The following is a 71114-nucleotide window of genomic DNA, read 5'->3' on the forward strand; positions in this document are numbered from 1 at the left end:
GTATTTTGATAAGGATCCCATTGAATGTGTAGATTGCTCTAGGCAGCACAGACATTTTAGCAATGTTTATTCTTCCAGTCCATGAGCATGGAATGTTTTCCCATCTCTTTGTGTTTTCTTCAATTGCTTTCATAAGGGTTGTATAGTTTTAAGAGTATAGTTCCTTCACCTCTTTGGTTAGGTTTATTCCTAGTTTATTACCCATTTGGTTAGGTTATGGTTGTTGGTGTTATTGTAAATGGAATTGAGTCATTAACTTCTCTTTCTTCAGTTAGCTTGTTAGTGTATAGAAATCCAACTGATCACTGTGCATTGATTTTGTATCCTGCCATGTTTTTGAATTGCTTGATGAATTTTCCTAATTTGGGGATGGAGTCTTTTGGGGTTCCCACACAAAGTATCAATTCATCTGTGGAGAGAGAGTTTGACTTCTCCTTTGCCAATTTGAATGCCTTTATTTCTTTTTGTTTTCTGATTGCTGAGGCTAGAAGTTCTAGTACTGGGTGGACAATAATGGTGAGAGTGGGCATCCCTGTTGTGTTCCTGACCTTAGGGAAAAAGCTCTTAGTTTTTCCCCATTGAGAATGATATTCCCTTGGGCTTTTCATAAATGGCTTTTATGATATTGAGGTATGTTTCCTCTGTCCCTATACTTTGAAGAGTTTGAATTAGGAAATGATGTATTTTGTCAAATGCTCTTTCTGAATCAATTGAGAAGATTGTATGGATATTGTCTTTTTTTTTTTAATTAATGTGCTCTCTTTCATTGATAGATTTCTGAATGTTGAACCACCCTTGTATCCTAGGAATAAATTCCACCTGGCCATGGTGGATAATCCTAATGTACTGTTGGATCACCTTGGCTAGTACCTTGGTGAGTATTTTGGCTTCTATGCTCATAAGGGATATTGGTCTGTAATTCTCCTTTTTGATGGAGTCTTTGTCTCATTTTGGGATCAAGGTAATGCTGGCTTCATAGAACGGGTTTGGAAGTTTTCCTTCTATTTCTATTTTATTTTTTGGAAGCAGCTTCAGTATAATAGGTATTATTTCTTCTTTAAATGCTTGGTAGAATTCTCCTGGCTCTGGACTCTTGTTTTTTTGGGAGGTTTTTGATCACTGCTTCAATTTCCTTACTGCTTATTGCTCTTCAGATTGTCCATTTCTTCCTGTTTCAGTCTTGGTAGTTTCTAAGTTTCCAGGAATGCATCCATTTCTTCTAGATTGCTTTATTTGTTGGCATATAGTTGCTGGTAATAATTTCTGATAATTGTTTCTATATCCTTGATGTTTGTTGTGATCTTTCCTCTTTCATTCATGATTTTATTAATTTGGGTCCTTCCCCTTTTCTTTTGGATAAGTTTGGCCAGAAAAACATTGATCTTATTAATTCTTTCAAAGAACCAGCTTCTAGTTTCATTGGTCTGTTCTACTGTTTTTCTGGTCTCTATTTCATTAATTTCTGCTCTAATCTTATTATTTCTTTTCTCCCACTTGATTTAGATTTTATTTGCTGTTCTTTCTCCAGGTCCTTTAGATGTAAGGTTAGCTTGTGCATTTGGAATTTTTCTAATTTTTTGAGAGAGGCTTGGATGGTTATCTATTTCCCTCTTAGGACTGCCTCTATAGTATCCTATAGGTTTTGGACTGATGTGTTTTTGTTCTCATTAATTTCAATGAATTGTTTAAGTTCTTTAATTTCCTGCTTGACCCAATCATTCTTTAGCAGGGTGCTCTTTAACTTCCATGTGTTTGAGTTCCTACCAAATTTCTTGTGGTTGGGTTCCAGTTTCACAGCATTGCAATCTGAAAATATACAAGCAACAATCTCAATCTTTTAGTATTGGTTGAGACCTGATTTGTGATCCAGTATGTGGTGTATTCTAGAGAAAGTTCTGTGTGCACTTGAGAAGAATGAATATTCTGTTGTTTTAGGATGTAATATTATGTATATATCTTCAAAGTCTGTCTGGTCTAATGTGCCCTTCAAAGCTCTTGTCCCTTTGTTGATCTGCTTAGATGATCTGTCCATTGTTGCGGGTGGAGTGTTGAGGTCTCCTACTATTAGTGTACTATTATTAATATGTTTCTTTATTATTAATATGTTTCTTTATTATTAATATGTTTCTTTATTAATTGGTTTATATAATTGGCTGCTTTTGTGTAGGGGCATAGATACTTACAATTGTTAGATCTTCTTGTTGGATAGACCCTTTAAAAATGATATAGTGTCCCTCTACATCTCTTTGGTTTGAAATCTAATTTGTCTGATATGAGGATTGTTTTTTTGAGGTCTACTAGTGTGGAAAATTGTTCTCCATCCCCTCACTTTCAATCTGGAGGTGTCTTTAGATTCAAAATGAGTCTCTTGTAGATAGCATATGGATGGTTCCTGTTTTTTTTTTTTTTTTTTTTATCCAGTCTGAAACCCTGTGTCTTTTCATGGGAGCGTTCAGCTGATTTACATTCAGAGTAACTATTGAAAGATACGGATTTAGTGCCATTGTGTTGCCTATAAAGTTCTTGCTTCTATAGATTTTCTTTGCTCCTTTCTGATCTATGTGGCTATTGGGTTCCCTCTTCACTTGCAGAATTCCCCTTAATATTTCTTACAGGGCTGGCTAGGTGGTTGCATATTCTTCCAGTTTCTGCCCATTCTGAAAGCTCTTTATCTCTCTATCCGTTCTGAATGAAAGCCTTGCTGGGTAAAGTATTCTTGGCTGCATGTTCTTTTCACTTAACACCCTGAATATGTCTTGACAGTTTGGCAGGTTTCTGTGGACAGGTCTGATGTTATTCTGATATTACTTCCTCCATATGTAAGGAACTTCCTTAAGGAACTGCCTCGTGGATTCAAATACTCATTCCCCAGATTAGGGAAGTTCTGGGCTATGCTTTGCTGAAATATACCTTCTAACTCTCTCTCTCTAGCTCCTCAAGGTTCCTAATAATTCTGATATTGGAATATTTCATGGTATCATTAATCTCTCCAATCCTTTTCTCATGTGCTACTAGTAGCCTATGTCTGTTTTCCTTGACTTCCTCCCTACCAATCAGCTTATCTTCTAGATCACTAATTCTCTTTTCTGCCTCCTTTACCCTGGATGTTAAGGTATCCAGTGTAGACTGCATCTCATTCACAGCGTTTTTTAATTTGGCCTGGTTAGATCTAATTTCTGCCCTTAAAGATTCTGTGCTGTCATGAATGTTTTATCAAGCCTAGCTTGATTATGATTGCTGTTCTGAATTCTATCTCTGACATCTTGCTTATATTCATATCCATTAGTTCTGTGGCAGAGGACATTGTCTCTGTTTCTTTTTTTTGTTGAGCGCTCTTACTCCTAGTCATTCTGTTGTGGGTTGGTTGAGTGAATAAGCAGAGTCCAAAATATCAACCACAACCCAAGCAAGATGCACCTTAGCAAAATCCTGAGTGCTCAGAAGCCACCACCAAAACAAACAAGCAAAAAACAAACAAAAACCAAACAAAAAACCTCCCAAAAAACCCAAAGCCAAAATGAAACACAAGAATAAAATTTTAAAAATTAAAAAAAGTGGGGGAGTAAAAGTGAGGCTATAATATCTCAGTGTGGACAAACCAGAGTGTTTCATTGTTCCTGGGTATATTTTGGTCTGTGTGTTAGAGGACACTACATCCCAAAATTACAAGAAAAATAATACTTACGTATATACCTATATCTATATCTATATCATATATATATATAATATATATATATATAATTGAATAGTGAGAAAAGGACTACAATAATGTATATATGTATAAAAATACAGCAGTGAAAAAATACAAGTTAAAAAGCTAGTACAAAACAAAAGTTGATATAATAAACATCTAGTTGAAATGAGAAGGTAAAAAGGAAAAAAAGGAGAAAAAGCATAAGAACAAGAACAAAAAGAAAAGGAAAATTTTATCTGAAAAATGAACAAGTTGTGAGGCCACACCTGGAGCTCAGTATATAATTTTCCCCTGGCATTGGGGTTTTACAGTCTTACAGTGTCCATAGGATTGTCGTCCAGCTCTTCTTCTAGCCTGTCTTCTGGGGAGGGGCCTGCATGCGGTTTCTCATGTAGCCTTGTGTGTGCGGAGTTGCCCCACCCGCTGTCTGGGGTATGGGCTCAGTGGAAACTGGTCTTCTGTGTGGGTTTTGATCCCTGGATGCTTTCCTCTCCTCTTCAGAGGATCAGAGCAAAAGAGGCTGCAGAGAAACCTCTGGCACAGAGCAGAAAATTCAAAGTCTGCCTTTTAATTAACCCTCCAGGACATACCGTCTCCACTTCTGCACGCACTGCTGAAAACTGCACCCTCCCGTGGTGTGTGTCCACAGCAACTCTCTCAGGGGTAGTCCCACGGGCCTGGGGGTGCTGCTGCCCTTTGTGATTCTCAAGCCTTGAGCAGCTACTGGCTCCCACGCACCCAGAGCTCCTGGATCATGTATGGGCGCTTCCTTAAAGCCCTTTCTGGTTTGCTGCCATGGCAAGTTTTTGCCCTTTTTGGGGCACAGTTTCCAGATTTTTTTCAGGCAGTTCAAGGAAAGAGCAGTTATCAACTGGCCCTGTCTATGGTCTAAGAAGATCCAAGCTGAGAGTCCCTTCCTGGGCTCACTGACCATAACCTGTTTCCTGGCTCCACTGCTTGGGCTTTCTACCACTTTGGAAACCTCCTTTTGCTCTGTGGTCCCTCGTATCCTGAGACCACAGTCCTCTACCTAGAATCCTGCTTTTTCTTCTCCAGAGCCCCTTTCAGAGAAGATTGTCCCTCCTAGAGCAGATTTCTGAGGGTTCTGAGAGTGCGCTCCTGTGTTATATCCCTTTCTGGGATCCCACTTATGGAGGCTCCCTCCCCCTTCTGTTTATTTTCCAATATCTCTGTGCAGATTCATGACTCCGCATGTCCTCCCTTGCAAAAAGCAGTCACTTTTCTCCTTGTGGAGATCCAGATATATACTCTTACGTCTCAGGCTGATTTCATGTGTGTTCAGAATGGTTTGGTAGATATCCAGCTAAATTCAGGGGACCAGGTGAAACTGGTCCAGCTGCCAGGTACCCTCCTTTCATGCCCCTAAATCCTGGGTGCCTCAGGATGAGACCCGAGTGGAGTATGCCCTCCCACCTGCTCTGCTCTAGGGACACAGGGGTTCCCTTGAGGGTGGGGAGGGTGGTGCTGCCACACAGACCTTGTTTATACTCTGGGTTCTGGCCACACCTACCTGAAGCACACACCTGGCTCCTGGAGCATGCTGGGAGAGGAGAGACAGCCCACAGAGCCCCCAAACCCCTGCTGGACAGTTGAGGGCAGGGTCAGACAGGACGGGGGATGGGGCACGGGTCAGCATGGGGTCCCATGCCCTCCAGCACTCTCTCCTGTCCCACACCTCTGGGCTCCTGAGGCCTCACCCCCCGGAACCTGAAGAGTAGAGGTCACTGGGAGTCCCCACCTGACCAGGGCAACAGGCTCCTGGTCTGAACTTTGGCCTGAAACCAAGAATAAGGTTTCTCTCTCCATGCAGACTTCCTACTGGTGCAGGCTGGGGAAATCCCAGAGACAGAACTGCCCTTGTCCCCCAGGGACTCACAGCTGGCCTGGCCTGGACCAGGGAGCTGCTGTGCCTCCCTGATGGCAGAGGGGGTAGGGGCAGAGGGTGGAGCTGAGGTGCACTGGGTGGGGGGGTGGGAGGTCGGAGATCATCCTGGGAGATACCGGGGATAGCCCAGGGCCAGCAGCCCAAGAGGAAGAGAGAGGTGGCCTCATCCAGGCTTTCACTTCCTACACATCAGGGTGATATGGCTCCCAGCCAGCTGTGGGGAGAGGGTCAGAGCCGGGAGGAGGGGGCAGTGGGGGCTGGGACATGGGCAGGGATGCCTGACTTGTCTGTCGGGCCAGAGCTGGCTCTGCCAACCCTGGGGGAAGAGAGAGGAGAAAGGGATCATGATGATGGGCCAAGGTGAGGGCATGGACAGCTGGCAGGGCCAGCTGGCGCCCCTCGCTGGGAGCTGGAGGTCCTTCCTCCCCATGTCTGCCCGGTACAGAGTTGGAAGATGGAGGATGGAGGCCGTGGGAGTGCGGGGTGTCCTCAAGGCAGAAAGTAAAACCCCCACAGGGAGAGAAGGCAGCTGATCTGGAAGGGTGCACTACAATGGTTATTCTTGTCCTGTTTCCCTGGAGATCTCTTTCTGGGTCCCCTCAAGACAGCTGTGATGGTCTCTTCCTCCAGCAACTCCCGTGGACAGGCGAGGGGACCAGGCCCAGCATCCCAGCCTCAGGCAGGAAGCCTCTTCTTTCTTCAAAGACTATCATTCCCTGATTCTCTCCTCCGCCTTGGCAGCCAGCTGCCCCTCCTGGCCAAAGCTGAGCCTTTCCCTCCCCCTCCTTCACCAGGAAGCTCTCCAAACAGACCCTCCCCCCGATCCGGAGCTCCTCATCCTCACAGTGACCGGACTCCCTTTCATTTCCTGGGTGTTGACAGGTGGCTGTGCACGTGTCCTAAGTACTGTGGTCTCCTGGGTGTGTCTCAGGTCTCTCCTGTAGGAGCAAGTCCAGGGCAGGGACCTTGAGGCCAGGTCACAAGCCAGTCCTCTCTGACCCAAGCCAGCAGCTTCTCCCAACTTCCCTTCTGTGCCTTCACCCCCGTCTCCCTCCTGCTGGTCCAGACTTGGCACCCGGAGTGGAGTCATCTTTGCCTCTTTCCTCTGACACCTGCGACACAGGTCACAGGAAGCCCTATGTCCTCTGGAGCTCCAACCCTGGCACCATGTTTCATTTCAGGTCAATTGCACCTTCCAGGGCCGGGCTGACCTCAGGTGCTGGTTCTTGAGGGAGGAGTAAGACAGGGCAGTTGCCCTGGAGGGAGTCACTGCAGGGCAGGTCCCACTGTAGGAAGTATTATCCTGTAGGCAAAGACAGCTGTGGAACCAGATAGCTGCGTGTCCTCCTGCAGCTGAGGAAGGCGGTGTGGACAAGTGTGTTTGTTCTTCATGGAAGTCCTGGCTCACCAGTGACTGGCTGGGTGGCCTGGGACTAGTTTCTCAATTTTTAGATCTTTGTTTCCTCAGCAACAATATGGGATGATAAAGCCTTGCAGAGTATTGGGAGGACTAACATTAACAATAGGTAACATTTATTAGGTCTCATTATGTATCAAGCCCCATTTTAAGTGTTTTGTATGTATTGTGTCATTTTGTCCTTGCACCTTGTATGAGGTGGGTGATGTCGTTTGTATTTTCAGAAAAACTGAAGTTGGGGCAGGTTATGTAGATTGTCCAATCTAGCCTCCCCAACCAGGATGGTGCCTGGGTTTGATGTAAGACAGTGCTTCATAGTCCAATGCATCCAACTTTATCTCCAACATAATTGTAGTAGGAGATCATATTTCTTGAACATTGCCATGTGCCAGACTCTAGGCTGATTGCTTTTCTTCCATTTAAGCTTTAACACTGTTCTAAATAGGCAGACGTTATTATAGGATATTAGGAGAAAACTGAAGGTCGGAAGATTAAGTAATGACCGATGTCTTACAGCTAGTTCCCTACAGATCCAAACTGAAGCTGAATCTATCCAAAAAGGGGCCCATCTAGTCCAGAACTTAATTTTCTAGAAGGTTCCCTTTTGGGAGAAAGGACAGGTCGCTCAGCAGTGACAGGTATCAGAAGCTCCTCTCCTGCTCCTACTCAGCTCAGCTTTGGGAACAGAGCACACAGAAAGCTCCAAACTGGGGTGAGGAGAGGAGGTTACCACTTCACAAGGTCACTCAGCAGAGGGCAGGGGCATCAGGGGCAGCAGCAGGAGGAAGAGCAGGGGAGACCCCTTATGTTTTGGCAGTAGATTTACCTGGATTCTCTGTGTTTCTGCCTTTTCAGAGCCCCTGACCAGGAACTTTGGCTGGGCAGTTGTGAAAGATTGGAAGGGAAGACTGTAGCTAATGGCACTGCCTGGCCCTCCCCCTTGCCACCTCCTCCCCAGCTCTGGTTATGGAACAAAACTTCGAAAGATAGCACAGTCTTGCCAGCCAAAGGTACCAGAGGCCAGAGTTCAGGGTTTCCAAATTTAAAGGAAAAATTTGACAGGTAAGAATCTAGAGGGATTGAGATCCAAATGCAGAAAATAAAGTCTCTAAAACTCTTGGTTGGCAGCTCAAGTATACACATGAGAAGGAGACCATAGGGACCTTGGAAAAAACAAACAAACCAGTATACAGCAGAGAGAGACATACTATGGACAGACAGCCATGAAGAACCAGACCTGTGAGGTGTCTTTTTTGTTTGTTTATTTGTTTTGTTTACTGAATTTATTCCCTAATCGTGTGCAGCTTGATGGTAAAAAGCTGAAGCTAGACAGGCTTGAAATGTTAAAGAACAGAGTCTAAATCTGGCAGAGACACTGGCAAAAATAGGGGGATATCTAAACATAAGAAAACCACAGAGAGGGCGGAGCCATCTCTGCTCAAATCCTGACTGGCTGCCCATTTTGCAGACTCACCAAGTCTTCTAGGCTAAAAAAGCAACAGTGAGAAGTCGTAAGAGCAGATATTGGGCAGCTGTATACTGCATGGGTAACAACACATCCAGTCTCAAGTTAAGCAAATTAACTGCCTATTAGAAGAGCAATCACCTTCAGAAGAACATGGCAGAATCCAAAAGTGCTATGATACATTATTTACAATGACTAGACTTTTTTTTTTCCCAGAAGTACATGCAAAAAAACAGTAAATGTGATACACATTCAGTGAAAAAATGCAATCTATAAAATTTCAAAGGGGCTCAGATGTTTGATTTAGCAGACAAAAATTTTAAATGAAATACAAATGTATTCAAAGAATGGAAGGAAAATATGCTATCAGTGAATGAACACACAGAATTTCTCAATGGAAAAATATAAATTGTAAAAAAAAGAATTAAGGTGGAAATTCTGGAATTGAAAAGTACAATAACTGAAATTAAAAATATTTTTTGATTTGTTTATAAGTATATTAGGTACAACAAAAGAGAGAATTCATTAACTAAAAGATAGACCAATAGAGACTGCTCCTCTTAAATGAAAGTGAGAATGAACACTGAATAAAACTGAACAGAGCTTCAAGGACCTATGGCACAGTATGAATAAATCACATATGTGTGATTGGAATACCAGAAAAGAAGGGACAAGAAGGCAGCAAACATATTTGAAGAAATAAAAAAAAAAAAGATTCAAACTTGTCCAAAATTTGATGGAAAACGTTAATTTTCAAATCCAGGAACCTCCAAGAAGATGACCCTTTGTCACATTATAGTTGAACTGCTCAAAACCAGAGGAGAGAGCTGTGGCCAGCAGCCACAGGAAAATTACGTGATGCCTACGAGGGATCAGTGATAACGGCTGACTTTTCATCAGAAATTATACACACATAAAGACAGTGGAATGATTATACGAAGTACTGAAGGGAAAAAAAAAGTCATTTGAAATCTAAAAAATTTGCAAGAACTCCTTCAAAAACAAAAGGCTAAAGACATTTTCAGATAAGCAAGAAGGGGGAAATTTGATGCCAGCATATCTTCACACGTTAATTCCAGAGATTCCAGCAGTCTGAGGGGAGATGACTCAAGAGGACAGCTCAGATCAGCAGGAAAAACTGAAGACACTGGAAATGGTAAAAATGTAAATACATACAAAAGACTATACCTAATTTTGGTTTCTTTCCTCTGAATTTTTAAAAGTGTCATGATTGTTTAAAGCAAAAAATAACACTATTTTGAAAACTCTGATACATCTTTTCCAGAAACGAATAGCACAATTAGACACTAAAAAGTCAGGAAGAATATAGGTGATCTGATTGGCATGCCGACGTCTTTGACTTATTTGACATTTACAGAATATGACATCCAACTGTGACAGAGTACATGACCTTCCAAGGGCACATATAAAATGCTCATCAAGATAGACCATATTCTCAGCCATAAAACAAACTGCAATAGTTTCTGAAACACTTAAATATTACAGAAATATTTTTTGACCACAACGTAATTAATTTAGAAGTCAAAAATGCAAAACATCTTTTTAAAAGTCCCCAAATAACTGGAAATTAGACAACAAACTTTGATGACCTATGGGGTCAAAGAAGAAATCACTGAGGAAGTTAAAAAATATTTTCGAAGTATGTAACAATAAAGACACAACAATTAAATCTTAATTTTAGTATTAAAAATTTGGGGATGTAGCTGAAATAGTCAAGTATTACCTGCTGATTTAAGAGATTAAGAAAGTTTCATCATCTAAGATTCCACCTTAACAGGTTAGAAAAGTAGGTTAGAAAAACAGGTTAGAAAAGAGCAAAGTAGATCCAAAGTAAGCAGAATAAAGAAAATAATACAGAAAAGAACTGAAGTCAATGAAATACAAAGCAGAGAAAAACAGTGGAGGAAAAATCCACCAAATCAAGTACTGATCTTTAAAAATATAATAAAAAACATTAAACATCCAGCTAAACAACAAGGAAAAAATGAAGAGAGGACACAAATTATCAACATCAGAAGAGAGAGAACATTGCTATAGTTACAACACACATCAAAGAAACAATAAGGAAATATCACAAACAACTCTTATCAATAAATTTGATGATGTTGGTGATATAGACAAGTTCCTTGAAAGACATGAATTAGCAAAGCTTACAGAGGAAGAAATAGATCATTTGAGTAGCCCTATATCTGTTAAAGAAGTTAAGTCTACGATTAAAAATCTTCACCCAAAGAAAATTTTAGGCCTACATGGCTTCCTTGGTGAAGTCCACTCAACACAAAAAGCAGAAATAACCACCAATTCTACAAAAGTGCCTTGAGAAAATAGATGAGAAAGCACTTTCTAACTCATTGTATCAGGCTAACATGATTTAGATACCAAAAAAAGATAAAACAGGAAAATAAGCTAACTAACCAGTATTCCTCATGAACACAGACACAAACTTCCTCACCAAAATATCAGCAAATTGGGTTCTGCAATATATTAAATGAATACTGGATTCTGAGCGAGTGGGATCATGCTGGGAAGGCAGGGCTGACTGAACCCTCAAAATCGTGTAGTGTAGCTCCCTGTATTACCTTTAATCAACTCAGTAAGTCCAGAAAAAGCATCTGACAAAACTCCACACTATGAATTAAACTCTCAGGAAACTATGACTAGAACGTGACTTATTCAAACCAAGAAAGGACGTCATAAGGGAGGATGCAGAGCCAGAGAAAATATTTGCAAAACATGGATCTGATGCATGACTTCTTTGGAGAACCTATGGAGAACTCTCCAAATAAGATGCGGTAGGAGGACTAGACTCTCAAAAGTGAGCAAATGATGTGAGCGGACATTCAGCTGAGGGGTGGACAAGTTACTTGAAATGTGGAAAAGCGCTTAGCGTCAGGAATCACTGGGGAAACGTGGATTAAGGTCACAGTGAGATGCAGCTGCACAGACCTATGAGGGTCAGCCCGGGAAGACCGGGACAGCCCCATGTGTCGGTGAGCAGGTGCAGCCACCAGAATTCCCATGCATTGCAGAAGGTTCTAGAAGTGGTGTGTGCATCCTGGGGACTGGTCGGGCAGTTTTGAATAATTTTTTTAAATTTTTAAAAAGATTTTTATTTATTTATTTGACAGAGATCACAAGCAGGCAGACAGGCAGGCAGAGGGGTGGGGGAGCAGGCTCCCCGCTGAGCAGAGAGTCCGAGGCAGGGCTCGATCCCAGGACCCTGAGACCATGACCTGAGCCGAAGGCAGAGGCTTTAACCCTCTGAGCCATCCAGGTGCCCCTCGTATATTTTTAAATGTCCATTGACTGTATGACCCAGCCTCCCACTCTCGGTTGTGGACATCACAGTCCCATTCCTGAAGAGATAAACGCCGAGGGTGAGACTGTATGAGACAAGATGTACCCAGGGAGGGAGATTCACCCCCCAGAGCTGCTCTTGCAGTGCCCCGAGAATGGACGCCTCCTTGAATTCTGTCCCCAGTGCTCTCCTTGCCTCACCCTCGTCCCAGCCCCGAGCAAAGGTGCCCACATAAGGACACGCATGTTCCTCATGTCTGTTTTCATAACGGCCCGGATCGGGAACCAACCCAAAGGTCTGTCCGTGGTGAATGGATAAGCTCGCTGTGGTGCAGTGATACTTAGCCACAAACACACCCAGAAGTGTGGTGGGGGGTGGTCTCCGTGGCACTGCGCTCAATGGAAGGAGTCAGACTGGATCACTCCATTTACATAAATTTCTAGACAAGACTAGCCCCATGTTGCCTGAATCCAGGCGGAGCCAGAGGGAAGGGGATTGACTGAAAAAGGCACCCTTTTGGGAGTGATGGAAGTGTTCTCCATCTTGATTGCGATGGTGGCTGCCTCACGATGTACATTCGAATAAATGTGTAAACATACATGTCCTTCAAGGCAAACAGAACTTGTGGGTTCCTGAGATGGGCTTAGAAGCCCCAAGCTCCAGGACCAACAGACTGTGGTGGGGACTGACCCAGAAGTGAGCCATCCCCTGCTAAGTGGAAGGACCAGGACTCATCCAGTGATGAGCTGACAGCCGCTCACGGAGCGTCCATCTGAAGAGAGACCCACGGATTAAAGAAACAGAAGCACTGGTCCTTCATTACAAAGAGCAAATGGTCCCACCACCAAGCAGAGGACTCCGGAGGCCAATCCAGCTGTGCGGAGCTGGCACAGGGAAGGGCACAGGAAGGGCACTGAGGCAGGGGAAAGCAGCGTTCATTTTTCATGGGTGACCTTTTTATTGAGATGTGAAATACATACAGTAGAAGTCACCATTTTTAAGCATAAACAAGATTTTCTTGTGTTTCCCAGAGGAAAAAAATAACTTTCCTACATCTCTGTATTAGACTCATTGAGGATTTTTACTTCTTGGGTTCAAGCGGGGACAGTCTGGTCTGCTGTTTGCCTTTGGATATTATGAGTGAAACTGTCCCTCCCCTTTCAGCTGGGATCTTCCTTTTAGGCCCATGTAGTGGGGCCAGATGTGGATGTCTGTGTGGCCACTCAGTTGTTGTAACAGGTGGGTTTAGATGGGAAACAATGCACGTTTACTCTGTGGATTTGCTCTGAATTTGCTAGGAACACCTGCATCTGAGGCCAGTGGCCTGGCCTTATGAGCTGGCTCTGTCCCATGGTAACAGCAGTGTCCTTTGGTTATATGTCTGTACTTTCATTTTTGCACGGTCCTGGGGTACTGGCACCATTGGTATTATCTCTAGGAGCAGAGCCTGGAGAAAACAACGTGCTGGCAAACACAGGTTTTTGCAAACCTTTCTGGGAGAAATTGTTGGGTGAGGATGAAGAGCTTTGCAGAAGTTACACAATTTACTTCTTCATTTTTTTTTTTTACCAGAGCAAAATCGTAGCAGGGTATCCAAGCTTCCATTGGGCTAAGAGTTGTGTCATTTAGAATCAAGAATTCCCCACGCTTGAGATGCTCTGCCCAGACGTGGCAGGGCAGTGGCAGGAATGTTGAAGCCACAGTGGGCTATTTGGGAATCGTTCTCAGCAGATGCCCACCCACACCCTCACATGTCTTGTCATGTACAGTAGCACCACGGGAAGGAACTGGTTGCTCAGGTGAGGGGACGGGGCACCTCTCCTACCTTAACTTCAGAGGCTAGGGGACAGAGGTGCCCTCACGAAACCCCAGCTTCCTAGTTGTCCAGCACTCGATGGTCTTCTGCAAAGGCCCATTTCAGACCCTGCACCAGGAGGCCCAGAGCTGAGGCTGCAGAGTGGAGCTGAGCCCAGCTGAGAGGGGAACCCAGATACGTGGCCTCACAGGTGACACCAGCTGCAGCGGGTCACGGTTCTGAGGTCAGTGGTCTCTAATGCGAAGGCTGGTGGAGGTGTCTGTGGTGGGGCCCTGAGACCACAAGGGCTGCCATGAGAGGGACAAAGCAGTAGGGCCACACCTCGAGGGGGAGCAGGCAGGATGGAGGGACCTGGTAGTTCTTGCTCGCCAAGGTCTGACCAGATCTCATTGTCTGCGGAGCACGAGGAAGGCATTAACAGTACTTATATCGCTCTCTCTGGAGAATACCACGAAGATAATCAGCATTTTAGTGAATCTGTACGGCGCGGGCACGTAAAGTGGGAGAGGAATGAGCTGGGTCAGTGTGAGCTTGCGTTCTCGGATTTAGCGGGTCATTGCAGAACGAGTAGACGGTTTAAAATGAGTCAACTCTACATTTAAAAAATGACTTATAGTTGATGATGTTCATAGTAAATGTAACCAGTGGACCAGAAAACATGAATGCCCGTGAGTCCCATTAAATTCCCAATCACCGTCTTCCAGCAGGAGGACATCACGCACCGCATCAAATTAACATTAGCTTGACTTGTGTTGCTCTGTTTCCAATTTTACACTTTAAACTTTTCTTGTTATTCGAGAAGCATAAGGTGTACGAATTTTGTATTTGCACACCTTTGAGTAATGTGGCAATAAAGTTATTATAACTCAAAACTGAGTTCCTGGTGGGCGGGGGAGTTTAGAGAGCACCTGAGAGCCCGGCGCTGCGCTCTGTGCCCGGATCGTCAGCGACACCCAGTGGCACGAGGTGGAACTGCAGCCCCACCGAGTGGTCCCTGGAAACCTTCCTCTTCTCCTGGATACAGTCAGCCCTCTTGGGATGGAGTCAGCAGTCCCTCATCTCCCCTGTTCTGTGCTCCATCTGTGCCACACTGTGGCTCTCCAGCTGCCAGAAATTATACAGGGAGAAGTGGGCATCGTGTGACTTTTAGGGGACGTTTCTAGGAAGGCACTGCTAAGGATTATAGGGGTCTCTCAACGCAGACAGCTTGGCTGGACACTCTGGTCTGATGTTTTAGGTAATAAGCGCCCTGCCACCAGAAGTGTTTAACCAGCATCCGAGCAGATTCTCAGGGTGCCTGTGAGGCGGGGCAGGGACGGGCCCAGGCTCCCAGCCGCCACAGAAGCTGGCCCTAGGGTGAACGGGGCTTGGGGTCTCCCAGGGGTAGGCAATGTCCAGTGATGTCAGGGGGCGAGAGCACTCTGGCTATACGTCTGGAAATTCTACTCACACTCTGGCAGCCTTCCTCATCTTCAGCCTGGGCACGAGGTAAAGAAATGGATGTATGCCTTGCTTTAAGGGAACTCTAACCAGTTACAACCACGTCCCCTTTCCACCATCATGACTGACAAAACAGGTGACTCCAAGAGGGGATGCTGCCTCCTGAACTCTGTTCCCCTCTTTCCCCTAGCTGGAAGGAAACCATGCATATTCCCTCTGAAGGGCTCTGGACCCAGCTTCTCCGTGGGGGGCACAGCGGGGGCAAGCTTGTCACCACATGGATGGTTGTCCTGAGGACCAGGGAGAGGCCAGGTGAGGAACGCAGAGCCTCCTGCCTCCACCCTACCCAATGGCTCTCTCTCTGGGCTTTGACAGTGAGTCCCTGTTGCTCAGTCCTGTTACACCCCTCCTTCCCTGCTGAGTGCTCACAGATGGAGGGGAACAGCCCAGGGGGGTAGATTGTGCACCTGCTGGGACAGCAGCAACCTCCCCGTGTGCCGAGGCGAACTGATGTCCCCACAGATGCTGATACATGATACCATGGCCCAGTCCATCCTCTTCCCACCTCTCTCTCTCATTCCCAAGGGCTCTTCTGCAATGATGTGTAGCTGGCCAGACCAGAGCAGCGGTCTGGCTGTGGGGACAGAAAGAATTCGTTCTCCAGGGACTGAAGCATCCCCAAATTCATTTGTCAGGCTGAGGCCACGTCCTGTCATTTGTCTTCAGGGTTTTTGGTTTGAGACAACTCATTGTATTACCTAGGTCAGCAGTCCTGTGAGAACAGCTTTTTGCCAAGAATAAAATGTAGAATTACTCTAGAAATACACCGTGAAAGTCTTCTGCCTCCAAGTGGGGAGCCTGTGAGACTTCAGAAACTGTGACATACAGTATCAAAAGGGTGACATTGCCTTTGGGAAAATGGTCATTACCTTTCCCTAAGAGGCTCACCCACAACGGGCCCTGGAGGGTCCGAGCTGGTGTGCCCCCCGCCCACCCCAGCAGTGCCCATGGCTGTGGCGCTGGCCGTCTCCAAGCCCACGTGGCAGGATTTGATGAGTAGGTCTTAGTGCTTTCTTTTCAGTTTTTGGGTTGTCTTTTGCAAGTGGCCTCTCTCCAAGACAGGCAGCGGTGGGAGGGTTGATGAGGGCCTGGCGTGACAGGTGCCTGTGAGACGGGCACTGTCTGCGTCTGTCAGGGCCTCAGTGACCCAGAGCCAGGCTTTGAAATGGGCAGTGTCAACTATTATGTATTTGCTTGGCGTGCATTTTTGTCAAGCTGCCTCTCATTTAGCACTTGTTGCAAGAAAATTCTTGCTCTGGGACTCTGTTGTGTGCTTAGTGTTGCTGGCCTTTCTAGAAAACCTTGTTGGTGACAGAGCCTGCCTCTGGGACCCTGACGGCCTGCCTCACGCACTGGCCACGTGGCTGCCACGTGCCTCCTGCTGTGGGCCACGTGAGCCTTGCCCCTGTTGTGTCTCTGCGTCCTGGTGCTGGCGGCCAGTGCAATCCGTCCCCACCACACAGGGTTACTAGCTCTCAGGGGCCTTGTGTGGAGACAGAAACTGGAGAGCCCTTTCCTTCTGAAGCTGGTGACCTCATGAGCGTGGCCCCAGCCCTAGGGTGGACGGAGAGTCTGCAGAGTGTCTGGTGGTCCCGCCAGCCTTCCCCACACGGTCTGGCTTACTCTCCTCTCCCTAAAGGAAGCTTTCATGAGCCGCTTAAAGATGGGGTTCCTCCTCCCTGGACTCTGACCTTGGATCTAGCTCCCCTGTGCTTACCTATTTCTGGGCCTCTTTTGGGATTTTACTGGGTTTTGATCAGGGGATACAGACAAGGGGCATGAAATCAGCAGGTGACAAAATTCGAGAACTTCAGGTATAGCTGAGGTTACAAGCAGCTGAGAGTTTTCTCTAAAACCTCACAGACAGCCGGGCCTGGGGGAACTGCCTATGGGACCGAGGGAGGACGGGGAGGGGGAGGTTGTGGCCAGGCCCTGGGTATACTTGTCCACTGCTGGAGAGAGAGAGTTCAGGTGTGAAAGACAGGAATTACCACAACAAAAGCACTATGCTGGGTTTAGGTGTTCATAAAAAATGCAGAAATCCCTTAGAATGTTTGTTTTGTTGGAAGAGGACAGTGGACACCAGCATCTTTCCCGGCATGAGCAAGGGGTCCTGTAGCAGCACCCGCTGGACGGTGGGAGAGGACCTGAGAAGCTGCCGTCCCCCGGGGAGAAGGCGGACGGCCCGCTCAGGCAGGGGGTGGATCTGCCTTTCCTCCACCGTTTTGTTCTATTGGGGCCTCAACCCATCGGCAGATGCCACCTGCCCTGCGGAGGGGGATTGTTACACAGTCTCCTGACCCAGGCCCTGATTTCTTCTGGAAAAGTCCTCACAGACACACCTGCGGTAACGTTTGACCAGCTGCCCGCGCCTCTGCTAGCTGACAGGTGAAGGGAATCCGAGGCTGCCAGCAGGCTGCGGGGACGGGGCTCTGGCTTCATCCCAAAAGACCTGGGGGAATTGGAGGGGCCTTCCCCTGGGCCTCCGGGGTCACCGCCACTTGGCTCCCCCGTGATTTTTCTCAGCATTTCTCAACATACGACCTTACGGTCTCGACATACGACCTTAACCACAGACAATAAACCAGAAGATATGTGAAGCAGTAGATCCCGCAGTATTACGTGTTTTGACCTCAAGTCTTGGGGTGTCCACACAGGCGCCCTGGGCGACCCTGGGGCGAGTCAGAGTGCTGGATCCCACCGTCTGTCTCCCATCACAGACACCCCCTTCCCCGGCCAGGCTGGGACCGAAGCTGCCTGAAGGCCAGGCTGTCAGCTTTCCGGGACCAGAGTTCTTATCTGTCACTGGAGGCGTCCCCAGTGTGTGTGGCGCAGGGCATGCACGGAGGCCGAGCCTGGACGGAAAGAGCTCTGGGGCTTCTGGGCTGCCACCAGGCGGGACAACAAGCAATCAGGAGACTCCCGGGCGCCCCCGCACCCTGTCCCCTTGGCTGGGCTGAGCTCTCAGTGACCAGGATGGGCCCCCGTCATAGGGAGTTGGTCACAGCCGCATGCTGGCCTGCCCTGCACCTGCCCTGTCCTTCCCGCGGTTTCCTAGTGGACACTCAGAACAACACGACCGGGCTTTGGCTGAGCCCTTGCGGTGTGTGCGGTCCTTCCGCTGTAAGAGTAGAGAGACCTGCTTAGGTCACCGCCGGGGCCATGTGTCATTTTAGTAAAGGCGAGTGTGGCCTGGCGTCATCCCCAACAGGACGGGTGACAGACTCGCATGATGGTGGTGGAGCCACGACTTAAGGACTTCTGTCCCTGCGCCTGGCTCCGCGGTAAGCTTTACTCCGTCATTCACAGCACACGTGACGAGACCCCGCTGAGCACGGTCTACGCATTACCCAAGGGGTCTCCACACCGTAGCGGGAGGAGAGGACGAGGAAACGAGCCGCCGTGATGGGAGGTCGCACAGCGATAAGATCGTGAAGAGCCTAGAAGTCGTGCGAAGGGACAGTGAGCGGTGACATGAGGACCGCTGCGCTGGGCGGCATGGGGCACAGGGCCGGAGCTAGGCTCTCTCCGGAAGTGCCTTCTGGAAGACACTTGAACACAGTGCAGGGAAGAGCCCTGCAAAGCTCCGGGGGAGGAGGACCCAGCAGGGGCACAGCAAGGGCAAGGGGTCCCCGTAAGCTTCACCGAGACGTGTGCATCTTTTTAGGGCGTAGTCTGAGTCCTCGCAAATACACGTGCTCATGTAACCGCCAGCAGCACAGTCAAGACAAAACATTCCATCATGGCCAAGAGCTCCCCTGTCCCCTTCGTGGGGAGCCCTCAGGCCCGCCCTCCTGATGCCCCAGCCACAGCCGGCGAGCTGTCTCTGTGGGGGACACTGCGGTCACAGAGACCAGGAGCCCTGTCTTTCTCTTCAGCACTGGGTGGGAGTCCGTTGTATGGCCTTTGTCCATTAGATTGATCTGTTTGCCAATTTGGGGGTATTTGCGTTGTTTCCAGCTTTGGAGACTGTCATCAAACTGCTAAAAGCACCCACGCACAGGTGTGGTGTAAATGGTGTTTTTCACTCTGCTGGGGTCAGAGCCCAGGCGGAGGCTTGCTGGCTGCTGTGGTCAGGGTGGGCGTAGCTTTATGGGAAACTACCTAACTGAGAAACCATTGTTTAAATGTTTAAACCTTAGTCTTCACCGCAACGGCTTGGGGTAGGTGCTGTCCTTACCCCAACCTGCAGGTGAGGGCACGAAGCTGCCCTCGGGTTAGGCAGCTGGCGGGGGGGCACGAGGCTGGGACGGGGCAGATCTCAGGAATCGGAGCTCTACCCTCTCGCCTGATGCAAAGGCTTCCCTGCCCGCTGGCCTCTGCCGGATCCCATGCGGCCTTCCTCTGCTTCCCTGCCTCCACCCGCCTCAGACAGCCCGGCCCGGCCTTGGTGCCGCACCTACCCATCGGCGCGTTTTCTCCCGAGGTGATGCCATGTGGGCTCTCCAGGAGGCATGCTCACTCCCATGCGGCCTGGGGCTGCTGTTTCCAGGAACAGCCTGCTTCTCCTGCTGCAGGCACCTGGCAAAGCCGCTGGTCTCCAGCAGTGGCCCCAGGGAGCAGGAGGCGCCCCCCCACATCCAGCTTGCTCCTGGCTACTCTTCTCCCAGACCTGGCACCAGCCCAGGGACACAGCAGTATCCAGAGGTCTCTACCACGGGACAAAGGCCTGCTCAGGGTCTTTGAGTTCCAACTCGTCTGTCGTCCACACAACTTGTTCTCTGCACACAGTCTTCGTAGAGGCCCTGCCTGTCTTCAGACCGTCTCCTCACCTGCTGTGTGGTGGTCAGCTTGGGGTTTTTCTACTGTGCACCCAAGTCCTATACCCAGTAGTCCACGGTTATAGCCACAGAGCTGTGCCTCCCGGACAGAACTTCATCGTCTTGGGAGTCTCCAAGGCACGCAATGGCTGGCACGTTAGCGGGAGCCCTGAAAGCGGCCGGAGAGCTCAGACGACGTCATCTGGAGAGGCTAACAGGGAGGAGAGGGGCTCTCGGCTTCAGGGGTGGCGTGGCCTGGAGTGGGCTCTGACGTGGTCACACTTCTGACCCATGTTGGAGTGCTCCGGGACCAAACCTCCCTGCCCGGGAGTGCTCCCAGGCGGCTGCGCGGAGGGAGAATCCTGGAACAACCCCCACCACACACACACATATAGAAATACGCACTAACACACACACACACACACACACACACACACACACACGTTTAAAAACTTTTACTGAATCACTTCAAGGTATTTCAAATATTTTCAAAAATATTCTTAAAGTAATACCAGATTATTGATTCAATAGTATCAATACTATATAGTTCACATTCTATTTTCCCTGTCTCCAAAGTTTCTCTTGTGTCTTCTTCTTGACCTGGAATCTGATCACGGCTCCCAGCAAGCTGTCCTGCCTCCTTTGTCTCCGGCCCTGCCTGCCTTTCTCTGTCCTCATGACCTTCGGAGCTGGTTCTGTCAGAACAGCCCACACTTGGAGTGCGTGTCTCCTCCCGGTGACAGGAGAGAAGATGTCCCTGTGCCCACACCAGGGGGCACATGGGAAGGGGCTGTGAACCCACTGGCTCGGGCAGGGGTGTCGGCCCCTGTGCAGGGAGGAGCTGTCCTGGTGTCAGGGGCTGACCTTACTGTCTGAGGCAGCCGGGGCACGGAGTACAGCCCCATGGTGAGGAGGTCTGCAGCCTGCCTGCGCCTGTTCCCAGGGTCACATGCTGTCCTACTTGGCCAAGTGCTGTGGTAGCCCTGCCAGGCTGATGACCATTGAGGAAAGCCACCGTGAGGGGCAGGTGTCTTGGGGGGGCAGGTGTCCGCAGAGGGGAATAGGTGACTGTGGGGATGACAGGTATCCACAGAGGGCAGGTGTCTGTGGGGGGGGGCAGGTGTTTGCAGGGAGAACAGGTGTCTGCGGGAGGGCAGGTTCCTGCAGACGAGGTCTAGGAGCAGGTCCCACTGAGGAGAGCTCAGGGTGTATGTGGGAGTGGGACTCAGAACAGGGACCTGTGGCTGAAGCCTACTGAGGAAACCAGGGGACAAGATGGCCTTGGATGGAAGCCACATGTCACTGCACAAAAAACCCATGTACTCTGGGCTGTCACTTGGGAAACAGTGACGTCCTGCGGGGCCCGTGCTCCAGTCACATGACAGCAGAGGCCACAGGATGGGGCCTGGGGCCGTGCAGACCTTCCTACTTGCACATCCCCACCCCAGGATGGCTTGGGGTGAAGGGAAGGGTGTGTGGACTCAGCTTCGAAGAGCTGTGGAGACTGGGGGCGCTGCCACCTTCACCTGGGAGTAGATGACCGAGGAGTGCTGGGGTCTGGAAGGCTGCTGGCTGGTGGCCGGGCCATGGGAGGGCAGGTAGGTCTGGAGGAGCCCGAATGCAGAGTTTGAAGCCGCTGTGGGAAGAAAAGCTTATTTGAGAATATACACATTTGGTTTGTCCTGATGAATCTTAATATAATCAAAATAGGATTAGAGGAAAAAAAAAAAGCAGCACTCAGCTGGCCAAGATGGCCCAGCCCTCTTGCTCGCCCCCACACCCCCAATGTCCCCGACCCAACCTGGGTCCCCTCCCTGCCCAGAAGGCAGCATCCTTGTACCGCCAGGGCCCTGTCTCCAGCAGAGCCCAGCCTCTCCTCCTCTCCTGAGAGCAGGAATCCACCTCTTCTCTTGCTAATGCTTGGAGCTCAGACTCCTCTCACGTACTGCAGAGAGCCCGCCGGGTCACCAGGGCCGTCCCCAGCCAGGTCCCCGCCTCCTCTCCTGCCCGACGGTCTCGTCCATACGGTGGGAGAAATAACATCAGCCCCTCTGGGGTTAGTGTGAATTGGTGAGTGTGTGTGTGCATGTGCGTGTGCGTATTTTCCAGTGTCTGTCTCGTGTGCTGGGTACGATCCCGCCCGCTATGAATGAACACAGAAGCCCACGGACCGCATTTATTTACAGCACCTGGAACTGTACTGGGCGCAGAGGACCTTAACACATGTCAGTAGGATGCTAGGTGTTGTGATTCTTTTACACACTGTCCTAATGGAATGGACGGGGCATCCGGCAAGCGGCTCTCTCCTGCTGGCCTGGCGGGACCATCCAGGCTTTGCGACTTCAGGCCGTCACTCAAGGTCCTCGGCCTTAGGTCCCTCATTTATGACCCACTTCAAAGGAGGCTGTGAGCGAGAGTGAGCTCCTGTGTGTGACAGGTGAGCCGCTGAATGGAGCATGAGCACAAACACACTTCATTTCACTTTATACAAGAGGACTGGGAAACCAGAGAGGGAAGGAGAATGGCTAAAATCACACAGCACTCCTCACAGGGCAGTGGAAGGGAGTCTGTCCCCCGGGCCCGTCTCCCTTGTGCAGGAGGAAGCCGGGCTGGGGCCGTTCCTGGCTGATCACCCACCGGGGAGGACAGGCAGAGCCAGCCCCCCAGCGGTGAGTCCTCCTCGGGCGGCTGGGACAGCATCTCCACGTCTGCTTTCTCAACCCTGTGGGTTAGGGTGGGAGGCAGAGTCTGGCCCCGAGACGTCCATGTCCCAGTCCCTGGAACCCGTGACTGGGTGACTTCACAGGGGACTTTGCAGACGTGATTAAGGTAAGCACTCTGCAATGAGAGATTATCCTGGGTTCTCCAGGTGAGATTTCGGGAAGAACTTTCCCAGCTGTGCTCAGAGGGAGACCCGATTTGGACAAATGATCAGAGGGACACAGCACAGCACCGCCCACTTTGAAGACAGAGGAAGGGGCCCTGAGCTGGGGAGAGGGGTGTCCTTGAGAAGATGGAAAGGGCAAGAAAATGCTTCTGCCCCCGGAGCCTCCAGAAAGGAGCGCAGCCAGGGCAGACCCTCGATGTGAGGCCGGGGTACCGGGGCCCCAGCGCAGTAAGATAATGTGTCGGTGACACTCGTCATGGCAGCCACAGAAGCTGACGGAGGGAGGATGGGAATGCTAGCCCGTGTTCTATGACAGTAGGGAATGCCACAGCCCTAACAAGGCAGGTGTCTCCTGAGGTCGTGAGTGGGGGATGGAGAGCGTGGCCTGCACGGTGGGGCCGGGGACCCCAGCAGGGCAGGCGGGTAGCGACCCTGCGTGAGGGTGTCTCTGTGTCCCATTGGCCCAGACCTGCAGAAGGGCTGGAGGCCAGGCTGCACGCCGCCCACACCTTTGAAGTCAAGAGTCGCGGGTCTTACCTGCATGTCTGTTCCCCTCCTGAATCCGCACTTCCGAGTACACCACGTCTCCTGCTTTAGGGTTGACTGAGAGAGAAAGTGCAGTTTGAGAGAGCTACAAGGTCCTTGCCTCTTGTCCAAGCTATTCCCCAGCCAGAGCTTGTCCTCCACACAGCCCCGTGGTCCCCGCCTGCCTCACCCCTGCCTGGACCAACCCTGGGGTCCCTGCCCAGGTGGGCACCGTTGGTCCTCACCATTGCCGTACACCGGCTGCAACTCCATCCAGCCTGGAACATTGTAGTAGGTGGGCTCTCGGGGGTCCGAGTGTGAAGGGCTCCTACGAGACAGAAACAGCCACGTCTCCCAGCAGCCCTGACGGAGCAGCTGTGGCCACCAGTCCCCGCTGCCAGGTCTCTCTACCGCCGGTGGCCGCCAAGCCTGGACGCAGAACCGAGCCCACACCCGATGGTCTGCTGTGGGGAGCGATCACGTTACAGATCACGATGTTTCCAGACTTTGTGGGCACCTGGTACGTAGCAGGCACTGTGCTAATGTTTATAAAACTATGAAGCTGATTCTGTCATTATCCTCTTTTATAGATGGGGGAGGGGATGGTTCCAAGAGGCGAAGTGACTTGCCCAAGACCACGTGACTATGAAGGACAAAAGCCAGGATTCCAACTCTTAGAGAGACCAGGATTTCAGAGAAGTCAGTCATGATCAGGACCCAGAGGAACTCTGCATGGTTTGGATGCTGGGGCCATGGGCTTGCCCAGAGATGGATTGTGAGCTGTGGCAGGGCTCCCAAGGTTAGCCTCTGAGATCCAAGATGGCAGCCCCTTCTTCATAGGCAGTGCCTCTGGGTGGCCGGTCATGTGACTCCATCTCTTAGGATGTCCCCAGAGCAGGTATTAGGTTGGTCACGGCCAGAGCTTTGCAGGCTGACCAAGCTGAGACTCGCTTAGGACACACAGATGGATTCAGTCTTGTAGTGGTCACTCAGACCACCAAGGCAACAGGGGTAGAGAAGTACATCACTAAATTTTATTCAGTACGTCTTGATGCAAGAAGGCATATATGGCTAAGGTGGTGGTGAGACCGTCCTGGCAATTGCCTTAACATATGCCCAGGGAAACAGTAACATGAAGGTCACACAACCTCCTTATCACACAACATGTTGCACAACCCAGCAGTGACCAGACCTGGTTCATTTTTATCCCCTGTGGGCATCTCATGAACCACACACAACACAGTCTGGGACATACCTGGAGGGGTCAGAGGTCGGCCTTCCTCCTGCAAAGGAAAACAGAGGGTCACTGGGGCCAGGAGAAGGGGGCCTTTCCAAGGGACACAGGTGCTCGGAGGGTCAGGAGAACCTGTCGCGGGTCAGCGGGACTAGGAGGACCCGGCTCTGCTATGCCCAAGGGAGGTGGCAGATGGGGCAAGATTGCTGGCCCTGGCTCCCAGTGGGGCACTGTTACACCATGGAAGAGGATTTTGTCGAGAACAATGCTGCGTAGCTGCAGGCGGGAAACAGGTCTGACCAGCTGCGGAAATACTGCCCATGAAACAACCAGCAAGTCATCAGGTCCCACTGGGTTTCTTTCTTACTCCCATTTCTCGGTCTTTCTCCTCTTCCTCCCATTCCCTGGGGGCTCGTAAGGGTCCAGAGGGAGACATGCTGAGGTTTGTGATGCTGGATAAAGTATGTCTCATGGAGGCATCTTCTGTGCACTAGGGCTGTTTGGGCAACTCTGTTTGTAAAGACAAATTCTGGGGAAATGGGCGGGGAAGGTGGGCACCGGGACTGTGCAGGGGGAGGAGGTGCTGAGAGCTCAGGGGTGCTTACAAAAGCAGCAGGAGCCTGAGGGGAGGGGGCGGGGAGGTCAGGGACTCAAGCAAAGATAACCCACCTGCTCTCCTGGGGAGACGGCAGTACAACAGCAGACCCATGACCATGAGGCCCGCCACGCTGAGCAGGCCCCCAGCCACGCCTGTGGCAACAGGGCCACTTCTGCTCCCTGTCAGCCCTGGAGGGGAGACCCCGTGTGTGAGCTGGAGGGAGAGGCTCGTGGTCTCGCACTGCTCTGACCCCTGGAGCTGATGCCCGGGCCTGGGAGGGAGGAAGAATCCAGGCACCAGGACGGGGAGGCTAGGCAGCCTCCCGGGAAATGGCTCTGCTCCTGGGGAGGGAGCTCCTGTCTGTGGCTGAGGCCAGGCTGGAGGGCCGGGCTGGGCGGGGCCCAGCGGTGAGCATCAGATCAGGGATCCTCCTTGGTTCTGCTCCCACTCAAGCACTGTCCCTTCAGAAACGCTTCAGAAGAGGACCACATGGAGAACTCTCAGCTTTGTGTCCCTGTCCCTGAGAAACTGTGCCCAGCTCACGCACGATGAGGATTATCAGAACATCCTTGGAGGAGACAGCTGTCCACATCTGCGGCCGGGGCACAGGAAACCCACCTGTGACGCTGAGTGTCACTGCCTCGCTGCGCTGGGCCCCCAGGCCGTTGTCGGCCTCACAGGAGTAGTTTCCAGAACGTTCTGCGGTCAGAGAGAGGTTGAAGGACGCTCCTCCTCCAGAGGGGGCCGAGCTGCTCCCCAGGATGACATCCTCGAGGTAAAACCGGTACAGGATCGGGGGAGAGCCCCTCTGGGCCTCACAGTGAAACTCCACCATGTCCCCCACCACGGCCCGGGTCCCGGGCGCCCTGAGGGTGAGGACGGGGCGGGACGCTGGGACTGAGGGAGACAAAAATGAATACAAGTTCCTATTTCTAACATATTCGCAAACGAGCAGAAATTATAACAAGTGGCAGAAGTCAGACTTCGACCTTGGATTCAATCTCTAGACGGAAACTCCTATGACAGACAAAGCTAATGACCTTCATCGACAGACGCACAAAAATACCCAGCAGAAAAGTGTGGGAAGGTGGGAATTGCTGAAAACATCAAGTAGTCAATAAATAGATGAAGAGATGATTGTTTCTATTCCTAATTAAATACATACAATAAACACACCCACCAGAAGGGCAAAACCTGAAGAGACAGATAATACTCTTGGGCCTGTGGACAAACAGATCTCACCACGCTCTGGAGGGACTGTGGATTTGAGACACTTTCTCGCATGGCAAAAATTGCTGATTTAGAATGCACATCACATTTGACCCCACAAATCTACCTGTAAGACTGCTTCCTTTAGGGATGCTGACATGAGTTAGGCAAAGGCATTTGTGCAAGGATTTCTGTGGTAGAATTCTTATAATAGCTAAAAACTAGAGACAACCTTGTTAAGTGATTAATGAAATACAAAAGACATCGAAGATGTATTTTTTTATGTGAAAATGCAGGTTGTAGAATTACATATAACCTGATTCTACCTCTGTGAAAAAATGTTATATCTCTATGTTTATAATATATTTGAATATTTCTAGAAAAATACCCATGAGTTCAGCAACTTAGGGGTGGACTATTTGGGGTTTTCTACATAGACTGCATGTCATTTGCGGAGAGTGGAAGTTTGGCTTCTTCTTTGCCAGTCTGGATGCCTTTTATTTCTTTGAATTGTCTGACTGCTGAGGCTAGGACTTCGAGAAGGTATTATGCTAAAAGAAATAAGTCAGTCAGAGAAAAACAAATCCCATATGATTTCACTCCTATGTGGAATTTAAGAAACAAAACAGTGAACACGGGGGAAGGGAAGAAAAAATAAGATGAAAACAGAGAGGGAGACAAACCATGAGAGACTCTTAACTCTAGGGAACAAAGAGGTTGCTGGGGTGGTGGGAGGTGTGGAGGGATGGGGCAACTGGGTGTTAAAGGGGGCATATGATGTTGTATGTGACTGGTGAATCACTAAACTCTGTCTCTGAAATTAATACTACATATGTTAACTAAATTAAATTTAAGTAAAAAATTAAAAAAAAAAAGAAAAATACCCGTGAGACTCTCTTCTTTTCTTCCCCATGAAACTATTAACAATGGTTATATCTTGGAAGTATGTGGACGTGAAAGTGTGTTTGTTCCTGCAGGGAACTGAGACCTTCACTTTTCATATTGTCCCTTTTGTGCCTTTCTTTACTTATCATGAAGATTTATGTCTTCCTCCAGAATAATTGCTAAAAACTCGAAAGTTGAATACCCACCATGTGCATTGACATGGTTGGAACTGGAAGGAATTATGCTAAGTGAAGTAAGTCAACCGAGAAGACACTTATCATGTTGTTTCACTCATACGTGGAACATAAGAAATAGCACATAGGATGACGGGGGAAGGGAGGGAAATCTGAAGGGGGAGAATTCAGAGAGGGAGACAAACCATGAAAGACTCTGGACTGTGGGACCCAAACTGAGGGTTTCAGAGGGGAGGGGGATGGGGTAGTCAGGTGATGGATATTAAGGTGGGCATGTGTTGTAATGAGCACTGGGTCTTATATACAACTAATGAATCACTGAATCATCAGAAACTAATGAGGTACTATATGCTGGCTAACTGAACGTAATACAAAAATAAAATACAATAAAAACTCAAAAGTTGTGCGAAAACACAGCCATAAAGGAATGTCACAGTGCAGACTCAGGTGAAGACATGGGTAGACCCATCCTTCAATCTGGCTTCCCATTGCCAGCTACATGTAAACTGGCTATTTTCTACCTCTAAGCCTCTCTTTCCTCTCCTGCAAATTGGGGATAAAAGTGGTTTCACTGGTTTAAGATGAAATGAGATATTACACGCTAAATACTAAGCACAGGGCCTAGTATAAGTAAGGACTCAGAGATGATGATGATGATGATGATTGGTGATGGTGGTGGTGGTGGTGATGGTGATGGTGATGGTGATGATGATGGTGATGGTGGTGATGGTGGTGATGATGGTGGTGATGATGATGGTGATGGTGGTGGTGATGATGGTGATGGTGGTGGTGATGGTGGTGATGGTGATGATGGTGATGGTGATGTTGGTGGGTGATGGTGATGGTGGCGATGATGGTGATGATGGTGGTGATGGTGATGGTGATGATGGTGATGACCAGAACACTCATCTCAACTGCCCTTTGCATACTTTTGCTATACCCCAGTTCTCCCTAAGAGGAGTCTGGAGGTTGGACCAGCCAGTAGGGGCCATCACAACAGGTTCAGAACTCACAAGTAGCAGCTTTCCTTTGGATATAATACTTAATGTCAAAAGGTCAGAGGGCAGTGTAAAGAATGGAGGAATTTAGTGGAGGGCTGGCCAATTCCATCCAGGCCATCTAGCTTTCACCTCTCTGTGCAGGTTTCCTGTGTCCCCATTGCTTTAAGAATCATTTTGTAAACAGGATTGGCTTTGTCTCCTGAAGGGCTATGCACAGACTTAATGTTAATACAGAGTTTTTAATATGGAAGTTTGAGGCATGTTTATATTTATAGTAATAAAAGAAGCACAAGAGTAGAGGCTTGTGAGGGTCAAAGAGAGAAAAACCTTTCTGATGGAGGCATAATACTCCATAGTGTATATGGACCACATCCTCCTTATCCATTCGTCCGTTGAAGGGCATCTAGGTTCTTTCCACAGTTTGGCGACCATGGCCATTGCTGCTATAAACATTGGGGTACAGATGGCCCTTCTTTTCATTACATCTGTATCTTTGGGGTAAATACCCAGTAGTGCAATTGCAGGTCATAGGGAAGCTATATTTTTAATTTTTTGAGGAATCTCCACACTGTCACCAACTTTTGTATCAACATGGATGGGACTGGAAGAGATTATGCTGAGTGAAATAAGTCAAGCAGAGAGAGTCAATTATCATATGGTTTCACTTATTTGTGGAGCATAACAAATAGCATGGAGGACAAGGGGAGTTAGGAGAAGGGAGTTGAGGGAAATTGGAAGGGGAGGTGAACTATGAGAGACTATGGACTCTGAAAAACAATCTGAGGGTTTTGAAGGGGCAGGGGGTGGGAGGTTGGGGGGACCAGGTGGTGGGTATTAGAGAGGGCACGGATTGCATGGAGCACTGGGTGTGGTGCAAAAACAATGAATACTGTTATACTGAAAAGAAATAAAAAATTAAAAAAAAAGAGAGAGAGAGAAAAACCCAGGCAAGGAATGGCTAAATCTTTCTTTGGAGCAGAGAGACATATACTCAAAGTTTATTAATTTCTCTTTCACAAGCATAACTACAGATCGGTCTAGAGTTTATGGTCTAAAAAGACTTTGGATGTCTAGTGAGGTGTTTGGATCCCATACAGGAAGAGGGACCTGGGCTTGAAGATGGGGCAGGATTCCTTCTGGCAGGAATTCCCCGGGGCTGGGCTGTCACACCAACGGTGGGGGTGTTAGAACTCCCCTCTGGCTGCCGGGGAGAGAAGGTGTGCCACACTTGGTGATGCTACTGTGGGCGGGACCAACCTACCTGTGACGCTGAGTGGCACCGTCTTGCTACGCTGGGCCCCCAGGCCATTGTCGGCCTCACAGGAGTAGTTTCCAGAATGTTCTGCAGTCAGAGAGAGGTTGAAGGATGCTCCTCCTCCAGAGGGGGCCGAGATGCTCCCGAGGGTGACATCCTCGTGGTAAAACCGGTACAGGATCGGGGGAGAGCCTCTCTGGGCCTCACAGTGAAGCTCTACCACGTCCCCCACCACGGCCTGGGCCCTGGGCACCCTGAAGGTGAGTATGGGGTGGGGCACTGGGACTGAGGGAGGAAAAATAGTTAACCATCAGTTTCTATTGTTTAAGTATGTTCCTCCATAGGAGAGAGCTTTCAAACTGGAAACTGTTTTCCGTAGCTTTCAGGGACCTTGTGACACTACTCAGAACCCAGCTGTGGCACCGGGGTTGGGTAAGCAGCTGCCAAGTGTGTTTGGGGAATCTGAAAACAAAGATTCAGCGGACTTCTGGGAAATCAAAAGATAATTGGGGAAAAGGAGAAATCGGTGTCATCAAAAGTAGGAACAGGAGAGAACTGTTATTCACACAGCCAGGGATGGCACTGAGCATCTAGGAGGGAGTAAGGTGTCGGTGAGCCGGGGCTCTGCTGGGGTCTGAGGAGGGGGTGATTCAAAGGGTTGAAGGAGCAGGTAGGGCAGGAGGCTGCGTGCGGGTTATCGGAGCCACGGTGGACATGGCAGTGCGGCTGATGTGCAGCAGATGACAACCCACGGTGTTGAGTGGTTCACCCATGTGCACGTTAGAGTCATGGACTGATGCCGAATGCAGGCTAGAGAGGAAGACCATGGTGAGGTGCCAAGTCGGAACTAAACGGGCCATGGCAGGGAGATCAGCCCATGACAGGGCCAGGTGGAGACTGTGCTATAGCTGAACGCTCAGGGACAGGTAAGAAGTCAGAAGAGGACGTCAGAAGTCTTCTAGCCAGACCTCCTGGTGGGAGCCCGAGCCCAGAGAAATTAAAGGGCCAATGAGAGAGGGAGTTGGCCTTTTTATGGATTATCAGACAGAGGGAACCCCACTTAAATCTCCTGTGAGGTGAGACACACTGTACTTGTAATTTCCTTTCTTGTTGATCATTGTTGACTAGGATGCAGTTGGTGCCCTGAGAGCCTTTGCTTCTATGTGAGGGAAGTTTGGGTCACAGTGGTACAGCGTTTGCTTCTAGGAAGTGCACAGCAAGCAAAGGGAAGGTGCAGGTTCCCGAAAATGCAGACTCCAGAGCTCCCAGATGGAGGCTGTTTGGGCAGTAGGCCTGTGATGTCCCAGGGCAAAGGGCCCCGTGGGACCTCCAATCTTGGCTACTGGGGAAGGTCGGGGCACGGTGGTCCCAGTTATGCTGCAGTTGGGGTGATCAACGCACCTGTGACACTGAGTGAGGTCTCCTCACTGCGCTGGGCCCCCAGGCCATTGTCGGCCTCACAGGCATAGTTTCCAGAGTGTTCTGCTGTCAGAGAGAGGTTGAAGGACACTCCTCCTCCAGAGGGGGCCGAGCTGCTCCCCAGGATGACGTCCTCGAGGTAAAACTTGTACAGGATCGGGGGAGAGCCCCTCTGGGCCTCACAGCGAAACTCCACCATGTCCCCCACCACGGCTCGGGTCCTGGGCGCCCTGAGGGTGAAGACGGGGCAGGACGCTGGGACTGAGGGAAGAAAAATAAGTTAGTTGACATCAGGATCTTTTCACATTTCCTTTATTTTCATTTTTCAGAGATTACCCCTGTAGAGCATTTGTGACACGTTCTAGATCTTTCCTATGTGTAAGAATACCGGTTCACACCAACAGATAAGCAAACACATGAAACATAGGAGCTCCTGGTCTCCAGCCGGGTTTTCCCCTCAGCAGCACGTCACGAGCATCCTTCCACGTCACTCTTACGGGTATATCTCATCCACCTTTAGAGACCACCTTCACCTAGGTGTAATTTGTACACAACAAAATGCAACCCTTTCAAATTTACAGTTTGATAATTTGGGGTGAATACTGCTCGTTTAGTTTAACAAGCACAAATCCTTCCAGTGTGTGGATTCACCGTAGTGCACTGAGGGATGCCCCCCGACCGGGAATGTCCTTGTTCTCCTCCTGCAGATGATGCCACGGGCCACAGTCCTGCATCTCCATCCTGGCCCATGTGTGCCCACGCTTCTTCGGATAAATTCCTAGGAGTGGAATTTCTAGGATGAGGAATATGAACTTTTCAAATAAGCATATATTATGCTACATTATTCTTCAAAAGCTTTGGACCGGTTTGCATTTGCACTAAGGGAATGTAAGAATTCCTATTCCCACTCTCTCACTGGTGAGAATCATAGAAGTGCAAAGGCTTATTTATTGTTCCTTCTCTGTTCCTAAGCCTCAGCTCCACAGTTATTCCCTCTGAATAGCTCACTCATTGCACCTATGGCACCCTGTGGTCTACGACTGGGTGTTTCCAGGACTGCTGGTGAACTACAATCCATTGATGAGAAGTTACCTCCTGTAAAGGATTCAGACATTATTGACAAAGTGAAAGATTTGAAAACTCGTTAATTTTTCAAAATGTATCCAGTCAAGTCTTTTCTTTGGTTCTCTGCTACGAAATAAGGATCATAATCACGAGAGACGTGTTGTTCTTTTATTTCTTCTGCTCCCTTAGACCAACTGCCTTTTCTTTGTTACATGTATTTTTTACCTTTTTTGGCACTTTCTGTAACCATAATTCTCACAGTTGATTAGCCTTTGTTTTCATTTCTGAATCCGTGGTTGTCAGCCCTATTTGTACAATAGTCTCACCTAAGGATGTGTTAAGAAATATCGATTCTGAGGTCACATCTGAGAGATTCTAAGTTTAATTGGTCCAGAGAGAGGCTTAGTAATGAGCCTGTTTCAGAGTTCCTAACTGATTCTCTCCGCGGCCAGTGCTGAGCTCCAGCTGCGGAAAGATATTCAGTGCATGCATTTTGTATCACAGTGAAGTAATTTTGAGTCCTTTGTATCAATTCCTAATTTGGTTGGCTGGTTTCTGTCATCAAGTGATTTAAAAAATATTTTATTTATTTATTTGACAGACAGAGATCACAAGTAGGCAGAGAGGCAGGCAGAGGAGGGGAGGAGAAGCAGGCTCCCTGCTGAGCAGAGAGCCAGATGCGGGGCTCGGTCCCTGGACTCTGAGGTCATGACCTGAGCCCAAGGCAGAGGCTTAACCACTGAGCCACCCAGGTGCCTCTCATAGTAATTTTTTAAAAGGGTTTAATAGACACTAAGTTCCCTGGGTCCCTGCATGTCTGAGCATGACTTGTGGATTTGGTTTAAAATTCTCGGTTCTCTTTCCTCTCTCCAAAGTCCCAGGACCCTGGGATCATGACCTGAGCCCAAGGCAGACACTCAATGACTGAGCCACTGAGGTGCCCCAGAACACTAAAATTTCTTAAATCATCTCCTTACATCTTTACATCATCTCTTCACACTTTATATTGGGGGAAATGCCTTCTTTTGGTCATTCTTGATTTCCATGATCGAAAACAAGGGTTATCAAGGAGACAGAGAGCCTTCACATCCATAGGCTCAAAGATAAGGCCATCCGTACCCAGACTCACGTGTTCCTAAGATCAGCACATCACCCATTTGCACACTCAGGAGCCGCCATCTCCAGCTGCACTCACACGCTGACTAACACCCACTCCCACAGCCCTCAGGGTGCCTCTCCAAGCTCCCCCGTGAACGGCGATGAAGCCCGTCATGGTGGTGCTTTCTCTTGCTGGGACAGGTAAGTGAGCCCAGCTTTGCATCCCGCATGGTTTTCCCCAGCTGTCTTCTCTGGGGCATTGACTGGTGCCTCTCATACTCTCCCTCACTTCCTTTCTTCCAGAGCATCATGAATTCCTGGCCCTTGGGTTCCTGTTCCAACTCAAATCACAGAACTCTGGGGCTGCCATGGACACTAATTATTGTCTTATCTAACTACCAATATAAGGTGAAAACAGTGGGACGAAGAAAGTTTAAATGTTTCGCCCAAATTACGAACCAGTGATGTTCATAGCCAGAGCTCGCATTCAGGTTTTCTGACTCATACTTAGATCTGATGACCCAAATGTTTTTCAGGCACCCTGGCTCTTTCTAGGAAACCTCAGAATCTGTGCTATGCCTCTAGTTCCCTAAAACAAGCATTTTCTGAAACAGACTTCCTTATGTGTCATGTCGTCTCTGTACTTTGTTAGGCTAATGGTGGGCAGTACCCTGGCCATGGCCTTGGTGGGTGGTTAGACCAGCGAAAGCCACTCACTGGTTCAGCAATGAGCCACCCAACATTGGCAGCCCGGGCAGAGAGCAGAATCCAGAGCAAGGGGTCCCACCCAGAGGCTGATCTGTCGATGCTGGGTGCTGCAGAAGCTGTGAGTCAGGAGAAGTCATGAGAGAGAGGGGATGGAGTGGAGGATACCCAGGAGTGACAGGGATGATGGACGGGGATACGAGGAAAACAGCTGGTGGCCTGTGAGTTCCGTGATGGGAGCTTCTAGCTTGTCACGGGTTAACATAACCTGCTTTTGAGAAGTAAGCCCTATTCTGAGACATCTGTCATCTCTTCCATGGGTCTGCCTGTGTTGTCTTTCTTGTTTTACTCACTCCCTGGATGTCCAGACAGCAAGCCTTCCCCCTCTGGGGACGCCCCGTCTCTGTTTCCTTGTGAGGGGGAAGGAGCCACTCAAGGTCTCTCGGTGATACGTCAGCCTCTCAGAAGAGCCGACACACCAGTGGACAACCAGACTCTCACTCTCTCATAAGTGTAAACAGAAGCGACTTCACTCCGAACATGATACCGTTTTGGTGGCTACGTGAGTCACCATGAGCTGTACACCCCTGATTTGTATACTTTTCTGAATGTGTGTCATACTTCAACACAAACTTTAAAGATGTAATACAGTAAAATGAAAGTTATTTTAAAGGGTTAGGACAAAGCATCACGGAAACTCCAGAAAGCCCTTCCCCCTTCCCTCGTCCACCCTGCTGTGACCTCTTGAACCTCTTGGGAACTCTGGAGAAGCTGAGGGCTTGCCTGCGACTTGTCCCCCTGACTGTGCTTGTGGCTACGTGAGTGCATGTGTTAGTGGGGAAAGCAGGAGATGCTTCTGTGCATTGAGTTAAGAAAAATGGTCTTGGGGACTGAACCTATAGGGCAGGAGAAAAATAATTTGAGGGAACACATTCATCTGGCAAAAGCTGGGGAGTACGTCAAGCTACCGGGGGTCTGGCTGAGCCAGGGCTGGGTGAGGGCTGAGGCCCAGGCAGCTGGTTCTACAGGAAGGGAGCCACCAGGGCCACCAGGGGGGTCGGGGGGTGGTGGGGGGGCAGGGACTGGAAAGTACATGCAGACATCGGAAGGGGCAGTGCGAGAGGCGAGAACCGAGTCACCTCCCCTGACTTCAGCCACAAAGTGCTCAGTGCAGATGCAGGAGAATGCAAACGAGAACAGTCCCTGGTGTGCCGGCTGCCTCGCCACTTACCGCGTGGGGCCTCAGTTTCCTCTTCTGTAAAATAGGGACAAAAGAGTAGAAGATAAGTGACCGGCAGGCATCCAGGGCTTACCTGTGACAGACAGGCTCTTGGGGTCACTGCGCAGGGGGCCAAAGCCATTGTCCGCCGTGCAGAAGTAGGTCCCGGAGTGCTCTGCAGTCAGAGTAACATTGAAGGATGCCCCTCCTGCAGAGGGGGCCGAGCTGCTCCCCAGGGGGACATCTCCGCGATAAAACTGGTACAGGATTTGGGGCGAACCTCTCTGGGCTTGACAGGAAAGCATCAGCCAGTCTCCCTCAACAGCTCGGGGTCCGGGAGGGCTGAGGGTGAGGACAGGACGAGACACGGGGACTGAGGAGAGAAACATCAGTCAGCAGGTGCTCCTGTGCGTGTCCGTCATGGGCCAGTCTCAGCCCTGCCCTCCACGCTGGCCTTTCCCTTTCCCATCACCCACAGCCCCTTCTCCACAACCACCCCCCTTGTTAGGTGACCTCAGTCCCATTTTCCAGTGTAAATGATGCTCTTGGGGAGGAAGTTGCTTATTTTGCTGCTGCCAGGCCCCACCCTTACCTGTGACCCTGGTAGACCTGCCTCTCCCCTGCCCAAGGAGGGTCCTCCTCCCCCATTCCTCCCCCCACCCCGGAGCCCAGCTGCCTCTGTCTGTCCCAGATGCAGATGCTCTGGCTGTACTGGTTTCTTCCAAGTTCCATTTAGATGTGTTTCATCCTCTGCACGCGGGAGAATCCACAAACACTAACTGCCAGGTCCGTGTTCGCTCTTCCCGCCAGTGCCTTTCTCCCTGGTTCCGAGGACGGGTCTCTGAAGGAAGGGGCTACACTTACTGTCTCCACTTCTCTTCCTCTCACTTCTTTTCCTGTGTGCGTCGAGACCTGCTTTTTATCCCCACCAACCTATAAAGCGGGTTTTCTGTGCCGGTGACGATCATGATAATAGAGGGTTTCCCTGCACGTGCCCGGTGTATGTGCCTTTGTCTTACGTGATTGCAAACAGAGGCAGGCGGACCTTTGCTGAATTGCCAAAGAGTCCTGCGGGGCAGGCATGCTTATGGACCCTGTTGTACAGAAGAGGCAGCTGAGGCCTGTCGCTGTAGGTGGTGAGGCGGCCGCACGCTCAGTACCCCGCTCTCGTTTGCATTCCGTTTCTGCATTCGGTGCGTTGTGGCCGGACTCAGGGGAAGTGACCCAGGGCTCGCCTCTCACCAGCTCTCAGCTCTGCTTTGCCTGAACTGGCCCCCGTCTTCCGCTCAAGCTCAAGCAATCTCTTCCCTTGGTTTCCGCGGGACACGCGGACACGGTCAGCCACGGTCCTCAGGGGCTTTCCCCCTCCACGGGGCTGGCCTGGGGCCCGGACTGGCCTCTCTTCTGGGGCCTCTGCTCTGCTCCTGGCTGCTCCCCAGACGGTCTTTTCTGCCATCCATGCTCACCTGTAGTGACCCTGCACTGACCCTCCCAGCGTGAAACTGTTCGCAGACCCCAGAGCTCCCTTCAGGATGAAGCTCTGCTGTCCCCAGGTCCTGGCCCTGGACCACTCCCTTCCTTCCTGCAGGCCTTCAGCAACTGCCCCTGCCTGGGCCACAGCCTCTTGCTGTCCTTCCCCACTTCCCATGACACACTATGCAGCTGTCAACTCGTGCGCAGACTCCCCTAGGATCCTCTCAGGGCACAGGAGAGATTGGGGTGCCTTTTGTACACCTACAGCCCAGGTACTCATAGCCCTTGGACTGGTGCTTGTCCTATTGCAGTCCACACCTTCTGCGGGACCCCAGAACTGTGTGCCCAGGCCACGTGGGCTGGCCTGAGGCGTCCGTAGGTGGAGCGCAATCCGGCCCCAGGGCCCTCCTGCCTTAGGTGAGCAGAGGCGCCATCACGCAGAGCCTTCCGCCCCAGAGGGCGCTCACGGTGATGCCACTGGCTGTGCCCTCTGTTGTCCAGACGTCAGGACCACGTCTCCCCAGTCTTTCCTCTGAAGCCTCCCACAGGACTCCGCTCACTGGGCCTATTTCCTCATAATGCTTTGCGCATCAGCTGTGGGAGGGGCTGGATTCAGGCTTGTCTCGGGCCTGGCTGTGATTTTTCTACAGACGAGGAAAGGGAGTCTGCTCTGGTCCTGAGCCAGGACTGGGCTCCGAAGGAGGTTGCTACCCTGCACCAGCGGGGATGCGCAAAGAGGGGGCAGCCGAAACCGGAGCCAGGACATCAGGCAGCGGAGGAAGAGGCAGAGGTCCTGGAAGGTGGGGACCTGCTTCTGACCGGGCTGGGGGACTGACCATCCAGAGCTTACCGGTGACAGAGAGGGACACCGGCTGGCTGCGCTGGATACCCAGGCCGTTGTCTACGGTGCAAAAGTAGGTCCCGGAGTGCTCTGCCTTCAGATAGAGTTGGAAGGTCGCCGTTTTCCTAAAAGTGATCTTCGTCTTCCTGAGAACCACTTCTTCATGAAGGAACTGGTACTCGATCGGGTAAGAGCCTGTCTTGGCTTCACAGGAAAGTGTCAGCCAGTCTCCTTCGACAGCTTGGGTGCTGGAAGGGCTGAGGGTGAGGACAGGAGGAGACACGGGGACTGAGGAGAGAAACATCAGTCAGCAGGTGCTCCCGTGCGGGTCCATCACTGGTCAGTCCATGCTCGCCTTTCCCCTTCCCGTCACCTGCGGCCCCTTCTCCCCATGGACCGCCCCCCTTGTTGCGCAATCTCGGTCCCATCTTCCAGTGTAAATGATGGTCTTGGGGAAGAAGTTTCTTCCAGGTCCTTACCTGTTCCTTCCTCCCACCAGTGACCCTGGACCCCTCCCCTGCCCAAGTCAAGGGGTCTGCCTTTCTGTCCCTGTTTTCCACTTCTCCGCTCATTGGGGCTGGACTCAAGGATCTGTCCTTCACCCTTCTTTCTTCCAGAGTCACACACACTTCTAGACCCTGCCCTCTGTCGCTCCGTTCTCCCGGCACCCAGCCTGACTCCCTCTGTTTCCAGATGTGAGAATGGAGTTAGGTAGAAGCTCACAGGCCAGTCTGCAGCCACTCTGCCGGCTGTTTCCAGAGACAGCCAGGACCTCGATCTGTCTCCTGAGCCCTGGTCCTAGTGCTGAATCCCGTGTCTTCTTGGGAGTGGGCTGGAGTTGGCCCTGCGTGCAGGGACGCCCCTGTAGAAGCTATGACCTCTCACGGCCACGACTGACTGAACAGCCTTGAGTGCACTGGTGAAGGAGAGATTGGTCTGCAGTTCTCCACATCTTTGGCGTAAGCATGATGCTCCCACCCACCTCTGTATCCCACCGGGGTGCCTATTGGTTATTGTCAACAATTAACTGATGACTGGGAAGGAGACACCTCCATATCCCTGGGGGACAGGAGAGAAAAGGAGAGGGAGAGAGAGGGAAAGAGAGGAAAAGGGGGGGGAGAGAGAAGGGTGGAGATGCTGCAGACACACTGAGGGCTGTGATGGTCCTGGGGTGGACAAAGCATGAGGCCCACAAAAGACAGGCATATGTTCAAACATCTGAGAGCCGGTGGAGACATCAAGATGTGTTATCAGCTGAACTCTGTTCCCTTGAAATGCATATGTTGAAGCCCTAACCCCCAGTGTGGCTTATTTGGAGATGGGATCTTTGAGGGATCATCAAGGCTAAAGGAGGCTATAGTGTGGGGCCCTAATCAGATAAGACTGGAATCCTCGGAGAGCAGGAGGAGATGCGGAACGGGAAACTGGGGGATGGTGGCCAACTGCGGGACAACCTCTCTTCAGACACCAGTCTGCTGGTGCCTTGATCTTGGACTCGTAGCCCCCAGAACTCTGAGAGAGTACGGTTCTGTTGTGCAAGCCAAACAGCCTGTGGTGCTTAGGTCAGGCAGCTGGGCAGATGTGAGCAGGCAACTTGGGGAGGAGCAGGAGGTGGGTAAGGGGAGAGGTGGGTTGGGTGGCAGGAAGAGGACTGAAACCGGGAGTGGTGGGGCTTTTATTGATCTACTGACAGGATAATCGAGGGCTGATGTGAGGCTCTCCCGGGCTCCTCCCAGCAAATCTCAGCACCTGCCCACACTTACTCCGCACGGGTAGCTGGAGTTTCTGGCTGCTTTTGCTGATGCTGGAAGGCACTGCCCTTGCCTGACACCAGTAATGCGATGGGTTTTCATTCCCCACGATGGAGGGTATTGAGGTTCTCAGAGAGCCCCTCCAGCTGGACCCCAAGTGCCGGTCATCTCTGAAGAATTGGAACCAGAGTCGGACATCTGACTTCTGAGGGGGGAGCTGGGTCTCACAGGTCAGGATCACTGGTTCCCCAGGGGTGGGTGAGGAGGGGTCGGCCCTCAGTATGGGTTGTGGAAACAGCTCTGGAGAGAAGAACCACAACAGGCCCCAGAGCAGTGAGGCCTGGAGCAGCTCTGGAGAGAAGCACAGCTTGTCTGTGGCCGCCGAGAGCAGAGCCAGCAAAGAGGAGGCGACACGCCCCCCGTGCTCTTCAGCGCAAAGCACACTTGCACTCTCTGATTCTTGCGGGAATGAGCCCTGAGGTTTGGTGACGCCCCAGCTCACCCTTCTCCTCGACCACCTCGGGGACCTTCCTTCCCATGAGCCCTCCTCACAAATGACGAAGGCTTTACCTTGGACTTGGATTCTGACTGCATTTGAAGAAAAAGAGCAACAATGGGTCTCAGATCCAGTACAGCGATATTCTCCATTATCCTTCAGACCTGCGCGCTGGATGTGGAAGCTGGGGTTTTTACCAAGGTCTATCAGCTCGTTGTCATTCTTGTACAGGGTCTTGGTCTTCAGGGATAAATCTGGCTTTTCTCGGCACATCAGACTCAGAGAGTCACCTTCAAACACGGAAGTGGGAGCCAGCAGGATCAGCTTATCTGCAAGAGACACAAGGATGGCCATTGGGTGCCGTCCACGGATTCTCCCTTCTTGTCGTTATTATTCCAAACAGATTTTATAGGATAGGGGATGGGGGAAAAGAAGCATAAAATAATTCCAATTCCTTTCTTTCTGGTTTTAAAATGAACACGTATGCCCTGAGTAAACTTGGAAAGCAGAAACGTAAGTAAAAATCTCTTCTCAGGTGTGCACTTTTCTGGTGCTCTTCTCCGCGTGCAAGTGGGAGAGTCTGTGTGTGCTGTGCTTTCTTCAGGACATCGGAATAGTGTGTGTATTTCTTAACTTGTTCTTTCACTCACTGTGCTATGAACACTTTGCCGCCAATATCTTTACCGAACCTGACCTCTAATGGCCTTCAAGTTTTCCTTCAATGTGACATGATGTAATTTACTCAGGGAGTTTCCTTTCTTTACCATTTGAGTTCCTTCAGTTTGGGGGGGGTGCATATCTATGATTTCAGTAGGTAAATTCCGAGGAGGGGAATTTCAAAGAGGACAAGCATCTTATTTGCTCCTTGTTACTACCATACTGCTTCCTTTTTTGCGAAAGAAACAGTGTTATAACTGCTTCAAATTCCAGACAGGTGGCCTCAGGGCACAGGAAAAAAAGAGAGATGTTTCTTCCTTGTCTCTTGATTTCTGTATACAGTCGACCCTTGCACAATGTGGGGGTGGGCACGGATCCTCCACGCAGTGGAAAATCAGAGTATAACTTTTGACTCCTCCAGAGCCCAACTACTCATAGCCAGCTGTGCCAGAAACGTTAGTGATAACACGAATGGTCAACGGACATGTATTTTGTATGTTCTCTGTATTACAGACTATATTCTTATAACAAAGTAAACTAGAGGGAAATTTTAACTAAGAAAATCATAAGGAAGAGAAAATACATTTATAGCTCTGTCCTATAACAAAACAAAACAAAAACACCCCACCCCCCGCCAAAAACCTGCAGGTAAGTGGCTCTGTGCAAGTCACACCCATGTTGTTCATGGGTCAGCTGTACTTCTGTCTGCCTATCTATCTGAAAAATTCTCATGCTGCCTATTATTCCAAGTAAATATTTTTTTAAAAAATATTTTATTTGTTTATCTGAGAGAGGGAGAGAGAGAGAGCATGAGCAGGGGAGCAGGGGAGCTGCAGAGGCAGAGGGAGAAGCAGGCTCCCCGCTGAGCAAGGAGCCCAATGCAGGACTCCATCCCAGGACCCTGGAGTCATGACCTGAGCTGAAGTCAGAGGCTTAACCAACTGGGCCACCCAGGCACTCTTCCAAGTAAATCTTATAAGCCTAAAATTACACATAGATTCAGAAACTATTCAAATAAATTTCTTCTCAAATTTCCTTTTACCTAAGTCACACACACCCCAAAGTTTATAGCAGCAATGTCCACAGTAGCTGAAATATGGAAAGAGCCCAGATGTCCATTGACAGATGAATGGATAACAAAGATGTGGTATTAGAATGGAATATTACTCAGCCACCAAAAAGAATGAAATCTTGCCATTTGCAATGATGTGGATGGAACTAGAGGCTATCATGCTAAATGAAATAAGTCAGTAAGAGAAAGACAAATGCCATATGATTTCACTCATATGTGGAAATTAAGGAACAGAACAGATGGACGTAGGGGAAGGGAAGAAAAAATAAAATAAGATGAAAGTAGAGAGGGAGGCAAACCATAAGCAACGCTGAAGTCTAGGAACAAGTAGAGGGTCGCTGGAGGGGAAGGAGTAACCGGGTGATTGGCATTAAGGAGGACACTTGATGTCATGAGCACTGGGTCTTATATGCAGCTGATGAATCACGAAAACCTACCCCTGAAGCCAATAATATTATACAAGCTAACTACATTGAATTTAAATAAAAATTTTAAAAAATTTTCTTTTTACCTGGGTCCTGTCTGTATAGATTTTGGTTCTGCATAACTATATGCTTCCCAAAGTTTTTATTTCTTTCACTTTTTTCTCACCTGGTGAAAAAGTCAAGCTCACACCATCACTTGGGGGCAAGCCCTGGATCTCGCATTTGTACTCTCCAGAATCCTGGACCTGGAGGGTGTTTGCTGGGATTTCACGTAGTATTTTTGTCCCAAGGTACCACCGGTACCATTTTTTGTCCCCTGCTACGTGGCAAGTCAGAGTCACTGCCTCTCCTTTGAAGATGACAGTCCATGGAGGTTGGAGAGAAATCACGGGTTTGGATACAGGTGCTGAGGAGAGAAGAGACAGATTCTGAGATAGAAACCCCTGTGGTCCCCAGTGCATTCATCTTTGTGGTACAGACCCAAAGACCAGGATTTGGAGAATACCCAAGGAAGCCATCTGGGAAGGTCAGTGATTGCTCAAGGTCATTTGTCCACTGGAGCCCCCAGGGGAGAATGGCTGCTCAGGGATGACAATGAGTAAAATTATTTCAAGAAGGCAACACCAGCAGGATTTACTGACAAGTGCCAGTGGGAGAAATGGCTAGTTAGTCTGGTGTGGATCCTAGAGAAAGCCACCCCTGCCCCATTATTTCATCATGCTCACCAACTCATAAGAACCTCCCAAGGAATTAGGTAAATCACAGGTTTGTACTTTCCTGAAAGGATCAATCATATTTTCTGAAGATTTGGCGCTGAGTAAAGCTTGGGAGATTAACTTTTTGAACACCTTCATTCATTTGATAGATGATGATTCAGATGCCCAGAAACTCTCACCATAGCTAATTGTGTGAGAGCAAGGAATGGACAAGTCAGTCACTGGAATCCAGAGGTGGTCCAGACAAGGATGAAACCCCAGGTCAGCTGATTTTGGACAAGAGAGGATGTAGGTCTTCCTTGCTATTCATGGGCCACTCTCTGACCCAAGACAACAAAAGTCAGAACTAAGAAAATGGGTGATACCGATATTATTTCTTCTCCCCCGATCTCTTCTTTTTTGCATTTCTTCCTTTAAGGGCCCGATTTTTGGGTTTTCTTCTGTTCTCCACACATTTCCTGGGGGATTTTACTTCTAAAACTATAGAGAATGTAATATTCACGCTGGTATCTTCACAGTGTGATGTTATCAGATAAGATTTTCGGTTTGCTGATTGGAGAAACCCTACCCCAAGTCCTGCATGTTTACCATGGAGTTGAACATGTCCTGCCTGGTGAAGTGGGTTCCATTGGCAATAGGGGTACGTGCAGGGCCTACCAAAGGCCAGGAGCTGTTCGTGCATATGTCAGTTCTTCCAGGGAGAGTCAGAGGGTAGCTACGGGGTTATCCTAGCCCTTGGATGATGCCAGTAGACCTCAGAACACTTTCACATCCCTTCTGGCCTCAGCAAGTAAATGTCTCATCTTTATTAGGGAGACACTCTTATCCAGGGACACTGAAGAGCAAAAGAAAGGAGAACTCACCAAATTGTCCACTGACAGGAGCTGAAAAAAAAAAAAAGCCAGAGATGAACACAGACCAAAAATTTTCAAAAGTAATGCCTGTTTCTTTTTCATTTTCAAAAGTAATCCCAGTTTCTTTTTCCTATCCATTTATTATTTCCTTCATTAGAAATTCATTTTTTAAAAAATTAATAGACATTTGTCAAATGTCTCTCTATATACTATTTATTGTGCTTAGACTTCTAAGGTGAGCAAAAAATGGTGCCTTCTGGTAAGCAGTTGACAGAAGGTGGAAGCAGAAACATGAAGCAAAATTATATAATTATAATATAGAATGTAAGTACAATGGAAGTACACACAGAGCAGCTTGTGGGCCGAAGGACCATCCCTGCCAGTGTGTGGGGTATGTGTGAGTGTGTGATGGGGGAGGGGGGCTATGACAGGTGCCTGACACTGTGATGCTTGAGAAAAATGAGTGAACACATAGGATTCAGCCAGGCAAAGATGTCAGTGCATGGCAAGAGGTGATGGAGAGAGTAATAGAGGCAGAAAGGGCACGGAAGTGAAGAAACAGCACTGGTGTTCAGGGGTTAAGGTGGAGTTTTGGAAGGTAGGGACTGAGGGGGAGTCAAGTGAGAGAGGCATGCATGGCTCATGTCATGGGGGTAAGTAGCTAGGGCTTTATTATGAAAGCTGCAGTTTTATTATTATAACCAAGAGGCATGGAAAGTCTTTAAGTAGAGTGTGACAAAGTTAGAATTTGAAACTTAGATGGAACATTGTGACAGTGGGTAGACGTCAGTGAGAACAGATGCGAAGCAGAGAGACTGATTAGAAGGCAGGAGAAGAGATAATAATGTTTAATTTTCTTCAGAGTGTTTATCCAAAAATTTTTCTTTTTTTTTACTTTACTTTCCCTTCTCTAGAAAAGAAGTTCTGTGAGAGCAGGAACTTTTTATATTCATGATATGCCCCCCACCGACCTATAACAGTGCCTGGCATATAAGAGATATTCCATAAATATTTATAGAATATTTATTTATTGAGTAAAAATTAATTAACTAGGTCAGTCAACAGAGATAGGAGGATATGGTCTTGAGAAATGGGTAATAGACAGAGGAGGAAAAATTGGCAAATTTATAAATCGCTTAGACATTTCAGATGAGGGACAGATTTGGTTTACTCAACACAAATTTTTGCAATGTCAACTATATGCCAGGGACTGGATAGGGCAAATGAAATCCATCAGTAGGCAAGAGAGATATTATCCCTCTCCATATGAGGGTGATGGAGAAGTAATCCAAACCTAAGTGTTTTTATAGAGAACAATGGATTATTTGTCATTACCCAAATATCTTGGCCACTGTGGAATTTGTGTTGTTTTCAATGTAGCTAGAACTTTTCTGAGTGTTTCCTATGTGGTAGACTTCCACATATATTATTTCATGTTATCTTGTCAATATCCTTATCAAGTAAGTTCTATGATTATCCCCATTTATAGGCCATAAACTGGTCTAAGCACCTAGTAGGTAGCAGAATGAAGTTTTGAGCCTCTTGTTTGAACACATCTTGTTTTGTCCCAAAGCATGTGCTTCTGGAAGATCCTGTCTTTTTGTGTTGGTACTACACTGGGATGTGCTTCCTACTTCTGGAGTGTTTCATGCAGCTTTCATGGGGTCTTTTTTCTTATGTTGTGTCCTGCTCCATCCCTGCCCCCTCCAGCTCCTACTCTCCCTCTGTCTCATGAAGTCATTACCAACTTCTTGGCATATAGTTTATTATTTGTTTGCACCATCACTGGTAAATTTGGACAATCATTTAACTGGGATCTTGTTAAGTGGATGTTTCTTGTACACTGGACTGGCTGGAGGGCCTTTTATATCATAAGCTTTCTAAGCACAGAAATGCTACCTCCCATGCTTTCCCATCATACTCAGCACCTAGTGCAGTGCTGTACTTAAACATTACTAAATTTTTTTAAATAAATGAATAAATATATTTTATTCTAATAATTTCAACTTTGGTAAAAACACGCCCATTTATATGTGTGAATTGATAGAAACTGAACTACACCCACAGGTGCAATTAGAATGTCAAGTACCAGAAATGCAGGAGCAAGATGATGGAATAGGAGGTCTACAGCCTGTGTCTCCCACAGACACCCATATTTTGGAGCCATCCACAGAAAAAAGTGAGGAGCTTTAAGAGCTAGATAGGAGATTGCAAAATCCCACTGGAGCCCGAGACCAAGGAGGATCACTTTGAGAAGGCAGGCACATGCCCTGGATGAAGCCTCACTGACTATGAACCCACCTGCATACCTAGAGCGACTTCATCTTTTTGTGGACTCAACTCCCGTCCAGTTTGTCCATGGTCTTGCTTCTAGGTCCTATTTCTAAGGGACCCAAGAGGAACCATCTTTATCCAGGCCCCAGTAGCAGGCCCACTGATCTCACACTTGACTGTTATTGCTAAGGCAGTCCTGTGACCCAGCTCCAGTCCCACTTTACTGCAGTCTAGAGGTAGTCTTGGTCATCCAGCTAAGAACCCACTGGGAGAATACTCAGGAACCCAGCAGAAATCACACCCATTCATTCCCCTGGTAAGAGGTTTGACAACTGTGGGCCCAACTGCAGGCCCAGCAATGGCCATGAGACCCAGCTCCAGCCCTGTTCAACCATGATCCTGGAGGCAGTCCCGTAAGTCCAGGGAAGCAGCAGATGGAATTTACCTGCCAAAACCATACTGAAAAGTTATCTGTTCTTCTGAATAAACAGACGCCGCCAGTGCAAAGTTACACAGATAATGAAGGGTCAGGCAAATTATGACAACATCAACGGAAATTAATGAAGCTCGAGCAACTGACCCTAGAGAAAAGGAGATCCATGAACTGCTTGACAAAGAATTAAAAATAATAGTTTTGAGCTCAGTGAGCTATAAGTGGACACAATGAAATGAAATCAGGAAAGTAATATATAAACAAAACCTGAAGTTTAACAAAGAAATAGAAAACAAGAAGACTCAAGCAGAAATCTTGGCACTAAAGAATAAAATAACCAAACTGAAAAACTCAATAGAGACCTTCAAGAGCATAACTGATCATTCAGGAGAAAGAATAAGCAAACTTAAAGACAGGGCATTTGAAGTTATCTGGTTAGAAGAACCTAAAGAAAAGAAAGAAAGTGAAAGTGAAAAATGCTCGAGTGACTTATTGAATAACAAAAAGTGAATCTATATACATATTATTGAAGTCCCAGAAGGAGCAGACAACGAAGGCAGAAAGATTATTTAAAGAAATAATGACAGACAACTTCCTGAATCTGGGGAGACAAATGGGTATCGAGATTCATGATCCCTAAAGAACCCCCAATAGACTGAACATCAAAAGTTTAAGCCAAGACACATCATATTCAAATTCTCAAAAGTCAAAGACACAGAGAGTTTTGAAATCAGTAAGAGAAAAATGACTCATTATGGAATCTCATACAAAGAAACCCCCATAAGATTTGTTGTGGATTTCTTTAGCAATATTGTAGGCCAGGGAAGAGTTGGATGATATATTCAAAACTTTGAAAGAAAAGAAAAAACCCCATCAATCAAAATACTATGCCTAACAAACCTGTCCTTCAAAAATGGAGAGATAAAGACTTTCCAAGACAAACAAAAACTGGGGAATTAACCATCACTAGACCCACCTTACAAGAAAAGCAAAAAGGAGTTCTTCAAGAACACTAAAGAAAGGACACTAATTAGGGACATAAAAACACACAGAAGTATAAAACTCCCTGGTGAAGGTAAATACATGGTCAAATTCAGAATACTCTAAATACAGTATCTTAGTCCATTCAGTTTGCTATGATAAAAATACCATAGCGAGTGGCTATGGACAACAGAAATTTATTTCTCACAGTTCTGGAGGCTGGAAAGTCCAATATCAATGCATCAGCAGATTCCTTTCTGGGGAGGGCACACATCATCATAGATGGACATCTTCTCATGTAACAGGGCAGAAGGGTGAGAGAGCTGTCTCTGGGCTCTTCTATAGGGATACTAAGGATACTAATCTCATTGATGATGGCTTTCTACAAGCCTCATGGTAATCACAAAGAAAAAAAAACTATAATAGATACACAACAGATAAAAAGAGAGTAATCAAAGCATGCCACTACAAAAAAAAAAAAATCAAATCACAAAGGAAGACAACAGGAGAGGAAGAAAGAAAAAAAAAAGGAACTGCAAAATAGCCAGAAAACAATGAAAAAATGACAATTGTAGTCCTTACCTATAAATAAATACTTTTAATTTAAAAAGATTAAATTTTCAAGTAAAAAACATAGGTCAGCTGAATGAATAAACAATACAACTATATGCCACCTACAAGAGTTTCATTTTAGATTTAAGGGCACACATAGGCTCAAAGTAAAAGGATGGAAAATATATCCCATGGGTATGGTAACCAAAAGACAGCAAGAATGACTCTACTTTTACCGGACAAAATAAATCTTAATTCAAAAATTGTAACAAGAAACAAAGTTACTATACAATGATAAGGTGGGTAATTCATCAAGAGGATATACAATATATGTGCACCTTTTATGAAAGCACCTAAATATATAAAACAAATAGCAGAACTGAAATAAGAAATAGGTAACAATACAATAATAGTAGGGGACTTGAATAACCCACTTTCAACAGTGGGTACATTATTCCGACAGAAAATCAATAAAGGAAATGGCAGGCTTGTACAACACTGTAGACCAAAGGGTGTAGGTATCTAATATGTAAAACTAATGGCCATATATAGAACATGATATCCGACAGCACCAGAACACACATTCTTCTCAAGTGAACACGAAACATTCTCCAGCATAGACTATATATTAGGTCACAAAACAAGTCTCAAACATAAGAAGATTGAGTTTTCTGACCATAATGGTGTGAAACTAGAAATCATTAATGGATGAAACTGGAAATAATGAAAGCGAAGCAACATACTCCTGAGCACTTGGTGGGTTAAAGAAGAAATTGAAAGGGAAATCAGAAAATATCTTGAGCAAAATAAAAATGGAAACACCACATCATAAGACTTACGGACTACAGCAAAGAGATTCGAGGAGAAAAGTTAATAGTGATTAACGCCTACTTTAAGAGAAAGATGAAGTTCCCAAGTAAAAAACCTAACTTTACAACTCAGGAAGCCCAAAGTTGGCAGAAGAAAGGAAATAATAAAAATTAGGGCAGAAATAAATCAAATAGAAAATTTAAAAAAACAATAGAAAAGAACAAAACTAGAGCTATTTTTTAAAAAAAGATACATTGACAAATCTTAAGATAGACCAAGAAAAAAAGAGAGAAGACTCAAATAAATCAGAAATGAAAGAGGAGGCGTCACTAATACCACAGAAATATAAACAAAGACTGCTATGAGCAGTATACACCAACAAATTGGAAAACTTAGAAGAAATCAATAAATTCTAGAAATATACAACCTACCAAGATTGGATCATGGAGAAATAGAAAATCTGAACAGACTGATAACAAGTAAGGAGATTTACGTGTTAGTCAACACCACACACAACAAAGGGGTGCCTGGGTGGCTCCGTTGGTTAAGCATTTGACTCTTGATTTCTGCTCAGGTCATGGTCTCAGGGTAATGAGATCAAGCCCGTGCCAGGCTCTGCCCTCAATGGGGAGTCTGCTTGAGATTCTCTCCCCTCCTTCTGCCTCTCCCCTGACTCACATTCTCTCTCCCTCAAATAAATAAATCTTAAAACAACAACAACAGCAACAACAAAAACAACAGTCCAGAATCAGATAACTTTGCTGGTGAATTCTACCATTTAAAAAATTAACTCCAACCCTCTCAAACTCTTCCAAAGGACTGAAGAGGAGAGAACACTTCTAAACACACTTCCTGAGGTCAGCCAAACAAGCACACTACAAGAAAGCAAAATTGCAGGCCAATATCTCTGATAAGCATCTAAAAAATTTTAAGATCTAAAAAAATCCTAAATGTTGGGCAACTGAGTTCAACAGTGTAGTGAAAGGGTCATGTGGAATTTACCCCGGGTTGATCCAACTTGTGCAAGGCAATAAATGGATATGCTAAATTAGCAGAAGGAAGGGTAAAAATCTAACAGTTATCTCAATAGATGCATAAAAACATTTCACAAAATTCAACCTACTTTCATGATAAAAAAAACTCAACAAATTATGTCTAGAAGGAAATTATCTCCTTATATGACAAATCCACAACTCATGTCATAGTCAATGGTGACAAGCTAAAGCTTTTCCTTTCAGATCAGGAACAGGGCAAAAATGCTCTCTCTTGCTGCTGCTATTCAGTATAGTGCTGGAAGTCCTGGCCAGAGTAATTAGGCAAGAAAAAGAAATAAAAGACATCCAAATCAGAAAGGAAGAAGTAAAGTGGTCTGTTCGCAGATGGTATTATCCTATATATAGAAAACCCGAAAGGTTCGGCCAAAAAACTGTTGGAACTAAAAAACACATTCAGTACAGCTGAAGGACACACAGTTAATGCACAAAAATGAGTTACATTTCCATACACGAGCAAGAAACTATTTGAAAAAGCAAAGAGGGAAACAATCCTACTTACAATAACATCAACAAGAATAAAATATTTAGGAATAAATTTAACCAAGGAGGTGAGAAATCTCTATACTGAAAGCTACAAAACAATGAAAGAAATTAGAGAAAACACAAATAAATATAAAGACATCCTGGGTTTATGGCTTGGAACAACTAATATGTTAAAATGTTCATATTACACAAAGCAATCTACAGATTCGATGTAATCCCTATCAAAATTCCAATGGTACTTCTTCACAGAACTCGAAAAAAGAATCCCAAAACTTATATGGAGCTGCAGAAGACTGTAAGATTCAAGGCAATACTGAATGAAAACCAAACTGGAGACATCATACTTCTCCACCTCAAACTGTATTACAAAACTGTAGTAACCCAAAACTGCCATGAAAGTAGACATAGAGAGCAATGAAACAGAATCAAGGACCCAGAAATAAATCCACACATTTACAGTCGACTGGTCTTCAAGAGTGCTAAGAACACAGAGTGGGGAAAGAATAATAGTCTTTTGTATAATATGTTGGTCCAACTGAATATTCACATGAAGAAAAAAATTGGGCCCTTATATCTCACCATGTACAAAAAGAAACTTGAGTATATTAATGACTCACATACAAGGCCCAAAACTATAAAATTGCCAGAAGAAAACATAGGTAGAAATCTTCTTGGCATTGGTCTTGGATGTGATTTTTTGGGTATGACCCCGAAAGCACAGGGAACAAAAATAGACAAATGGGATTGCATCAAAATAAAAAGTTTATGCACAGCAAAGAAAATAGTCAACAGCATGAAGAGGTAACTAGCAGAATGGGAGAAAATATTTGTAAGCCATTTATCTGATAAGGGGGCTTAATATCTAGCGTGTATAAGGAACTCTAACATATCAGCAAGAAAACAGACTCATTAAGAAACAGGTAAGGAGGGTGGCTCAGTGGGTTGAAACCTCTGCCTTTGGCTCAGGTCATGATCTTAGGGTCCTGAGATCAGGCCCCGCATTGGGCTCTCTGCTCAGTGGGAAGCCTGCTTTCCCCCCTCTCTCTGCCTGCCTCTCTGCCTACTTGTGATCTCTCTCTGTCAAATAAATAAATAAATAAATTCTTAAAAAAAAAAAAACAACCCAAAACAAACAGGTAAGGACTTGAACTGATATTCTCAACAGAAGATATACAAATGGTCAAGAAGTATATGAAAAGATGCTCAACATCACTATCATCAGGGAAATGCAAATCAAAACCCATAATGAGGTGAGACATCACCTCACACCTGTCAGATTGATTATTATCACAAAGACAGAAGAGAACAAGCATTGTCTAGGAAGCGGAGAAAAGAAGCCTTGTGTGCTGTTGGTGGGAATGTACTTGGAGTAGCTATTGTGCAAAAACAGCATGAAAGTTCTTCAAACATTTAAAAATAAAACTACCATATGACCGAGCAATCCCACTTCTGGATATGCATCCAGAGGAAATGATACTAGTATCTCCCAGAGACACCTGCACTCCTGTGCTCACTGCCCCATTCTCTACAATAGCCAGTATATGGAAACAATTTAAATATCTACCATCCGATGAGTAGATAAGGACAACATGGCACAGATACGCCATGAAATATTATTCAGCCTCAAAAAAGGAAATCCTGCTGTTGTGACAACGTGGATGGACCGAGAGGACACTAAGGTAAGTGAAATTAGCCAGATCCAGGTGAATACTGCATGACCTCACTTCATGTGGAACCTGAAGTTGACACAGAAGCAAAGAATAAACTGGTGTTTTCCAGGTGGTAGGGGAACGGGGAGACGTTGGTCAAAAGAAACAAACTTTCGTTTACAAGATAAATAAGTTCTGGAGATCTAATGCACAGCGATGACTATAGTTAATAGTAATGTATACTTGCAATTTGCATGGAGAGTAGATTCTGAGAGTTCTTACCAAACACTCACAAAAGGTGAAGTGAAAAGATGGAAATGTTAATTAGCTCAATCATGGTACTTATTTTAATAATATATTATATCAAAATGTCACCTTTTACATCTTAAGTATGTACAATTTTTATTTGTTAATTACACTTCAATAAGCCTGGGGGAAAAGAATGTCACCTGCCTTAGGTTTTCCTCGTGCCTTACCTACCTCCCCTCCGGGTCCCTCCCATCCCCTGTGTTCTTTATCCTCCCATCACTGCTGTGGTTTGCATCTGAGTACAGGGGAAGGAGACATCTTTTGTGTTAGAGACCGTGCCCTCCCCTGCCCAGGACCACGACCTGGGCTTGTCATACAAGCAGTAAGTGTATGTCCTTTGCAGAGAGAAAAGGAAGGTCTTCTGTAAGTAAGGCAATAGGAACAAGCAAACATCATACGTTTTCTGGACTTCTTGAAGTAATATTTATTGTAGAAAAGCAATGACTAGGACCTTAACTGTTGGGGTCACTAGGCTTCCCCCTCTGTAGGACTGAAGGTTTATCCTGCTCTGACCACTCCTTCAGCCTCAAGGGAGAAACCGCTGAACTGGATGGTGAATCCTGAGAATATAATTTCCCCACACAGGAAAGAATGTCTGAGCTGTAAGAAGGACCAGGCCCAGGGGGAGAGAGAGGCTGTCCCTGCCCTACCCGGGGACCCCATTGAGAATTTCTACTCACCCAGGACCAGCACTGACACCCACAGCAGCATGAAGACCTGGCCTGCCCAGGGCTGAGACCAAAAGAGTGGTTTTCTCAGGAGAAACAGGGTTGGTTTTGATCTGAGAGTAGTACACGGCCCAGCAGCCCCAAGGACCACATCTGAAAAATTTCTTTTACAGAGAGCAAGATGCCTAGTGAATTAGAAAAAAGGAAGTGGAAGTACCCATTTTAACTACTAATCAAATTTTCCTGCCCTGTGATCAAAGTGAGGAAATAATGCTAGGGTTTTTAAAAAGCACATACCCTCGTCCCCGCATTTCCAACGCTGAGAAATAACCTTGAGGAAAGTATGCGTGCATTGTCGAAGAGAATGTTTATGGTAGCGCCATCCAGAATTGCCCAAGCACTGCAAACACGGGAAAGATCACGAATGCGGGACTGTTTACAAATATTCTGATATATCGCTACAACAATATGCAATGTAGCCATTCCAGATGAGGCCAACCCGCAGGGATCATCAGGCAACACCAGCCCGGCTAGTGGGAAGAGGAAGACGTGAGGAGGGGCCTGATACATGAACTGTGGTCCCAGTGGCGTACATGGGAAAAATGGAACGCATGTGTGTATCAACCGATAGAGAGATACTTTTTTTTCTTCCTGGAAAGTGTACCTAAAATAGTAGTTACATTTAAAGAACTGTGGATGGGGAAGGAAATACTCAGTTTATGTCTTTTTATACTGTTTGATTTAAAAAAAATTACTATGTATGTGTATTGCTTTTTATAACTTTTTAAGTTAAATTTCCATCCTGGTCAACAAAGATCCTGAAGACATTAGTACCATGAGGAGTGCCAGTTTCTTCCTTTCAAATAATATCTCTTACCCCTTTCTCAAGGTTATACCCTGGTCTCCTAAGGGGACCATTCACATCTACAAATGCACGTCGTTTTACGTATACTGTGCTTTCTCCCACTTGCTGTGCTCAGAGACCAGAAAAGCATATCAGGGTAAGTAGAGGTTAATCCATCTTAGTCCAGCAGGAGGACCTCAAATGTGAGCAAAGAGGTTTTTTATGCTTTTGGATGCAAACAGCACTGCTGTGAATATTCTTGGGTCATTCTTGTGGAGTGTGTGTGCACACATTTCTACTGGGTACATGCCCAGGAGTGGAATCTGTGGCTCCCAAGGCTTGCGTATATTTTTAGAAGGTACCACAAAACTATTTTCCAAATTGTTGTGCTAACGCACACCCCCATCAACGAGGGTGTGCGAGTTCTCATTGCTCTGAAATCCTTGGTGATGTTGGTATTATATGTATTCTTGTGAGTTTCAGCCCTTCTGCTGGGATGATCTCAACGTGGTTTCAATTGTGTCCCTGGTGAATTTTGCAATTGAGCAACTTTCATATTTTAATTGGCAATTTAGATAGTCTTTCTTAATGTGAAATGTCTGTTCAAATCCTTTCCCATTTTTCTATTGTTTTTCAGACTTTCTCATTCCGTACTGTGGGCTTTTAAAGCTGGACATGATTCCTTTTTTGGATATGTATTGCAATGTCTTCCCTGGTCTGTGGCTTGCCTGTTCCCCCTGTGATGAGACCCTTTGGAAAACCACTCCTCCAACTCTGATGTGCCCTTTATCAATCTTTTCCTTTATGGTTAGAGCTTTTCCCGTCCCTTTCAGGAAATTTTATCTACTCCAAGCTCTTGAAACTGTTCTCCTGTTACTTTCTAGAAATATTTATTTTACTTTTATTTTATCTACTATATCATTGGAATTGACTTTTGTGTTTAAGGGTCTATAATCACTTACAAGTGGCCACTTTGCTCAGTTCTCATATTTACTGAAAATCCAGGCTCTCCACAGCTCCGTGCAATTTCACCTTTGTCATAAACCAACAGCCACGTGGGTCGGCTTCTGGAGGCTCTTCTCTTCCCTTTGGCTGTCCATTCTCATGCCAGCACCACATTGTCCCAATTAATGTTTCTTTTTCTTTTTCTTTTTTTTAAAGATTATATGTATTTATTTCGCAAGTGAGAGAGGGAAAGAGCGCACGTGAGAGAGCATGAGAGAGTGTGTGAACTCACTAACAGTGGGGGAGAGGCAGAGGGAGAGGGAGAAGCAGACTCCCCATTGAGCAGGGGACCCGATGCAGGACTTGAATCCAGGACCCTGGGATCATGACCTAAGCTGAAGCCGGACACTTAATGACTGAGCCACCTAGGAGCCCCTAATGTTGCTTTTTAGTAAGTCTTAGTATCTAATAGTTTGTCATGAAATATTGCTCTTCCTCAACAAATCTGTGGCTCTTTTAGTCTCTTTATATTTTTCTGTGCATTTAAAAATCAATTGTGAATTTCTACTCCTATCTTCTCAAAAAAAAACAAAAACAAAAACAAAACAATACCAAAAACCCACTGAATTTTTAATACTTGGAATTGTGCTGACTTGGTAAGTCAATTTATATAACTTAACACGGGGTGAGTCTTCCAATCCATAAACATGGGTAGCTCTCCCTTTACGTAGGTCAGCTTGAACTTCTCTCAAGAATTCTCTGTAACTTGTAGAAGTTATATCTTTTGTTAGGCTTGTTCCTAAATAGTTGATATGTATTTTTGATATAACTGTAAGTGACATCATCAAGTTTTTTCCTAAATATTTATTGTTGGCATATAGCTACATTTTTTTTCTGATTTTCTGCCAATTACCAAAAGAATTATGTTAAAGCTTTCCACTGTAATGGTGAATTTGTCTACTTCTTTCATTTCTGCTCATGTTTTCATTTTATATTTTGAACTTTCATGGGGTGCATATAAATTTAGAATTATTATTTCTTCCTGGCAGTTTGACACACTTACCACTATTAAATGTCTATCTTATCTCTATATGTTCCTTTTTAATTTTTTAAATTTAAATTCAATTTAATGAACAAATACTGTATTATTCATCTCAGAGATAGAATTCGGTAATCCATCGGTGGCATAGAACACCCAGTGCTCATCACTTCAATTGCCCTCCTTAATGCCCATCCCCCAGTTAGCCCATCCCCCCCATCCTGCTCCCTTTCAGCAACCCTCAGTTTCTCTAGATGTTTCTAACCTGAGAACCACCTCAGAGGGGGCTCGTCTACCTTTGGACCTGATTTAGAGGATCGAATCTGTATCTGAATCTGTTACTGTGTTTGGATAGATCTTTGGGGGGGTCTCTGGAGGTGGTGGGCTTATTTTTCATATAAGAAGGATGTGCATATTGTGGCTAGAGGGTGGACGGTCTCCCAAGAGACAACTCTTCTCACATCTGTACGTGCACCCTGCTCTTGCCATCAGAAAGTTCATTGTATGTCCCTCACGCTTGAATCTAGCTGACCTGTGACTTGCCAATAGAACATGGCAGAAGTAAAGCTAAACACGTTTTGAACCTGGCCTTTCAGAGCCCTGGCAAGGTTCGTTTTATTGTCTTGGAGTCAGGCTCTACCGGTACGACGTCTGAGCGCCCTACTGGAGAGTCCTACCACCTGCAGCTGCCCCTGCCTCCCCAGGCGAGGCTCCAGACGTGCGAATGAAGCCATCTTGCCTGTTCCCACTGACTGCGTTCCTAGGTGAATGCAGCTCCCTGAGGGATCCTAGCCGGCCCAGGTGCACGGACAACCCACAGCATCACTGCTGTTTTAAGCCACAAGTTTTGGGGGTGGTTTTCTATGCAGCAATAGGTAACTGAGATTGGCTTATTATATCTCTCTTAGGAATGGTATTTTTTTCTTTTACCATTAAGTTATACTTCATTTATCCCTAATAATGTCTTTGTCTTCGAGTTTATTTTTCTAATTAGATCAAGCTTGTTAATCATGTCATTTAAATCTGCATTCTTACTAATTTTAGTCTGCCTCAGCTTCTGCTTTTTTATGCATGTATGTTTCAATTTTACCTTATTCTTTCCAATTTTTGTATTTTATTTCTCTTGGCCTTTAATCATCAGCCAGTGCTATATGGAAGACATTTACTGCTCAGTGAATAGCCACATACTCCACATTTCCCAGCTCCCAAATAGCAGAACACCGTGTGAGTAGGTGTGTCTGGTGGACTGTGAGTGGAAGTGGCCCCTGCTTGTCCCAGGCTGAAATAGATGAGAGCAGGTGTGTGTGTCCCAAAAGCCCGTGTGTTCCAGAGATCACAGGTACACAGTGGTGAAAGCCAAGTCATCTGCCCTTTTGTTGGGGGGAGCTCCTGACTCATATTGGATGTGTAACTTGAAATAAAAAATTAACTTTTAAGGTACACTAGGGAATATAGTCAATGGTGTTACCAAAAAATCTAGCTGTGAAACTGTCTTGAATTGATTTTTTTTTTTTCAATAAGATTGTTCCTTGGTAACGGTCTAAATTCCTACCATGGTAATTTATCTGTTCAGACTTTCTTCTTACCTCAGGACAATTTTTGTTTTTATTTTATTTTCTTTATTTTTCCTGGGTTTTATTTCCTGGTGTTTATATCTTAATTTCAAAATAACCAGCTCCTGAATTTTATTACAGTTCTTTTTCCTGTTTTGTAATTTCTACATTTATGCATTTCTTAGATGTACTGTTGTCTTCAAATTACTCAATAAAATGTTTATCTATTTTAATTTTTTTCCTGTTTATCAATATGAATATTCAAAGCTATGAATTTTTTTCTGTGCTTTAGCCATATTTTGTAAGTTCTGATACAGTCTTTATTATAGCATGTCCTAGATAGTTTGCAATTTCAGTTTTGAATTTCTCTTTGAAACTGGAATTTTTAGAATTTTCAAATATCTACATGGTAGATTTTTCTTTTTCTATTTTTTTTGCTATTAATAATGACATTTTATTAATCATTCCATTTTAATCCAAGAATATGGTGTGTACATACCCTAGTTTCTGGAATTTACCAGGAGTTTCTGTGACCTAACATGGTCTTTGCTGTTGTTGTTGTTAAGAATTCCCTGAAAAGGAGTGTCTATTCTTTATCTTCAGGAAAGAAGGTTCTACACACAGTTAGTGTAACCAGCTGATTAAATACGTTAAGTAGATCTTTACTGTTCTCTTGTACTACTAACTTTTGGTTGACTTGTAAGTTGTAAAATTATGTGATCTGACAGATGGAAATTCATGATCAACCTCAGGTTCTTTATCACTATATAGTACCCTTCTTTTGGTACAATTTAAATTTTTTTTTTAAAGATTTTATTTATTTATTTGACAGAGATCACAACTAGGCAGAGAGGCAGGCAGAGAGAGAGGAAGGGAAGCAGGCTCCCTGCTGAGCAGAGAGCCCGATGCGGGACTCGATCCCAGGACCCTGAGATCATGACCTGAGCCGAAGGCAGCGGCTTAACCCACTGAGCCACCCAGGCGCCCCAATTTAAATTTTTTATTTTCTTTTTAGCTCGAATTAGGTTTGTTTGGTATTAATGTCAGGACTCCTGCTTGTGTGTCTACTGGGTATGCTTTTAGCATCGATTTACTTTACCTTCTAGGTCACTTTGTTGTAGAATTATTTCTGGCATATAGTATAGGCAAAAGCCCATTGGGTCTTATTTTTAGATCCCAAATGTCCGTCGCTTTTATAACATTTGTTATATATTCATAGAGCAACTGTGTTGGTCTTCATTCTGTCGTTTAAGTCTGTGTCGTCAAACTTTCTCTTCTAGTCGTTTTATTTTCCTTCAGCCTCTGGTCTGTATTTTCTTTAAGGGCTGTATTACGCCAAGAGGCCTCCGAAGAGGCCCCGTGTAGCTGCCTCTTTGTTCTCTTAGTGGGTTAACTCTACGACTGTAGTGATCTTAAAGCTCTTTTTCTTCATTGGACTCTATTTCCTGAGGAAAAAAGAAAGAAATCAGCCCACTTTACTTCTCCCCATGTTTTCGTCTCTTTCAGCTCCTGGTTAGTAATAATATGATTTCCACATTTCCCAAGTTATACCCTTTGTGCCAAGACCTACAACTGCAGAGTGTTGGCACCGTGTTCTCATGGGTGGAGGGCTCACCTCCAACTCCACACCCTGTTTTGTCCTCAGGGCTCCCTGAGCTCCGGTCCCTATGCTCTTACATGTTAGAAAGAATCTGTCTTTGCCTTTATTCTGAGGATATCTGGGCTTGAAGTTCTTGGTTCAACATGCTTCTCTTGCAGCATTGTCTGGTCCTCTCGCAGTGGGGGTTCGAACACTGTCTCTCCCCGTGGCGTTCCTGTCACTCGACTCCTTCCTGTTCCCCCAGCTGGACTGTCCCTTCATCAGAATGTCTCCTTGCCAGTCCTATCTCTGTGCTCCAGATGTCCTCTTCTATTACAACTTTAGATATTTTCTATTTTCGTTTATTCCATTGGCTTTGCTCAGCGTGCCATGAATGGGTACGTTGGCTCTTCCGTCTGTCACTCTTACCCGTTATTTACCCATAATAATTTTAACCTTCTAATTCCTTCCCATTTTAGTGTGCTTACTTTTCTCAGAAAAGACTGCTACATTGTAGCACAGTGTTTAGTCTTTTTCTGCTTTCAAACCATTTGTATTTACCTCCAACCTTGTTTCTTTTCTTTTGTTTTTCACTCCCAAAATGTCTATTATATAAAAAAGAGAACTTTTCAAAGAATTTTTCTGACTTCCCCTGTTTGACTTAGTGGCATGGGTCTACTTCTGGTCATACTCTTTGCCAAAATTACTCTTGTCCTTACGGTGAACCCAATGCTAGTAACATTCTAGTGCAGCTCATCTCTGAACGATGCCCCGGCTCTCCCAGCTGTGTGTCAGCTGAAGGAGAGGCTGGGGGGAGACCAGGGGTGTGAGCAGGGCAGCAGACAGCTCCCACCTACTCATGTCACTTCAGAGCATTTCCTCACCATCTCTGCCACGGCCTCTGTCCTGGGGGCAGAGGGCAGTCCTCCTGGCTTGAAGCATTTCACGGCGTTTCTCTGTGACGGGGTTGGCTCGTACTTCTCTCCAGCTGATGGCGTTTGCACCTGTAGAGACAAGACTGCCCCCCCCCCCCCCCCCCGTGTCTGTGTGGTGCTTTGTTCAGCCCTGCCATCCGGTCCCAGCCCTCAAACCCCCAAATCTTGCCTTTTTAAAAAAATATTTTTTTCAGTGTTCCAAGATTCATTTGTTTATGCACCACACCCAGTGTTCCACACAATACAAGCCTCCTTAATACCCACCACCCAGCTCACCTAACCCCAAAACCCAAACCCAGTTTGTTTCTCAGAAAGGATAAAGGCCCAACTTTTGTGTCAACATGGGCGGAACTGGAGGAGATTGTGCTGAGTGAAATAAATCAAGCAGAGAGAGTCAATTATCACATGGTTTCACTTACTTGTGGGACATAAGGAATAACATGGAGGATATTAGGAAAAGGAAAGGAAAAGTGAATTGGGGGAAATCAGAGGGGGAGACAAACCATGAGAGACTGTAAACTCTGAGAAATCTTACCTTGTGAGTAAGGGTCATGTGCTGAAGCTTTTACCTTGAGGGTTTTGCCGGCAACGTTTGGAGAAGCTGGACGTCTTCCTAGAGCTGTGTGTAGGGGTCTGTGTTCACTTCTTCCCTTGGTTTGGTTTAAAATTTGAATTTCACTGAGGTTAAAAGCTGTTCTTCCTAGCTTGTGAGTGGCGATGTGACTTTTCAAGAGTTCCATTCTTGTTGACAGTTGAGGTTGGTCTCAGAGACTGAAATGGAGCAGATGAGCTTTATCTGGCAAGGAACAAGATCCTTACCCTCAGGGTTCCCCCATGCTGGATGCTTACCGTAGTAGAGCGTCACACCAGGCACATTGCCTGGCTTCCCTGATTTAATCTTTGCATCAACCCTGAAGCGTGTTGAATGGGGACTAAGACAGCGTGCTCTCAGGCAGGTGTTATTGCCCTCATTTTAAGGCAGAGGGAAACCGAGGCTCAAGGACATTAAGGACCTTAACTTCCAGTCCCTTGTGAACCCAGAACCTCACAGCCAGTAATTGGTGGAGGCGGGACTGGAACCCCCATCCGTCTGGGCAGGGGTCCCACAAATTCAGTGAAGAGATTCAACGGTCCTTGACGTTTCAGCAGGGTTCCAGATGCAACACTGCTGAAGCCGCAGTTTCTATGATTAAATGATTTGCAAGACCAATTAAGGGCCTATTCTGAGTCCCTGGTGGCAGGAAATGGAAACCCTGAAACCCCGTGTTCTGAGTTCATAAATACACACTGTACTATTTCTGCGTATGCCTGCCATGGCTCTGGGTCCCTGCAGATCAAAGCCAAACGCTCGTGGGGGACCTTTAGTAGAAAGGGGGGATGAGCCGCAGTCATCTGATCCTTGCAGGGCTCTGTGAGTCCCTCTGGGAAAAAGGTGGCACCTCCCATAATGATCCTCTGTCGTCGAGGAAAGCACAGAGAAAGCTCTCATGGAACGTAGTGGCAAGAGGGGGCACACAGGTGAGGGAAAAGTCTTCGCGGCGTGAACAAATCTGGACGAAAGGAGAGTTTAATTTCTTAAATGTACTCTGAGGTCATTTTCAGGAGGGAAAATCTAATAGGCAGTGTTCTGTAGGGCCAGACAGGGGATGGGGAGCAGGCTCTGTCCCCAGGGAGACTCGGGGCTTTGCCACTTACCAGCTGCGTGACCTTAAATAATTAAACTTGATCCCAAGTTGCTTTGTCTTTACAAACAGAGGCAACAACACCTGTGCCCTTGGGTTGGTGTGAAAACTTTGTGTTTGGCAAGTTCAAAACCCAGCCAGCTTGCCCCGAAGCCTGCTGCTCTCTCAAGTTTCTGCACTTCAGGGATTCTACCTAACTGCCCTGATTCGTGGTAATGAACGCTTAGGGAAAATCACTGAGCGAACGCTTATATATTGAATAACTCCACTGAAGCATAATTTTCGAAGAAAAAATTCACTTGTCTTAGCACCACTGCCCAAGTTGTAAAAGTTTCCACTGCCCCAGATAGAACTTTCCACCCCCCACAAGCCCAGGCCACAGATTACTAATTTACCTTCTTTCTCTGTAGGTTCACCTTTCTGACCACACCATGGACTCGCGTGACAGGTGCTCTCCTGGGTCCGGCTGCTTTCACTTCGTGCACGTTTCTGAGCCTCACCTCTGTGTCTGCTTCAGTGTTCCGTGAAGGGATGTCCTGAGGTTTGAGCCTTCTTGGCCAGGATGACAAGATTTGTTAAGAGTCTCAAGGAGGATTTCACAGCTTCCTTTAGGGTGGTGTCTGCAGCACCTTGAGTCTCGTAGGTCAGGGCAAGAGGCAGAAATAACGAAGAAAGGACTTGTCTGCCATCTGCCATCAGACTTTCTGGGGCTGGGAGGCAAACCACCCATGCCCTTAGGTCACTTGCCTCCTTGCTACTGTCCTCCTGACCGCGTGGGTGTTTGGTCAGGTTAGACTGGCCCTCAACCTCGTCCTTGAATGCTGCCCCTTTTCCGTGAGCTCCGCTTGTCCACATTGCACGGGGCTCTGGGACAGACGCCCCCGTCTCCCAGCTTATGGCTAGTCCTCCAGTCATGCCCCCGTCTCCCACAGCTCAGCCTCCGAATATCTTCTGTTACTCCGCTTCCATGGATTTTTGTTTCTCCTTGGCTGCCTGATTAGCCTGGTTCTCACTAGGAAAGCTAAAGGAGGAAGGCAGCCACCCTGAGGTTTGCCAAGCACAACCTGCCCACCTTGGGGACGTGCCGAGGTGGATCCCCCCGAAACCTCCACACAGAGGCCCTCTTCCCTGCGCGCTTCCTCCCAGCGTGGCCGTCTCCACACCCACCCGTCTCATCTGTTCAGACGCGGGTCGCTGGCCAGGGAGGAGGCTTGCTGCGTGGGAGGCCGGCGGGGCTGCCGTCGGACAGACATGAGGCTGAATCTCAGGAGTTTGGGCCCCAGTTTCCTCGTGTAGGAAGCAGGTGTTCCTCGTCCTTGCAGCCTGGTTGTCAGCACTGGATCTGCCGCTTGTAAAGTCTGGGCCGCCAGCACCGAGAAGGGCCACACAAAAGGCAGGTGGGGAGCTCCTGAGCCCCCCTACCCTGGCCCCTGACCTCTGACCTTTCCACCTTCGTGGTAGCTGTGTCATGGGGCTGCCCTCAGCCTGGGGCCCGTGGGTACAAGTGCCTTCTAACCCCAGCACTAACCCAATGATGAAGCCAATGGTGGTTCAAATAACCACGGAGAATTTAGAAAAAGAGAGCTTGAGTTTTGGGGGTCCCTGTTTATCCCAGGAGGAGGGCGAGCACTGAGCTGTAGCCGGCCCGTGGGCGTCACACAGGCCTGCACTCAGGAAGGCCCTGAGCCCGGCCGCCGTCTCGAAATTCCTGATGGTTTTCTCTTTGAACCTGTGTTTTCTTTTTAGATTTTATTATTTTAATTTTATTTTTTTAAGAGAGGTAGAGGTGTGGGAGGGACGGAGAGGGAGGGAGAGGAGGAGAGAGAGAAGCAGACGCCCCTCTGAGCATGGAGCTGGACATGGGGCTTGACCTCATGACCTTGAGATCATGACCTGAGCCGGAATCAAGAGTGGGCCACCCGCGCGCCCCGGACCTATGTTTTGTAAATTAAGTCTGATGGGACTGTGGAGTGAACACGGGGGCAGAGGAAATCCCTGCCTCATGTGTGCCCATTTTCCTTGCGGCCCGTCCGCAAACACATTCCCAGGGCCCGTGAACACACAACTCCAGTGGGCCCACAGGGCGTGCGAATCAGCGAGGCTCCACGCAAGAGAAAAGCAAGTGTTTTGTTGCATTGATGACCAACAGCCTGAGAAGCCGTGCTTTCCGTTTGAACCAGAACCTGGCTTCGAACACAGTAAGAGACTCGGACAGCAAGGAAATATGCCTGTCCCTCCCTACTTGGCGCCCCACGTTAGCTTATCACTTAGGCTGGAAACGTCTTGATGGAGAGAAGAAGGCAGAGCAGCCTGTGTGCAGTCCTTTACCTCCCAGACCCCCTTCCTTCCCAGCTTCCCCAGGGTGGACAGGGTGGGCAGGAGGCACATGTATGAAGAAATGAGTGCAAAATGCTGAGAGGTGGCTTTTCCACATTTCCACCCCCTTCATAAGGACAGAATGCATGTGTGTGCGTTAGCTAGGAGATGTAAATTGTCTAACCTCGGAGACACCCCAGAGGCAGGAAGTGCTCTTGTGTTTGCAGTTAAAATATAAAGATGAACAAGAAGATTCACAGTAATATCTTAACATTTATTTTTTCTCTTCTTAGAATGACTAAGAACATCATGACAAGTCGAGGCAGAGACCACGGGAAAAAGGAAGAAGCTTTATATTTCTGTACTTTGAACCACACTTTTTTCCTTGCCTTTTGAGCAAGGGGTCTTACATTTCCCTTTTTCGTTGGTCCCCAACAGGTGTATACATCCCTGCCCTGCACCCTGCTCTGTCATCTGTGGTCCTGAGTGGCCCCCCGGGGGAGCACTGGCTTCTTGTGCTCTCGGAGAAGGAGGGCCCCATGCAGGTGAGCTGACTTCCTAATGAAAACTCTCATTTTTTAAACCAGACGATAACAGAAGCCAACCGGTTTGAGGCCTTCCCCCGCCCTCCTGCTTATGTAAATCTCTGAGGTGTTATTTTCCATGCCTCTGGGAAGTCCGAAGACCCAACACACTTTTGCATAAACATAAATGATAAATTTGTCTTAGGGTTCCTCTTTCTGAAACTCTTGAACTGACATTTGGCTGGAGGCTGTTTTATATTTTACCTCCAGTTCATGCTCAGCCTTTTGGATTTTATTAAAAATAGTATGCAAGAAATGGGGATGGAACTCATGTGAGCAGAAGGCCGGAGGTGTGCCCCATGGGGTCACTGGAGACACAGCTGGAAGGGGCATGGAGGTCATCCAGGTCAGCTTTCTACCTAGACTCAAGTGGAAAGGCAAGGAATTGTCAAAAGCACTCAAAATTCTTAAAAAAAAAAAGTTTAGGCTGAGAGAGAGAAAGCTAATGTGAATGTCAAACTTTCTAGAAGTTTCTGGGGGAGTAATATGTGGAAAATTAAATCCTGATCCATGAATGCAACATGGAGGGGAACCAGAGGGGCAGTGAGCAGAGCAGGCTGTCCCCATCTGTGGCCCGGTCACCCCCGCTCCCCCTGGTTATAGCAGCTCTCCCCGGAGCCACAGAGGCCCCTTGATGGTCAGTCAGCTGTGGGGGCTGGGAGGAGGCTGCTCTCTTGCCCACCCCTGGGCAGGGTGCCCCTGGGAGCTGCTCAGCCCTAGAGGCTCACTCTCCAGCCGTCCCGTAATGCCCCATATTAAATCCCTCTCCTCATAAACCAGCTGCATCGGATTCTGTTGTCCGCAGCGGAACCCTGGCTGATGTAGCAACGAGCACAGATTATGGGGTGGCGACGGCTCGCTTGTCTGATTCAAGCCAGGCTCTCAGACGTTTTCAGTGGCACAGATGTGGCTGCTTATGTCTCCCGGTCCCATGCTCCAGAGTCCTGGTCAGCCGTGGTATTCTGATGACCATTCTGGCCTTGCTTGTTCTCCTGGGAGCCGGGCCCTCAGGGGGCTGCGCACGCGCCTGGGGCTGCGCCTCCCTGGACCCGTGGGAATCAGGGAGCCCTCTTCCAAGGCCGCGTCTTCACCTCCGACCCGGGCCTATTTCTCGGATGCTTTTCAGGGAGGCTTGGGTTTCCAGACGTGTATTTTTCAGCGCTGTGAGTGGAAAGCACTGTCCTGCGGGCCCTCTTGGGAGACGCAGTCAGGGTGAAAGACGACAAATCCACAACCCCATCTGCGCAAACCCGGAATCCTTGCCCTGCCTGACACCCCGGGATCACGGTCAGCCCCGCTCCAGTCACAGTCCGCCCACCACGAACGCCGCTGGTCCAGACTACCGCGCGCGGCTAGTGCAGGTGCCGGGAACCAAGACCCTGGCAAGTGCGCCAAATCCCACTAACCCAGCCCCAGGCCAAATCATCTTCGTGCTCCCTGGTCTCCCAGCATCAGCAAAATAAGCAGATTTGGCTGTTACACTTCAGCAAATTCTTTTAATTCTCGGGACATGCGGTCCCTCCGCTTCTGGGTTTCGCAGTGTCACTGGCCCCCATGACTTGTTGAGCACGTCCCTGCACACGCAGACTGTGGCTGCTCACATTTTCTTCAGAGAGAAGCCCAACCCCGGGCAGGCCCCTGGACGTCAGAGGCAAGGTGGGTCGCAGTGGGCTGCCCAGCTCTGACTCCAGAGCCCCATAACCCATGAAGCTGCGTCTGAGTGGGCCCTGGGCAGGCTGGCGCCTCCCGCTGGTTCCGGCCAGGTGCAGCCCACCCCGGGGATCCTGGTGTTGCTAGAGCTTCCGGCCATGCACCCCTCTGGACGCGGGTCTCTAACCTGCGGGGTGTGCATGTCAGTCAGAAGGTGTTTTCCCTATGAAACTTCATTTCTTTCTATTCTGAGAAGTGTAATAAGTAAATTTTGCCCTGTGTTTTGAAGTGATGTGCCAAGGGGGAAAAGTAAAGCAGAGCAGGTACGGAGATTAGCCGTGCTGAAGACGGGGACAACAGTTTCCGAAATATGAGTGATTCAGGGTAGACCTCAAGGTCTTGATGGACATCTGGGAGGACGAGCTCTCCGTGCAAACTTTAGGGGGATAATTGTCCTGGTGCAGACAGTGTTGGCAGCTCAGTGACGAGGGGAAAAGAAGCAGGAGATGGGGCCTAGGAGGCCGGGAGGGAAGTCGGTGGGGCGTTGCTGGCGCACAAGGGGCAATGAGAACCCACTGCCAGGGTCTGACCACACGACCATGGTGCTAGCAATGGGGGGTGTGGAGGAAAAACACCAGCAAGGAGACGGTGAGCCCAGAGCTTGATGGAGGAGGGACCTCGGCCAGGGTGGGGGTGCTGGCAGTCCAGACTGAGATGGTGTCTGTGTATGGATGTTTTAGTACTTTATCATGGAAGACTGAAAACATACAAAAGCAGAGACTAGTGCCAAACCCCCTTCCTCCCACGATGTACCTGCCACCCAGCTTCAGACTTGGTGCACCCCCGGCCAGCCCCATTTCATCACACCCACCCTGCTCTTACTGAGTTATTTCAAACAGGCTTGTATCATTTGATCCACAAATACCTCAGAATGCGTTCTTACAGATTTTTTAAATACCTCTATTTTTAAAATGAAACATAACTGTAACACTATCACGCATACCTAAAAGCATCCTTTCTTGATCAAAACTCTTCACAGTGTAGGGACAGAGGGTATATACCTCAACACCATTAAAACCATCTATGAAAACCCCACAGCGAATATCATTCTCAATGGGGAACAACTGAGAGCTTTTCCCCGAAGGTCAGGAGCACAGCAGGGATGTCCACTATCACCACTGCTATGCAACATAGTACTAGAAGTCCCAGCCTCAGCAATCAGACAACAAAAAGAAATAAAAGGCATCTGAAACATACACTAATTTCTTAACATTAGTATACAAATTTCCTTTAGAATTTCCTAAGCGGTATTTTTCTTAACTTGGTTTGAGTCAGGATGCAAACGAGGCTGGCGGTCCCTTTGGTTGATGTGTGTCAAGTATCACAGAGCTTGTAGGTCTTCCCTCCCCCTTCACTTCCTCCCCCACCCTCCCTCCCTCCTCCCGCCCTCCCTCACTCTTTCCCTCCTTTCTTCTTACCTCCCTTTCTTCCTCTCTCCCTCCTTCCTCCCTCCTTTCTCTCCCTCCCTCATTCCTCCCTCCCTCCCTCTTTCCCCTCCCTCCCCCCTTCCTTCCACCCACCCACCCATCATTTATTTGTTGGAGAAACCTGCTCCTGTGTCCTGTAGATGTTTCCAGTGTGGGTTTCGTTGACTGCGCTCATGGTGCCATCTCACGGTGCGGTGCTGTAGCTTCATGTAGTTCCTGTGAGCTGGCGGTTTGATCTAGAAGCTTGACAGGATCCAGTTCTGATATTTTGGGCAGGAGTACTTTGTAGGTGACATTGAATACTTCCATCAAGAGGCACAGAATATTAGGCTGTTTTAATGATAATCTAATCAGTAGGTGTCCCATGAAATATCTGGTCAAGATAGTGGTTTTCTGTTTCTTTTATTCCTTCTTCACTTATTGGGAGAATGATTTATTCCCACATCAACTATTTAATGGTGGGGAAATAGCATTTGGAGACTACAGTCCCTGGAAAGGTGCTCACTGCTGTCATATTGGTAATTATTTCTACGCCTTTTCAGTGGACAGACCTAGGAAATAAATTATCTTTTTTTTTTTAAAGCAGGGTTTCACATCAGCTTATGCTGATACTTCCAACTCAAATTTAGATTTGTATGGCTATTAAATTTTTAATTTAATATCTCAAATTTCTTTTCTCTAACGTTAAAAATCTTTGTCTGAAATAACACAAGCCTTTTGCTTTTGGAAGCTCCACTTAGAGGCTGCTTCTGTGGTTCTTCAGATGATTTTGTAAAGTATTAAATATCCTGCTTAAATTCCTGTCCCTGTAAAGCACTGGCGGGGATCCTTTTGTCTGCAGCTGAAGCCTGGCAGTATAAACGGTGTAGCAGGAGGGGTGGCTCTGGGCACCGTCTGGGAAGGACCCAGGTACCTCTCAGAGTTAAACCAACTGATGCAGATGGTCCCCAGTGCGACAGCTGTTGGAGACACGTTGAGCAGAGACCTGAGTCACTCAGTTGCATCTACTCACAAATTCCAATTCACCAAAATTTGTGCTTCTGGTTTTCAACAGGAGTACTTTTCCCCCCTTCATCCTTTCCCCTAAATCTGACCCTGAAGAACACATCAGGTTAGGCTCAGAGCAGGTGTGTGGGATTTTGTCTCACCCGTGGACTCTGGTCACTTGAACAAGTCTCTCGGTGGCCGCCCCATGACCACTTCAGAGCAGGTGAACTTGGGAGTTTCAGATATGAATGCGCACGGGCAAGAAGAACTGCTACACTGGGACCAGCTTGTCACTCCAGGGGCCCAAGGATGGCCTTGAGCTGGGCTTTGGATCAGGGACAAGTCATGCGAATTGGACGTTCTCATAACTTTCCACGGCGTCTTCATCCTGAGACCTGAGCTCTCCAGCTGAGTCCTCTGGGAGTCGTGTCTTCACGGCAGAGTAGACAACCGAGTCATGCTGGGGTGAAAAGGAGATAGAGGAAGAACTGGAAAGAGAGAGGGCGGATGGGGCTGGAGGTAGCAGAGGGACAGAACACAGTCAGGGACTGATACTCACCTTGTCTAGAGACGTTCTGGAGGTGCGGGCTGTGGGGAGAAATGGTCTCACTGAACTATGGGCACTATGACCCATTCAGAACAGCCTGAGAGCTTTCCTCCAGAGGCTGGAGCCACTGAAACTTTTCCATTCATGGTTATGTTTCCCGCACCCCAACCCCCAACATGTCCCATGACACATGTGATTTTCTGTTTTACCATTTCTTGGTCCAGACTTCTGTAAGTTCTTTAGAAGCTCCATTGATCCGTGAGGTCCCTCCTTACCACCACACCAAGAAACCTTGTTCCCTTCCTTTACCAGATATTGCCACAGAATGTCACTCTGTTTTAACTTTTGCCTCTCTTAACCTATAGCACCTCCATCGCACTCCAGCCTCAGAGCAGCCCCGTGATGGCTCGGCACGTCCCCATGAGAGCCTTCACATGTGTGCCCATGGGAGAACTCTGTCTCACATTACAGGGTTCTAGTTCTTACTTTCTGCAGTTTTCTAGAGGTGGAGCTGTAGTAAGAGGGAAGGCTAGTAGGAGGGATTTGGAGGATCCTACATGTTAGAAATTAAGAGTCTCAGGGAAGAGGATGAAAGTATCAGAGCCATGTAGTGACTTATGGTGACAGAGAACAAAAAAAAAATGCCTCTGGGACAATTGAGGCTCCTCTCTTTATCATCATATTCTTTCCATTGAACTTTCAGGGTTATAGATATTTTAAATGATGTGACAGAAGCTATGCACTCACTTCCCGGGATGATAGTCATGTATGTGGACTTTGCATGCTATTTTAGGGGCTTCATGCAAGCCTCAAGGAACTGGGGAAGATATCTCGCTACACATCACTAATACATAAAGCTCGTGAGCGACAACTAGTCCTGCCCCAGTGTGCTTAGGGTTAGCTTCCATGGTGCTCTGACAAGTGCGTCAAAGGAAGAGGGTGGAGAACAGCAAGTGGCCGGGCTGGCTTCGTGAGATGCCGTCAGTCAACAGAAACAACTTGGAGGCAGCTCTAATTCTACCATTCTGAAGGTCCCAGTTAGTGGGGATGGCCTGAGAAAGCAGAGTGACAGACGAAGCTGGTGATCTGTGTGGGTCAGATACAGCGATGGGCTCTGGGAGCCCAAAATACCACAAGACAGAAGACCTGGTCTTAGCTTTGCCTTTTTCAGGATTTGTGATCATTGGGAGCAATGATGTTTGACATCATTTGTAAAAGAAGTTCAATATCAGGTTACAGTTGAAATTTCTACGAGACACAAAGATACTGGGGATTTTAAATTCCCAAGTGAGGTGTCATCGTTGGAAAAGCAACCTATGAAATGGGAGAGAGCATATTTGCAAACCATATATCTGATAAGTGGTTAATATCCAAAATACATAAGGAATTCACACAAGTCAATAGCCAAAATACTACTACTAACTTAATTTAAAAAAATCGGCAAAGAACAATCATTTCTCCAAGGACATACAGACGGCCAACAGATACTGAAAAGGTGCTCACCATCACTTATCGTTAGGGAGATACAGACAAGACCACCATGAGATGTGACCTTACACCTGTTAAGATGGTGGCGTTAAAAAGGCATAGATGGCAAGTGCTGGTAAGAATGTGAAGAAAAGGGAGCCCTCCTGTACCGTTGGTGGGGGTGTAAGGCAGTGCCACCATTGTGGAGAACCATATGGAGGGTCTTCAAAAAACTAAGAAGAGAACTACTGCATGATCCAGCAACCCCACTTCTGCGTATACACGCACGGAATTGAAGTCGGGGTCTTGAAGAGATGTCTGGACCCCATGTTTCCTGCCACATTGTTCATGTAGTCAAGAAATGGGAACAACCTAGGTGTCCATTAACAGATGAATAAAGAATATGTGATACACACACACACACACACACACCCATAGTAGAGCATGATTCAGCCATAAAAAGGCAGGAAATCCTGACATTTTGACAACAGGGATGGACCTGGAAGTTGCTGTGCGAAGTAAAATAATCCAGACACAGAAAGGAAAATACCGTATGTCCTCACTTCATATGTGCGATCTAAAATAGGCAAGCTCATAGAAAAAGACAGTAGAACAGTGGTACCCAAGGGCTGTGGGGAGGGGCAGCAGAAGTGACGGCCACAAGGTAAAAAGTTGAGTCACACAAGATGGACAAGCTCCACACAGCATCATGCCTCTAGCTAATGACACTGGATCGCACACTTGCAATGTGCTAAGAGGGTAAATCTTACGTTAAGAGTTCTAACATGCACACAGATAATAATAGTAATAATGCGGGTGGAAGGAAACT

The 71114-nt window shown here is 47.3% G+C and overlaps 2 protein-coding genes across 4 annotated transcripts in view; both read right to left on the reverse strand.

The window, feature by feature from the left end:
- Window positions 1–21044: 21044 nt before the first annotated feature.
- FCRL5 (Fc receptor like 5) lies at window positions 21045–52812 on the reverse strand. 3 transcript variants are annotated; one of them, XM_032845705.1, is made up of 15 exons: window positions 52683–52812; window positions 43466–43486; window positions 42053–42292; window positions 39807–40061; window positions 39249–39536; window positions 37495–37773; window positions 35266–35544; window positions 31067–31345; window positions 29672–29950; window positions 25740–26018; window positions 25193–25309; window positions 24545–24572; window positions 23535–23617; window positions 23302–23367; window positions 21045–21513 (listed from the first exon to the last, which is right to left on the reverse strand). In XM_032845705.1, the coding sequence occupies exons 1-15, from the start codon at window positions 52711–52713 to the stop codon at window positions 21359–21361; spliced, it is 2679 nt and encodes an 892-aa protein (XP_032701596.1). In that variant the 5' UTR covers window positions 52714–52812; the 3' UTR covers window positions 21045–21358. The 3 variants fall into 3 exon arrangements, with proteins under 3 accessions (XP_032701596.1, XP_032701597.1, XP_032701598.1); XM_032845706.1 differs by lacking the exons at window positions 39249–39536; window positions 39807–40061; XM_032845707.1 differs by lacking the exons at window positions 25193–25309; window positions 39249–39536; window positions 39807–40061.
- A 15190-nt stretch (window positions 52813–68002) lies between these two features.
- Window positions 68003–71114, reverse strand: part of FCRL4 (Fc receptor like 4) — an 18973-nt gene continuing 15861 nt past the window's right edge. Inside the window, exons 11-12 of the mRNA XM_032845708.1 lie at window positions 68831–68859; window positions 68003–68731 (exon numbers count right to left, since the gene is read on the reverse strand). Of these exons, the coding sequence (XP_032701599.1) occupies window positions 68615–68731; window positions 68831–68859 (146 nt within the window). The 3' untranslated portion in view covers window positions 68003–68614. The remainder of the gene's footprint in view (window positions 68732–68830; window positions 68860–71114) is intronic.

This window comes from Lontra canadensis, unplaced genomic scaffold (assembly GCF_010015895.1).
Source record: "Lontra canadensis isolate GAN:19392208 unplaced genomic scaffold, GSC_riverotter_1.0 scaffold168, whole genome shotgun sequence".
NCBI classification, from domain to species: domain Eukaryota; kingdom Metazoa; phylum Chordata; class Mammalia; order Carnivora; family Mustelidae; genus Lontra; species Lontra canadensis.

Bases quoted from the DNA above. Each gene is read 5' to 3' on its own strand.
- FCRL5 (XM_032845705.1), bottom strand. From the start codon at position 52,713: ATGCTGCTGTGGGTGTCAGTGCTGGTCCTGG. The intron at 42,293-43,465 runs GTGAGTTCTCCT...TTCTCTCCTCAG, and splicing joins TCCTGTCAGTGGACAATTTG to CACCTGTATCCAAACCCGTG. The intron at 31,346-35,265 runs GTAAGCCCTGGA...TTCTTCCCTCAG, and splicing joins CAAGAGCCTGTCTGTCACAG to TCCCAGCGTCCTGCCCCGTC.